This window comes from Pholis gunnellus, assembly GCF_910591455.1.
Source record: "Pholis gunnellus genome assembly, chromosome: 19".
Lineage (NCBI taxonomy): Eukaryota > Metazoa > Chordata > Actinopteri > Perciformes > Pholidae > Pholis > Pholis gunnellus.
The window spans coordinates 14198380-14268492 of NC_136546.1; the positions used below are offsets into that span (position 1 = coordinate 14198380).

Sequence of the window (70113 nt, forward strand, 5' to 3'; positions counted from 1 at the left end):
CACCAATTTGCACTTCATATCCAGCTGTCTGCATGACCCAGACCACTTGCTAAAAAGAAAAGAAAAAAAACTCAGCTAAAGAGGGATTATTTCAAACTGCTGTCTGTGCATTTATACATTATTTCTGAGCACTCTTTTCTTGCATTGTGCTGTAACTCACATGTGTGTCTTTGACTGTGGGAAGTGATATTGTTTGCGACCTTCCGAGAGAACAGAATAAAGTACACCAGTGTAGATCGTGGTTAAAACGTTGCTCTCGGATCCTACATGGCGAGTTGTCTTGTGTAACCATACGTGTGTGCAGCGGTTGTCTTGCAGCGAGCTGAGCACATAAGAAACGCATATCTTTTCGTTTGGGGAAGTATTGCCTGGCGTTTTCCTCTTTTCTATAATCCAATAAGCAAATCAGATTTCTCTAAAGACGAAACCCAGAGATGGATCCTTAGAGGTATGTGTTTCAGTGGAAAAAGCCCGTCTCCATTCTGCTGGCACGAAGCAGCAGCAGACAGCAGCGGATCTTAGTAGCGTTCTATATTTGGGCACGGAAGTATTCGACGTCATCGCGCTATGTTTGCGAAATTGAAAAAATGGAAAGGACGCACTGACGTAGGAGCCCTGACGTGTAGTTAACCTTGGCAACAGACGGAACAATAAATAGAACCAGTGGAGATGCAGGAAAAAGACTGCGATCCCTTATGGAGGCTAATTTTAGGCACTATTTTAATTGTCTGTTGAATAGCACTGCCATCCTATCTCCCCCCAGAGAACATGTTTTTGTATGTGAGTGCATATAATAAGGAGAGCGCCACAGATTCAACCACACAGAGTATTGAATTTAAATAGCACTATCTTTTATTTACATATCTTACAAACAACATTCATCTTTACTCTCTCTGTAAAAAAATAAATTTAAATTTCATAAATTAAAACCACTAATGTTTTCACAGAAAACTTCATAGACCACTCAGACCATCATGGTTAAGACAAAACACGTCAGTTTTAAGGTTTTTTTTCACAAACAGTTCACAATTACTCTCACATTCCATTAACCAGAAAACAAACTGGATCAATAATAACTATTGCTCTGAACACATCAACACTACAACACGTTTTGTTATCTAGCACCAATAAATCATATATGAACTCAATAAACGACTAGTTGGTATTATTTGAAACATGCTTTTTAACTTGCTACATCGGTGTAATATGCAAGTATCGATAAAGGCAAATAAAATCAAAAATAATTTGCTTCCTGGTAAAAGTCCATTCAACAGCCCTGTGATCTGCACATTGATCTCATACATCAAGTAAATGTGCTTGATAGGAAGTACTATTGTTGTTGGAAGAGTCTTTAAAGGGCCAGCAGGGTTGGGGAGCTGAGGGAATCAGAGGAGTGGTCGTTGCTGCTGCTTCCTCTCCTGTGGGCGCTGCCACAAGTGGGGAAGGTCTCTGCCTCTGGGAAGGTGAACACAAAAGAAGATGTGTAGGTGGTGCCGGCTGGTGTGCAGGTCACCACGGGCGTGCACAGGGGCTCAAAGTCATTGTTGTTGGCTGAGGCGTGAAGGGGCTCCCAGTCCTGAGTTGTGTAGAGGGAGTTGGACAGGTCCACCTCTGGCACCGACCGCGCCGTCTCCATCTCCGTCTTTGCCAGCAGATCCAGAGACTCCTCCAGGACGGAGGAGTCCAGGTCTGTCATCTTGACCGCTCTGCTGGAGATGGTGGCGGTGGAGAGGATGGAGCTGCTGCTGCTGCTGCTGCTGGAGAAGATGGAGTTGGAGGTTGAGGTGAAGGTTGGCTGGCTGGAAGTGATAGTGGTTGCCTTTGGGATGGTGGTCTGTGGCTGGGAGGACACCGAGGTGGAGAGAAAGGGGTGGGCAGAAGAAAGGGACACCAAGGAGAAGTCGGTGTCCAGCTCTGAGGGGATTTTGCAGATGGGTTGATGGGCAGCCAGAATAAACTCAAGCCTTTCCTTCTCCTTCAGGAGATTAGCAATATCGTTATGAAGGCTGGACTTCTCATCCTCGAGCTCATCGGTTTCCTGCAGGAAAGAAATAGAGGAAGTGGCATTAGGCTTGGCTGTTGGATAACACTGCTATTAGCTGTGGCGAGAAACACATTTTGACGAATGGTGGTAAATCTGTGGCATACTTACAGCTTGCAGAGTGTCTGTAAGCTCTCTCCTCCTGTTGCGGCATTTTGCTGCTGCCTGCTTGTTTCTCTCTCTGCGAACTCTTTTCTTCTCTTCCTCCTCAGGTGTCACCTGCACATTAACACAAGAAAAAGTTAAGCCTCCAGCTCTGTGATGATTGTTACTAAGAGTTATGTATAACACTTATGGGCAAATGATAATTACCTGTTCCATTCTGCTCCTCTTGTTAGAGTTATGCACCCTGGATGCAGACCTCATGCCTGGTCTGGAGTATGCAGAGCTGGGGCTGGAGCTGTAGGGGGGAGGTCTGTGAGAAGGGGCCACTGAGGAGATCAAAGGATGGACCATCCACTGCAGATCCTCGCTTGTCGAAATAGCTGTGACGGTGGGGATGAAGGAGGCACTTGATGCTGTCAGGTCAGTGAAGTCCTGTAGGTAAGGAAGCAAAAGGATCATGAGCACATTTGGTATACTTTCAGGATGCAGCATTGCTGGATGGTCTATAAAAAGACGGGTGGTTTAAAAATATCCATATGATGTCAACTATGACGTTACATTCTCTCTATGGGGATTCCAGGTGGATGAATGAAGCGCGCCTCGAAGTGTGTGCAGCGCAGATCAATAGGCTGTTTCAAGCACCACTCGGCATAGGCTACTGCTATTTGTCAGTCAGCTTAACATTATTATTTTAAATCTTAAGTTTAAGCTTTATGGGAGTAGTTTGGTAAGGGCTAATGTGAGCGGTATATTTCCAAGTTACACGGAAATAAATACAAGTGAATATCACATTGCTTTACATTCTTATAAAATAATAATTGTAATATTTGACTGGACATACCTGAGACTGGGGAGATCCCATGCTGGAGTAAGATCCCGCTGGTGACGGGTAGTATCCCAGATTGTCTCCGGACGGAGAAGCGGTGCTGCAGCGAGAGGAGGAGTCGCACTCCGTGTTGAAAGTGGTAAACATCATCTTTCCCCAAAAAAAAAGACAAGTAGGGAGATCCAGACAAATGTAAAGTTGAGGAAATGCTTTCGTAGGTTTGGGAGAAACTTTCAAATTCCACTCCTGATATATTTGCTCTTGTAGTCGTTATTCTACTGAAAGTTTGAGTGCCAACTATGAGAACTCGGAGCGGCTTTATAGCCTGAGAATGAATGACGTAGGGCAAAGGGGAGTGCTCTCTACCCGAGACAGTGGAGGAAAAAACATCAACACACTCACATAACAACGCTGCAGAGACGCCACATACTGCTTTTACGTCGTTTTATCACACATAAAGTTGATTATACAATGACAATTTGTGCTGTTTAAAGTTAAAAAGTAACATTTAGAAATATTCTTTTAAACTCACCCTCAAGAAATGGAATATTCCAGAACGGGATCCCCGAAACGTCATTTTCCTAATATGGTGCATCCTGTAAAGGGGCGGACCTTGCTGGGAAACACAGCGTCTGAGATTGGCCGACAGCGACATGACGTTATGTAACACAACAAACACAACGGCTGTTGTGAAAACTGAATAAGTGGGATAATGGTCATCTAAAGTACATCCTACACAACAAAGTACATCAAACATTCATTTTAACATGCAGATTTGTCTGTTCTGAACTGAGAGTACCAAAAAAAATAAAAAATGCTGGTACATTTTCAACACTGTCAATTCGAATAGTTATTAAACTATTATATATCAATAATGTATATAGCAGTCTTATTTTGTTTTCTTTTTTTTAATAGCGCCCTGACATGGTATAGCATGTGGAAAAACAAAATACATTTTACACTTTCATTAAGAAGTTGTGGTTGGAGAAACTCTTGCATCAATCAGGTACGTGCTTGTGTTAGATCTCTTAGATACAGAGATCCACCAACTCAACTCAGCTGCCTGCTGCTCTCATGTGAAACTCCCCAGTCATAGCAGAGTTTAGAGTTTGTCATATAAATAACTAACACATGTCCTCATTGAATATAATGGTACAACCTCACACTCTCTATGTCACACTGACAGGCTGTGTACATGCTCAAAGCCCCATGACATCTACTAAAAATGTCTGCAAAGCAAGTTTTAAAAAGATTCTGACATTGTAAAAGGAAAGCGTGTTATTTCAGATTGTTTGAATTCAGATGTTAGATTTCTATTATTTCAGTTTTAAAAACCATAGTTTTCACTTACAGAACTTACTTTCAACCTTTCAAAGCTTAGTTTTAATGTTATTATTTGAGAATCTTATTTTCTAGTTGCAAAGAAATGCGTTTAGTTGAATGGAATAAGGCAAAGTGCAAAGTTTGGATGCAATTCAAATCAACTATCTAAACATATGCCAAGAACATCATTAGTACATGTCACAGCACAGTTGACTGCATGTGTACTCTTGCCGCAGGCGCTGCTTGTACCTTTTGTGTGCAATCCATGGGTGTGTTTAGTTGCAGAGCAAGCTGATAACTGGTTTGTTATGTGTACTTTAGCACGACAGCAGTTGGTTTTTTCTCAGGTGCTTCCAGGTGAGCATAAAGGTCTTCCCTTATACTGTGGCAGAGGGAATCCTCATGATTTGTATCACAAGCCGAATCCCTAAAATGCAACTTTGACACTTAAGTTAACATTCGGACTTTATTTCTTCAGATAAAGTGTTTAACTTAATGACCGCTTTACAATATGTTTTCATGCAGTTATGTTAAAAAGCCCCTAGAAGAAAAGTAGGCCAATAGAACACAGTTTTAGTCGTGTCAGCATCTTGCTGGTAGTTTTCTGTTGACTAAGCATTTTAAAAAGTTACGAATGGGCCACAATTCACAAAAGTTGCGTTAAGCTTTCCTCTCCTCCTTTGCATTATAAGGGGTCATTCAGGGAATGACCCTCTTTATCAAACAATAGGCTACAGGCTGGCTATTTAAAAAATATATAATAAAGTAGGGAAATTATAAACTACTTTTTTGCTTTTGATGACACTTCTATCAAAAGTTTTGATAAAAGTGTTACTGTGTCAAAGGGCATGGGTTTAGGTTACAGCAATTAATGTTTTGTTTCGCGCGCGCTCGTGTTTTGTTGAACATTCCTGGTTGTCACAGCAACACTCCACCCCTTAACGTCAGTGACGTCCTCGTTTTTGCATAGCAACAACGATCGTTTGTGTTGTGACGACGGATCACTCCGCAAAGAAAACACAAAACCGGCTCTTCCGCGTCATATTGCAACACGCGGTGACGTTTGTGGTACCAGGAAACGTCGTCAGAGTGAGAGCTCTGTCTGTGTTGTGGCTCTCAGACACCAAACAAGCTACCTGGTGGATTGTTGGAGTATTTTGTTTGACTGGTTGGCAGGAGCAGCAGCAAGTTTAGAACAATGTTTTTAGTTATTTAGAGGTAGATTAGAGCCAATAAATAAAATATGTGTTACGTTACTTTGGTGAATATAATAATGTAGGCCTAATTACTGACCATAATAATAATAATCTAAAGAAAATAATAAAATAAGTCAATTAGCTTGTAGCAACACAGATAATGGTTAATTGGATGAGATAGCTTTTTGAGTTACACACTCTAAATTGCTACCTTATTTATTGTTTTTATTTTATTTTTTATAACGGATTGATTAAAATGAAAAATAAAATCTCTGTGACATTTCATTTGAGTTCCATTAGGCCTGCTTAGCGTCAGCAGAGGGGTAATTCACAGGAGCAATTATCTATTTGCTTAATTTACATGAACTGATGTCACCGAGTCTAAAAATAAACTCCGGTCTCTGCACGTTCACGCTCAACTTGCTTTGATGAAAACAAGCCTTTGAGCTGTAGCCTATAGTGAGGGGTGTCTGCAGCTATGCCCGACCTTTCAACCCTTCCGGTCTTGAGCCGCCGGGCGATTGAATGGGCTCAAGCCGACCACCTAATGATGTGCCGGGAAGTGAGCCCTGAAAGGGGGGCTGTGCCTGCCGGGAAGCAGACGAGAGCGCATGCCCCTCCGAGCTGGGAAGAGGCCCCCCTCTGTTCGCCAACTATCGCTTTCACTTCAGTGATCTGTCAGGTCATCTGAAACCTAAATAAAATATCCAGCCTATACAATCCTTAGGACCTGAATTAGACTGTGCGGGAATAACGATTACATAACTGGTGCCAATAAAACGCATCAACACCGATCAGATCGGGGTCGAAGTGAAAGAACGGAAATTGCAAAATAAATAAATGCATCCACGAAATGAATCGCATATAAGTAGAGGCCCTACATGTTTAACCCTCTGCAATAAACCAATAGATGTTACTATGATTAATAATTGCATTCATGTTCTCATATGACAAGGATGCTATTGTCTTATATATAGCCTGGTTAAGTGCAGGGGTTTGCTCTCGTCTTCTTGTCCTAAAAGTAGCACAATGACGCTGTCATCAGGTACAATGTGTGACGATCAGGGCATGTTTCACTTTCTTTTGTGACTGTGAGTGAGTGGGCCACACACACAGCCAACACGTCCGTCTGCGCGCTCTCTCTGTGCACCACAGCGCGCCCCTGTCTCACCGGAAACACCATATATGGCTCGGTCGGTCCATTCGGCGATTGGCTGCTTTACTACGGCGACAATTCTGTTGCTGGAGCTCTTTTCATATGCAGAGACAGGTGAAGAAGAAAAAAAGGCAGTGTGATATATGGATGACACTTCTTTTTAACAGCTCATACATAATCAGCCGGTGTGCTGGAAGCTGTGTGCATTAATTAAATCATGCTGGGATTCACAATATTGGTCTAAATGATGTGATGGGGCAGCAGTTTTATTGTAGTACATCAGTGTTCCAATTATGGATAATCGGAGGGGACATAGACCGACTGTATTTAAGAACTGTATTTTAATATATTGCATTGTCATCACCTCTTTCCTCCTGCAAGAACATTCTGTTTCCTTGACTGCGCCAAAAATAATTAGGATATGTCTCGTGAACATATGTGGACGTATAGGGAACATAATGTATATATGATGCAGATGCTGCATACATGAAATGACGTAGCTGAGTTCATTCATGACGATGGGCACCTCAAGCAGGCGGGGGTGTCACTTAAAATAGGCTATGCTTGATATGTTTCGATATGCGAGTTAATAGAACAAGTAAAGTTGAAATGGTTCCGAATATTCTTGTTCAAACATTCCACGGATGTATAAGTTGAATTAAAAAACATCCGCCCCCTTTTTCCCCCCTCTTGCCTCTCCCTCTGTGCGATGGTTCGGTCTCACCAAACAGATTTCATTCATAAAATTCCAGCTCACTATAAAAGGAGGGCCTCTCCACTATATCTGCACAGTTACCATTTATGAACCCGGCAAATGGAATATAAGTAGTGGTTTAGGTGTGAGTTTTTCTACTTTAGGTTTGATAGACTGTTCTATCTTTTTTTTATGCAGTGATTTTAGACGAGAACATGCATCCAGACTCCAGCACTGAGTTCGACTCATCGTCCAGCTGTAGCACAGCATCGCCTGGCGGGGACACCCCTGGGTGCAGCCAGCATCCTCCTGACTCGCTTTCATCATCAGTGGACAGCACCAAGGTAGAAGCGGATCTGATCATCCCAAAAATAATCCCTCATATTGCAGGATCATGGATCATGGATTCACGCATAAAGCTAATAATATAGGTCGGAAAAGGCGACTATGGAAAAAGATGTTCACACATACCCGAGAACATCTCACAGACATCATTTCCTTTAACAGGAATACTGTCCAGTGCTGGGAATGATTACAAACACATAGGCAATCTCTATAGGCGCCATGCAGCTATAGATAATCCGCAAAAACAGCGCAATGTTCAGTGTTATTTCAGAGATATTGTTTGTCATATACCTTAACACAGACCTGTCTTGGTCGTGACCTTTCATTTTAGAGTGATGATGATGACAACGAGTGATTAGGACGTGATGATGAGGAATGCATCTGATTTTGATAGATTCGTAGACTGTATTGATTTGGTATTTTTTTATTTTTTGGCATTCCTCAGCCAAATGATTGATGTACCATTTAAGCACATCTAAAAGGTCAGCCACGAACGTGGTTTGTCACTAATCAGATATGCATATCTCTGTAATGTGTTTTTTTTAATTTTTCCAGGATGCTGAGACCAGTGCAGCAGACTCCTTTGTTCCGACTGTGACTGCGATCTCAACCTCTCCGGATCTAAGGTGGATGGTGCAGCCGACAGTCATCACATCTGTCTCTCCGTCGTCCGGCCGTGCAAAGGCTAAAACTCGCGGCTCGACCCAGTCGTCTTGCCCGGCAGGTGCAAACAAGGCAAAGCCCTCCAACAGGAAAGGACTGAAAGACAAGGTATGCAAGAAAACAGGATGGGGAGGAGGGGGGTGAGGAAATGTCAGTTCAGATATAACGTTACAGGTAGCCAATCAATCAATCCATATCATATTCCTCACCGCGACTCCTTTCCACTAAGAGGTTAATATGAAAATGCAGTTATCGCGATATTTTCAACAAGACGCAATTGTTTTTGATGGTTAAAGGAAAATTAACGTAGCGACTATAGTGCAAATAAATGACTGCAGGGAGTAGCACATCAGGTGATTTGATTACCTCTAATTGGTGCAGCGAGTAATTACTTTTGGGGTAACGAGCACAGCGCTGTTTATGAATGGGAAATTGCATAGAAGTGCGCGTTCACGTGTTCGACTAGACCGTGCCAGTGGTGCAGCATTTTAACGCCTGAACTGGAAGAGAGTCTGCACCGACCAGATCAGTATTCCCAGCACACACTGCAAGGACGATTTTTCTTCTTCTTCTTCTTCTGTTGGCAAGTGAAATGGTGCCGGAGAGCCAACTGCTGATATGGCAAAACTCAGCAGGAAGCGCATTTAAATGGGCTTTTTTTCCCTGATTGATTTTAGCCTTCCAAAGAGGAGGAGGAAAGGAGGAGGATCAGGAGGGAGAGGAACAAAATCGCTGCAGCAAAGTGTCGCAACAGACGGAGGGAGCTGATAGACACTCTGCAAGCTGTAAGTATGCTGTTTTACTTAATCATATATCCAAACAGCACGTGCTCTTCAGGAGCTGAGGACACTGTATGTCACCAGTCATTACAAATAACAGGAGCACATACACACGGGCAATGTTTTCATGCCTCCCTCATGCCAAGTCTTTTATCCGATTGTATCCCGCCTCACCTCAGGAAACGGACCAGCTCGAAGACGAGAAGTCTGCCCTCCAGATGGAGATAGCTGACCTGCTGAAGGAGAAGGAGAGACTGGAGCAGGTCTTAGTCTCCCACAAACCATCCTGCAAACTCCCTGCAAATGACGGTGAGGAGGAGGAGGAGGAGGAGGAGGATAAAGAAGATGATGTTAGCACCATGCTGCAGGATCCTCCGGCCTCCCCACAGCTGCTGTCCATCTTAGAGGATGGAAAACCCCTGGAAAGCAACACAGACATCGAAGAAGCCTCCATTGGTCAGGACATGGACAGTGTCCCTTGCATCCCTGCTGCAGCCATTTTGGGGAACTCCAACATCCTCCTGTGCTCGAGTGCAGAAGAGGAGGCTCTGGAGGACCTAAAAGGAGATGACCTGGATGACTTGGTGCCCAGCCTAGAGATGGCGGTGACTCCAGAGATGGCTGCATCCGTCCCCGACATAGACCTGAGCAGCCCCTTCTGCCTCTCAGACTGGGAAACGCTTTACAAGTCTGTGGCAAACGACCTCGAGTCTTTGAGCACACCAGTCATGTCTTCCAGTCCCACTTGTAGCAATTACCGCACGGTGTTTTCCTTTAATTACTCTGAGATTGATTCCTTGGCTGAGGGCTTTGAGAGCCTCAAAGGCAGCCTTGGTGCGTCTGAGTTAATGAAAGATAATCTTAACTCTCCAACACTCCTGGCCTTGTGAATGCAAAGAAGTTATGCAACGATACCGTTATTGTATTCTAACCAGCCGGCAAGCTATGATCTCTCTCTCTCTCTCTCTCTCTCTCTCTTAAAAACAACGTTTTGTAGTGTGAGTTTTGATGTTGTATAAATCCTAACATCAAAGGTTGTGTACATGACATGTTTTCTGTGACTGTAACAGGGTTTGACTTCTTCCATATATTGCGGGTGCGATTCTCTGAGGTGAGACTTTGCCCTGGTAACACAAATGCATGCAAATACAAGTCATCTGTATTCCAAGAAGAGGTGGTATCTTGTGTTTTTTAAATGTGATGTGAAGTTAGATCATGCTCAATAGCCTAACGTATGCGTAATACTGTTGACAAAGTTGTGTTGTAACAAGTGAAAATAGCAGGGTTACTAAAGTGTAGTGTATAGGTGTCACATCTTGCTGTAAGGTGTCCCCTAACATTTCCTTTCAAGTTTTTCCATATAAAAAATAAAAAAAAGATCATGTCATGTATTTTATCAAGATGTATTTTATGACATAGTTTATTTTTTTACTTATCAAAAATGATCAGATGCAGAAATTGTATAACGCTGGAAATAAAATAAGACATCCACAAGCAATGTCTTGCTGTTTTTTTTTTTTATCATTCAGTATTCAGGAACATTCATTTGAATAAACATTCTCACCACAGGTTTTTATTAACTGTTCTGGAGCTTTCTATCATCTTCATCAGCAGACGGAGCTCAGCGGAATTAAAGATGTTCAAATGTCCTCATTGTCGGAGCATTTTTAATGGCTTCTTGTCGTTGAAGTGTTGGTCTCTTCATTTGCTGAGGAAGATCATGTAATAAGATCGAAAGCTCCAAACAGCGGACTAAATGGACCTTGTGGTAAGATGTTTTCTGGACTGTGTTTTCAAAGGTTGACAATTAATTTTGATACTGAGCTTCAGGGACAAGAAGACCTTGAGTGATTGAGGGAAAAAAGGAAATTTGGTCATCAACTATGAGCAAACTTCAATAAAGATTAGGAGATATGGTCGAAAGCTCCAGAACAGCTACTTAATAGACCTCGTGGTTGTTTTCTCAACTGGTATTTCCAAGGTCAAGAAAGAGCTTTGAATGTCTATAAAACCAAAACCAAGTTTATAAACCAACATGGATGAGAGGAGCTTAAAATAAATAGAAACCTGAACATGACAACCGTTCCATCTCCATCTGCTAATAAAGATGACGCATAATATCCTATGATATCTTTATATACAACTAACTCATTTGCTCCAAGAAGAGGGCCAAGAGTGAACTCAGCAATATTACTATTTTCAGCTGAGTCCATAAAGATGTCAGCGAGGCTATTTTTGGATTCAGGATTACATAAAGTGCGACCACCGGGGACTGGAACGTGTTTAAAACGAGTGGGAGCTGCAGAAACAGCAGGTTAATTATTTATTCATAGCTCGTTCTCGGCTCCGCTATTGTCACGGTCAAGGGAATCCGGTTCAGCAGCAGCAGCAGCAGCGCGTGCGTGATACGTCAACACGCGGTAGCAGTGTTTCGCATCACTTCCGTTGACCATGTTTGGGTAATTGCAGTTGTTTTGTTTCCACGGCGACGGGTGTCATATTTCGATGGCCGAGGATGTTACCGGAAAAGCTCGAAGCAGGAGCGAGCAGCAGTGCTGTTGATCGCAAACAGACCAACACGTTCTCATAAATTACAGAGCGGGGTATCGCGTGCGCGGTGATAAAGTGGTGTAATTAGAAATGTAACGGTGCCAAAAGCCTTTTCTCGGAAGAGCAAACGAGGCATTTAATGACCACAGCCTGTTTGGTTTCGGTCCTCACTGCAGCGGTCAGTGGATGCACTTAATGCAACCACAATCAGTCCATTTTATTCATGTGCGAATGGCTCAGAGCGCCGTTGCTGTGCGTTTTGCAACATCTGCCATGTTCCCGTATAGTAATGAGAGTGACAGGAGTGTATGTGAGTAGTGCAGTCTCTCTTTTCCGTCAGTAGGGGGAGCTACGGCGTGAGCACCAAACCACTGAGTTTCTCTTCATTGTATTCAGCCTGTGTGTGCCTGTGTGTGCGTGTGTGTGTGTGTGCGTGATGTCTGGGTGCCCATCTATTTTAGAGTGATGATGGATGGGCCTGTCAACAGATCTGATGTTCACTGACTCACACGTTGTCCACTCCACTTGTCCCATCAAACTCTGTGTGTCCAGCAGGGTGATGAACTCCACAGCCTGTTTCAGAGTTGTAAAATATCACATAGATCACGTTGTTCACAACCAACCATCAAGCCGCAGCCTGACTGCATGAGATGTGAGCGTGCACGGGTGGGGGTGGGGGTGGGGATGGGGATGGGGATGGGGGTGCGGGGTTATTCTAAGGTTTGGACTATGGAGAATGTGGCAGTGGTGGATGAGGTATTCAGACCTTTTAGTTAAAGTAACACTATCACAATGTAGAACCTCATACATTCAGAATTGTACACAAGTAAAAGAACAATGCTTAATGTAGAAAAAAGTGAAAGTACTCTGCAGTACTCTGAAATAAATGAATTGCATTTCATAAACTGATCATATAGAATGTATTTAGTCATAATTTAGTAACTATGGTTGTTAAGTTAACTTAAATGTAGCAAAATAAAAAAGTGCACTATTTCACTCTAAAAGGTAATGGTAACATAGTTTTATAAAATGGAAATACTCGAGTACAGTGCGCATGTGTTTGCATTATTGTAGCTGATTTACAGCTCTTGTCAGGATTGTGTGGGCGTGTTCTCTCTCACTGTTCTGTTACATTGGTTGCACCTGTGACGGTAGGACAACTTTCACCTTTGTTATTCATTCATGCAGTTTGGCGACCTTATGTAATTAAAATCATAACTCCGCCTTCCCCACCTCCACCTCCACCTCCTACCCATGATTATTCCAGGGCACTAGGTCGGACCACACCCATCGTCATTTTGATCTACACACCTGCAAAGTGTTGTGTCTGCATCCTGCACGTTTGTGATTCAATTGCGGTGACGAAATCTGTCCTCAGACATATAAACACCTGGCGAAGTGTTCACATTTTGCCCTGATGACTCAGACACAGACTCACAAGGTGAAAACAATAGGCTGTTAAATATGATGACCTACTCCTGAATCTACACTTATCAATATGGACGCACTGCACAACTGTAAGTTCTTAGTTTCCATTTGGTAGAGCTTAGTCTAAGCCTCCATACTTCTTGTTTCGTCATACTGGCAGTCTATGTACACATAGCCTATATTCTCGTGTATGTTTTCATGTTTTTTCTACATATAGCACCTTGAACAAACACGAATTGTGCATCGTAAAGCATCGGCTTGCCCTTTCTAATTGATAAGATGCAAAACATGGAGAAGTTTGCTTACTGCCCTTATGTTTCAGGATAAGATTACTCCCAGCAGTCTGTAATATGTCTCACATTGCCTGGTTACAGATCCCTATCTTTCTATTATTTGTTGTGTGCTCACTGTTTCCACCTCTGTTATCTCATCCTCGTGTACCTCCTGACCACTTGCTTTCCTGCTTGCTGTGATATTCCCAAGGAAGTGCTATATTCACAGGAATAAATCACTGTCATACGGGTTTGGGAAGACTGGGTCACCTGACATGACTAACGCTATGAGTGAGCAACGCTGTAACAGTAAAGATGGTATCCAAACATGAAGCCAAACAATACTGTAATATTCAAACTGTAGAAGGAATATTCAATGATATAATAGAAGGGGAAAAAAGATCTGATTTGATACTTTATTTAGAAAAAAACATTTTATTTCATGACTATCATACCATTAAATAATTGATATGTACAACTGCAAACAATCTATTTCTTTGTACCAAATAATGTGTTATTTAAAGACTGTGATGCTATGATACTGGTGAATCCATGTCTGACAGCACAACAATGGGAGCTTTGACTCAAATGGAAACGGGAGCTCACAACAGCAGCCTTGTGTTGTGAGAGGGAGATGAAGATGAAGAGGGGGAGGGTTTAAAGTCAACACCAGCACGCAATTGGTGCATTAAGTGATTGATTTGATATTGTGAATGGAGTCGATGGGAGTCTGCTACAGCGTCACAAATCAATCCATCAGGAAGGGCGTGTATCTTATCTGTGTATGTGTTTAATGCACAGGAGTAGCAGCAAGATTTGATGTTCACTGAATAAACTCAGATTTGCTCCTGAACCATTTGGTTGTCAGAAAAAGGGGGAATATCATTCTGTGGTAACGCAGCAAATGGCAAACTGCAGGACGTCTGTCCTAGAGTTTTAAATATCCTGCATCTTTACACATTACTAGACATATTTTGACGTGTTCTACAACTGTCTGAGATTATTTTGAATGAAGAAAAAAGGAAGGAAGGAAGAAAACTCAATGGAGTGGTGGCAAAAATAAAGTTTGTACTGTCTGCAGTGTGGTGGCCGATGAGTCAGGATTGTGTCTGGAGGTGTCTGGTTTTGTGGGTACTTCCCAAAGATGTGGTATTGGATAATACTACGAAAAAACACTTAAACTTAACATACAGATTTCAATCAGGGTGAATAAATGAGAAAATATGACTTGTTTACATCCTTTTCAAGTAGCCAACAGAAATGCAAAGTATGAATAAGAAGCTGTTGTTTTAGCATCAAATACTATTACAAATACTTGTGGAAATGTCTAAAAATGAATAAATAAAGAGACAGAGAAACATAATGCTTGGTTGTGCAAAAAGCTGTTTCGTTGTTTTTACCTTGACTTCTGACGCCCGAACAGCAAGAACTCTGCATGAGTTTGGCAAAGCTGCAAAACCACAAGCTGCTCTCCGTCTCCATTCATCATTTGGGCCGCATGGTGAAAAGTGCACAGGAGGTTATTTGTTAAAGCAAAGACTTTCTGGAAGCTTGGAAAAATAAAAGATGGATCTCGATACATTATGATGAGACATGATTCTGAACTTTTAAATACAGCAAACGAACTACATGCTTCAAACACCGAACAAAAACAGCAGTGCGTGATTTCAGTGGATTCTTACACATTCACAACTTGGTGCTATTGTCGAACAAATTAACATGCTCTGCATATTTTGGCTGCATATCCAGACTGGTATATATATTTCTTTTTTTTTCACAGTGCCATTATCAAAGCTTATTGTTCTTGGCAGGGACAATTCCCTCTTAAAAGCTTACAGTGCCAAATGTGCCTGCACCATATGTGTTCGTGCACTGAGTGACATCTCGGCTGCCTTCCTGCAGGCACAGAGGAATCCAGCTGAAAGTCTACACCTGCAAAACGGGAAAACCCCTGAACTGTCTTACAGACGTCCAGGACCTTCCTGTTTATGAAATCTGTCTGCCTGTTGGCTCAGTTCTGCTTTATTAACCCCAAATGCCTCCCCTGAAAATTTGTCATCTATGTTAGGAGCGACTGTGACGCACAGTCCCCCCCCCCCCCCCCCCCCCCCCCCCCCCCCCCCCCCCCCCCCCCCCCCCCGACCTCCCCTCAGATGCGAGACATAAATCACAGCAGAACCAAATTAGAGTCTAAAAAAAGGAACCGAGTGGGGTATTTTAGTGAGCCTCTAATAACTCATGTGCTTGTTCGAGGTGGAACAGTTGAGATGGCATCGTGTAAAATAAAAAAGTAATGATAATAACCTGAGACATAATGAAAGATGCACAGGATGAATGGGTTATTCTTGGTTAAAATGATATATGGCTGCATCACACAATACATTACAGTCATGCACAACTTTAAGCATCAAAATTAAAATGAAAGACGGATCGAGTGAGAAGCTATTCAGCATTATATTTCCAAGGTTAGTTTTCAGTTCATTAAAAGTAAATGAATGTCCCTATGATGGGTTTTAAAGTGGCAATCTCGAAGATTTAAATAAATGTCAGTTCAGTTTTGCAATATTTATATATTTGCAGTTTTAACTAACTGCGTGTCTGTGGTGACATTTCCAGGGAAAAAATGGTCGATTACCGTTTTTCTCCATTGAATACAAACAAAAGATGTTTTTTTTTAAACTTTGCACACAATTCTGAAAACTTGAATGTTGTGTATTAACAACAAGACTCTGAACTCAATGCCATTGTTCTCACTCAAATAGAAATCAACCAGGACTGAAATCTTAAGGACTGCCCCTTTAAACAGACACATTCCAGTTCTGTAAGAGCACAACAGTGGGAGGTAGTTACAACTGCTCACACTAGAGGGAAGCAGCCAGAGGAGGAATTCAGATTCAGGTTTTCTGGAACTTTCTGAGACCACCATCAGAAATACTCAGTCGTGATTTTGTGCACGTGTGTTTTAGTTCTAATGTGTTGTGAATCAAGTCACAGCTTTATTAGGGAGAGCAAATAAAATTGGGTTTCACAGCAGCTAAAGCTACATGTGCGAATAGCCTGCAGGATTTATTGCATTACTTAGGCATTAAACTTCCTCTACCACCTGAAATAATACGAATTCCACGTTGTGAGTTTGTCTGAGAAAACGCAAAGGAGAAAGTAATTCTCTTTCAGCCTTACAAATATGTGTAATGGGCACATTTGGAATAAATCTCTGCAAACATCTGAATGCAAGTTTGAAGGCCAAAAGGACTTTGGGGTACAGTGAAATAAAACCAATGAAAATCTTTCATAGCAGTTCTGTACTTTCATTTTGTCGTCTTTGCATGTATAAACAAAGTTAGTTTTTTTTTAAAAGGTAAATAACCTGATTAAACAGGAAGTTTTGGCTTTTCTTTACTGGAAAATAAAACCATAACTTGTTGTCAGAAATAAATGTTTGAGTTGGAACTATACTGGGTGTTAAATTAGTTTGTTTTTGCCACTTGGAGGCTGCACATTTTATTTGGCTGGTGAATTTATTTGATCCTTAAAAGAGTCATTTGACATCTTGAACCATTATGGGCTGTTGACAAACCAAATTCCCTGTAGGAGCCAAAATGGCTAATTTCCTTATTCTTATAGGTTTTGCAGTCATTTAACAAGTTAAACATCTTCTGAAAGTAATCAGGCTTAAAGCCACATCCCTCCCCATAAATGATCACAAGTAGTGTGTTCAGAGGGATTTAAATGCCGTTTAAATCTAATATAGACTAATAATAGAATAGTGCTGCAGGGTAAAGTGTCCTAGAGTCAATCCTCCACTGTACTTAAGCACATGTATTTAAGTTCTGTAGCTTACTTAAGTACAATTTCGTGGTAGGTCTGCATTGAGTATTTCTATTTTATGCTACTTTAGTTCACTATATTCCAGCCAGAAATATTGTACTACATTTATTTGACAGCTATATTTACTCATAACTCGTCATCGTCAGACTTTACGAACAGAACACACGAGGAGAGGAGCTTATGAATTGTGATGCAGCGCTTCACTCGCCACTATAGTGTATAAAGTATTTAAAATGGGCTGCACATCGAAAACTTATTATGATATGATTATGATGAGTTATGATAACTGATAATAATGTATATCAGTACTCTGAAAGGAGTGTTTCTGCATCATGAGTACATTTACCTTTGATACTTTAAGTAAGCCTCATAATATAATATAATAATACTTATCCTTTGAATGCAGGACTTTTACTTGTGCTAATGGGGTATTTAGGGATGTGAATATAACTTCCACCACTGATTGTAGGTCATAAATAAATAACAAATTGGACTAACGTACTTATGAAGCTTTGTATTTTTGGCAAGCGCTCAATTGTCTCACCCCCAGCCGACTGTCAAATAATAAACCCCCCTGCAGCTAAGACTAGAGTATGCGTGTTTATAGCCATGACTTTATCTATTGCCTCGTGCATTTACTCTCTATCTATCTCTCTCTCAAGCAGAAACTTTCCTCTCCTCCAGTCTGTGTATGTTATTTGGTTGCTAGGGGTGGAGCAAACATCTTCAGCCCTCCTCTCACATTATTTTCATCCATGCTTACGTCTGGGACAGCAGTTCCGCATTCCTGAGCTCTCACAGACAAGATCAGTACTTAAACGGGCTGATGCAACGGCTTCAGTTGTTAGTCCCAAAGCTCACATCCGACTCCACTCCCGCTCCGTCCCATTATTACTGCGGATTTTCGGACGCACAACAGGTAAGACTGCGCGTGAGCCGTCGAGCTGCGTCGCTATCGTTTATAATTACAAGCTTACTTGCATACATATATATATGTATATATATATTTTTTTTGCACTTCTCTCAACCACGTTGTAACGTCAGAGGCTCAACACGCTGGATTTGGTTTGTTAGACGAGTTTTTTTTTTTTTGCAAAGGTTATAATATGAATATATGCAGATGTATTTCCACTCAACTGCTGGGGAAGAACTCTGAGGTTTTAATAGTTTTAAAGTTCCCCCATGCTCCCACAGCAGACAATGTGTCAATGTGTTGCTACAACCGGTAAATACATTGTTGTAGCAACTGTCGCCTCGCACAGCTCGTTATTTACAGACCCGCTAACTAAATTAAACAGCAGCTCGTGTCGCATTGAAGGTGTGTGTGTGTGTTTTTTTTTATATATCTCGTGAGTCTTAATTTGAGTGTTGCTAAACAGGAGAAGTGTCGGTTAGCCTTGTGGAGACAGTTATGTAACGCCACACATGCTGCACACTGTGGGGCTTCAATGTTACTGCAGCGCCAAGCGACAGTCTGGTGCACCAAACTGTGCGCACTCTGCTGGCTTTTTACACTTTTCACATTCAAATAAACACGCGAATGAAACTCTGTCACCACCGTGCAATCGTGTGCTTGTCTGGACTGTTGTGGAATTAGAATCGGCTCGCTCTTCCAATTCATCTGCCTTTGAGACACTCTTTAGTTGATACCCGATATACTAAAGATAGCAGTGTGTCTCTGCTCGTATGGATGAAATGATAAAAAAAAGGGCTGCAACTAATGATTATTATGATTATTAATAATGACAATAAACATTAGTTTGCAGCCCTTGTTGTCATCATAATAATGTATCGTTATTTCTTGATTAATTAATCAATTATTCAGGCTATAAACTAAACACTGCCCATCACAGTTTCTCAGAGCCTGAGGGGACGTCTTCAAATAGTTGTGTCAGATCAACCACAAAGAGACATACACAATGGCATGAAATACAAAAAGAGAATATCCTCATATTTGAGAAACAGCAACCGGAGAACTTTTGTTCAATAATTCACTTTCACTTACAATGAATCAATTATTTGTTTGAGCTCTCATGACAACACTAAGACTGGTACTATGCATAGTAATACATCTCCTTATCCCTCTCTACAGCGTCCAAACACAGTTGCATCATTGACAGAAGACGACTGACAAGTTTTCTCTGAGTAAGTATTTAAATCAGTTTTACATTGAATTAATCAGAGATGCTCTCTTGAGTATCGCCTTCTGCTGCATGTTTTTTTTTGTTGTATTGTTTTGTAAAACCGGTTCACCTTGAAGTGATGTAAATGAAGTGTGAAGTTTGTTTGGCAGCATGTGAGTACAACAAATAATGTGCACTCAGATTTACTCGTTTTAGCCCATAACAGTGCACGTGCTCTGTATGTTTAACCACACTGGATAAGGGACATTCAGTGTGTGTGTGTGTGTGTGTGTGTGTGTGCTGGAGTTACATGTGAATTTGCATCTACTACAAACAGACCCCAATATTACACTTCTCCTTGATTACCACATCTTTTGCTCCCCCCCCCCCCGGTGTTGTTGTGATGAGCCCTTCTGTCCACATCAGGATCTTTTAAAAGATTTACACTTCACTGTGTAACCGGAACCTCATCGAGACCACAGGCAGCTTCAGTTATCTCCCCTGTTGGCCTGAAGGTTAAAGGCCAATCATGGAATGGGAAATATGATGGGTAGGGGCGGATCATGTTTGTGGGTTTGTGACCTGCAAGTTCATAGGTTCAGTGTTTTCCGATACAGTGGGTGCACGCCCTTCAGCTGGCGCAGTTATCGCTCCGTACAACTACACGCCATGCAGCAGGGGAGTGCTCTTTACATACGTGTTTCCTTTTGTCTCTTTATTTGTGTTTGCGCGAAGTGAACACGCGCGTGTGTCGCAGAGGGTTTAAATGCCCCAGCGCCTGCCGGGGCACATCCGTAGGATGGTTTCTGCATAAATGGAACGCTGCAGTGGATTAATGGGGAAGGGCTGGCGAGCCGACAAGCAAGCAGCACAGGGCCGACAGGGCTGAGAGGCTGGACGTGGGCGCACAGGGTTTATTTTAAGTAGAAATGCCTTCCAGTGCGTCTCTGGAGAGATGGAATTGCCAAGCTGCACCCCAGTACACTGAATAGACAGCAGACGCATTGCAGGAGAGCGAGCCAACTATGCAATAGCTAGGCTCAATGATACTAATACTGATGCTGGGGGAGCAGCTATTCACTGCTCTGTGTATCACATTGTAGCCCCCCCCCCCCCCCCCCCCCCCCCCCCCAATAAGCCTTTCCACATGGTTTTTTGAAACAGTGTGTCAGGACAGACTAGATGTGCACCGTGGAAGCAAACACCCACATGTGCAAAGGTGTAACTGAGAAGAGACATTAAAGCCAGCGTTTTTGAGCACAGTAAAAGCTCCTTTACATGGTTGTGATTTCCAGATTTCCTGAATTTCGTTTCTACGAAATTGTCACCAACATGTCGACCTCAGCATTGACGTTTAGCTGGCAGCACTGAGGTGAGGAACAGGACTGAACACATAGCACGGTGCAGACACTGGGGCTTGTTTAATCAGAGCAAGCGCGTGCTCGACGTGGGGCAGATGAGGAAACATCAGAGGACAAAGTATGACAACCACACGTTACGTAAAAAACACGGTTGCTTCAACGGGGCGGCGTTATATCAGACTTTCAGCACTTGGTTGGGCAATATCTTATTGTCGGGGATTGCGCATATCTTGCCTTGGAGCTGTCATAGACGTGAAGTCCGTGCATTTGAAATGTCTGTTGTCTGCATTTTGATTCATTTATTCCATGTCTGAGCCAAGAGAATAAAAAGCTCAGAGCCATACAAAGTCTAATCCAGATTTCCAACGTGAAGAAGAAAAATAGAAACAATATAATAATTCAAGCGGGACCACCCAGATGCAGAATATAGATGTGCGACTGTTTGAATGGCATGAAGCGGGCCGAGTCAGGAATCCAGCCAATCATCACATAGTAACGTTTGAATGAAGGCAGCCACAGTCCTCGCGCCTCGTGCATATCCGCAGGTGCTTTGTGTTTCGATTTGCCTGAACAATGTTTTCATTCTCAGGCTGAAGTCTACAGTAAAAATGCAAAAGTTAAACTACCCGCTCTCTTGTGTAACTTTGATTACCTCTGCATGCATTGTACTTCAGCTTGGCTCACTGCTGAGACATCCCAACTGTAATTGTGAGGGGAAATTAGGCTGGCTCATTACCGCCGCAGCTGAGGGTCTCATCATCATTGGCGATATTGCAAGGTCAAATGGTCGTAATTGCTTCGAATTGCTCTGGGAAGGTTTAGTTATCTTCACGAGAGGAATCGTGAAAGGTTCCTCATATCTGCGGCAGCTGTTTAGCCTTTAAGAACTGCCAAAAGAGAAATGAAAGCTGAAATGAAAAGAGATTCCATTTTCTGTTGTGATAATCACTTCCACTCCCACACACCGTCACCCCTGAGTCTAATGGCCAGAGATGACCGCCGTACGATCAGAACAACAGCCATTATTACCGTCTCTTCCCCCCTCTCATGCCCGTGTCTTGTCCCTCCAATGAAAATATAATGAGGGGGTTTTGAGGAATGCCGATGCTGTATATTTGGACTGTCCTAAACTGTCCTCAAGGATAGTCGGTGCCAAATTCCCTGGTTTCCTCAGAGGATTGCGAAAACGCTGTAACTCAACACACAGCCTGACTGAGTGCAGACGGTAATGATGATCGCCGAGACCTTGGCCAGAGATTGAGAGAGCATGCCTTGGCCCGGGCCTTCGCGCTCATTGTTCATTTTCAGCGCTTGTGCGGTGTTAGCGCTGTCGACGCCGTTTAAAAGAGTTCTGCTAGGTGCTGGTGTGTGGGCCGTGTAATGCATTATTAGTCCAAAATTAACTGACAAAAAGTGGTCCAATAGAATCTTGGAATGTGTGCGCGTCCTTCCCATAATGCTCCCCCGTGATCCAGTGATTTAAAGTTGAGTCGTCCGGCAGCACAAATACTTAACTTTGTATGTCAAGCAAAGATAAATTAGCAAGCATATGCTTTCAAACCCTGCTTGCCTGTCTCCAAAAAGACTGCGCTGGTAGAAGTTGAATGTTAGTGGGCTCCTTTTTAAAAAAAAAAAAAGCAGCAGTCTATGAAGGTAATGAGTGGCCTTTGAAAACCCCCCCCCACCTTCACCGTCTCTATAGGGGACGAGGATAATAGGGCCTCCAGTCCTGCTGCAAGCCATTGGTAAGGGGCTGAATTCCTCCACACTGTTAATTGGTCTCAGGAATGACACAGGAAATGGACACATTTGGTTGAGCCGAAGACAGATAGAGTATGCGAGCAGAGAAAGCAGCCAATTGTAGACGTGTGGAGTATCGGGCACACTGACTGCCTACACATTACATATAGGAACCCTCACATGCACAGACACACTCCTCACGCAGACCTCCGGCTATCTACCGCTCACATGCAGTTCGATTAGTGTTGGGCTGAAGCCAGAACCTGCGTAGAGTACGCTCCTATACTTCATACTTCATAAATGACATTTCTGCTCCCCGCCTTTTGGCTTCAGCTCGTCTCCCCTCAGTTAGCCCCGAGAGGCAGCGGCGCTGGGCTGTGTAGGTGTCTTTGTTTGAGGCTAGTGTGGGCCTAAAAGCTGTGGCGCTGGCTTTTCTGCTCCACTGCAAAAGCACAGTAACCACGTTGCATCATCAAACGCTGACCACTAATCCTCGGCTGCAGGCTGCTGACAGAAAAAAAAAAAAAGAAGAAGAGAAAAATACCCCTCTTTTGAAAAATGTAAAAATCACTTTTGACTCATGCTTTTGGGTATAATTACACAGAGCGAGACATGCATCAGCAAACTTTCCCTGTCTTGTACAGATGATGCTTCTTTAGGCTTTCATGTCTCAGAGCTTGACGGGGTGTTAAGTTTGCGAGGGGGATTTCAAGATACTTGTGTGGCAGGTTGAAAGCGACGGAACGGCTTGAACATAAAACAAACGTTCTACTTAACTTAAAAGTCACACCAGCTATTATGTGTTTGAGTTTACAGCAGTACTAACTCACTTTGTAATCTCATAATTGAAGGCGTCTTGCGTCAGACATCATTTCACCGTTGTTTGGAGGCCGCAAGTAAAACTACTTCTTAGGGTTTTTTTGATTCATGTGATCTGATGTCATGCAGAGGTTTATGTATGTTTATGTGCTGAAGTATTTCTGCGCGCGTGTGTTGAAGTCTCTGTCTCAGCTGCATGCTTCGACAAGCCATTGTATGGAATGGGGGCTTTCCTTGCAATATGTCTGACTGAGGAGGCTTACATTACAAAGTACTGTATACAAGCCAGTCTGATAGGCATACAATATAATTATTCCTGGAATGACTTCTTTTTTTATGGTGTCAATTTCCATTGAAAAAAAAAAAAAAAGTGTTTGTCCAGGACCGAGCCTAACCTGAGTCTCTGTAAACTAGTACCGAGTGTCTGGCCACACTCCATTTTGGCTCTGAGAGCGATTTTGCTCAGTCATTCCTAATGGGTGCTTCAGTTTCCTGTGGCTGTTCTCTCAGCCCAGGGGTTAGTTTGCATCGCATCTTTTGAATTCCAGCACTGTTACTGGTCAGGAATGAGCAATGTAAGAAAAAAAAAAAAAAACATGGCCTACTCTTTTTATCACAAGCCATCCGATCTGATGTGAAACTTAAGACCATAATCTAATAGTCTAAAGACTTTATAGTAAATGCAGTGGTTCAGTCACTTCAGCCCAACAATTCTTTGGGTTTGGCCATCAGCCTATTTGAGAGCTCTCCTTCTCAGTCACCCCCTGGATTAGCTGCCATATGGTTTGCCTTGTTCTTAGACAGCCTATCTGCAGAGAGAGAGAGAAAAGGCCTTGGCACCTTCCAATCCTCCACCTCTCCCGGGGGTTTGTAAGAGAGAGAGAGAGAGAGAGAGAGAGAGAGAGAGAGGGAATTTTGTCTGAGCGATTTTTTTTTTTACCAGGGCTGTCTTGTTCTTTTCCTCTCCAGCAAAAACAACAGGCTGCTGCCAAGGGCAGTGTAAATGGGAGTATACATACAGTGGGAGAGAAGGAGGGAGGGAGAGAAAAAAGGGAGGGAAGGGGGCAGCCGGGATTTAAATAATAAAATGCCTCATTGGACAGTGGCTCCACACACCAGCTTGTCCTTGGAGCGAATAAATCATGCAGACTGGAGGTGGCAGGGAACAGGTCAAAAGCAGCGTGGAGGTGCGACAGGCTTGACAGGCGATGCACTGTAATGCTTCGCGTTTGTGGCAATTAACATGCAGATGCAACAGTGCTAAATAACCCTCACTTTGTGCCCTCAGATTGTTAAACTTACGAGTTATAATGTAGACAAGACGGTAATAAAATGAAAGCATTGTGTGACAGATGTAGCTCAGTCTAAATTATGCAGCAGAGAAGAAAAGACTATTGCGCATCGGAATTCAATCCCTCTCGATAAAAGTGGGCTGATTTGGTTTCCACCATGCTCGACAGTAAACTCCGGCCCAACTGTAAAAACACTCTGAGACCAGCCCATAACCAGGGTGGAGTACATTAGAATAGAGTTACATAACCTTGTTTTTTTTCATTACCTCCTCTGTGACTTTTGTAATAGAGCGAGTCTTTTCAGCCCTGCAAGGAGAGCGGCGAAGAAAGAAAAAACCTGGTTTAACTTACAATACGGTCGGCCTGTCAGCTAGTCACCCACCAGCAGAGTCAGCTGTTTCCCGAACCACCTCACAATACTGGTCTTTGTTGGTTCCATATGAGAGGGGCTTTGTTCCAAACCTGTGGAGGTTCAGCTTCTTCGGCCCGATGCTCACGAGGCAAATGTGATTCAAGATGTTAACGTATAAGTCACACCGATATCATCAATCTTTTTCTTTTTTTAAACTCCTCGTAGCTTTGGGTTGTTCGGGTAATCCTAGCCGACAGTCTGTCAGCTTGCCAAAGTTATGGAAGTATCAGCTATTCTTTCGTATCAGTCATGCAGGTTTTTTTTTTTTTTTTTGTCAAAAACTAAAATTTGATCCACAAAGAGTTTCTGTTTCTATTCAGTGTAACATTTCATCAGCAGAAAATGTGTAATTTGCCTCAACTACCCATCTGGACATTTTATTGTCCATAAATACTGAACAGCAAGAGAAACGATTTCAGACTTTTCTGCCTCTCCTCAGAGATTGCAGGGATGGGCAGGGTACGGCCGGCTCGTGTTTCACTGGTCCCATCTGTAACATTTGTTTTTTATTTGGCCCATCAGAAGTTTCCCAACTCTTGGTCGAACAGTAATTAGAGAGACTTCTTAATTCTCCAGCCACTTCCTTGAGGCCTTTTCCTCCCCGCTGTACCTCATTCCTCCCTGATTACATTAAGAAGTGCTGTGGTAAACCCCCTTTTAAAAACAACCCAAAATTGTTGAAAGAGGGTGGCAGTGGAATGCCCGAGCGTTACCCGCTCCGTTTTCGACATGAGTGCTTTCGATACCCTGTGAACCGTCTTTACGGAATAAATTATAAGTGTAGAAAGTCTTCAATCCATGTGATCATACCGAAGGGGTTTCATGGCTTCTCTTCGCGTGTGAAACTACAGAGATGAGCGTGTCGCTGCTGACAGTGAGAAGTTTGTTTTTTCACCGGCTGCTGACTAAGAAGATAACACAGCTGTCAAAGCTGTCAACGTTTGAACGCATTCTTGGAAACAGCAACCCGTATTTAAAAGATGTTTGATGACAAGGACTGTAAAAAAAAAAGACAGTAAATTAATATTTTTCGTGGATGGAATGCCAAGTCCATAAGATCATAGCAAACATAAAAGATACCCTCAGAGGACTGTAATATGATAAGGAATGTTATAAATGTACAGCTCATGTTACGACAAGAGAATAGAAGAATGAGAAGTAAATCTATTCAAAAAAGAACTATACGCAATAAAACCAAGACTATTTAAATGTGTGTCCACTGTGCTTTTTATGTACTAATAACGTAACATTTTCGGTAACTTCTTTAAAGGCTCGGTTCTCTAGCGCTAATCGTTCCCTTCCTCTTTTCTCTCTCTCCCCCCACAGCAGCGGTGGTGGCCGAGTCGGACATGATGCCGGGACAGATCCCTGACCCTTCGCTGGCGGCGGGCTCCCTGCCCTGCCTGGGCCCGCTGGCGGGCATCTCGGCCACCACGCTCACCGATCAGCTCAAGCTGGCGGACTTCCGCCAGCTGGGTACCATGCTGTCCCCGCTGCACTTCCTGGGGAGGCTAGGGAAGAGGCCGCTGGCCATCAAGACCGAGGTGAGGAGGGAGAGAAAAGAGGAAGTGTGCAGTGGAAGGGTGTGAGAAGGATGTACATCAGAGGGTCACAGAGGGTCAGAGAGTAGAAATGACATTATGTAAACGCCCGTTTCTCACATTAACAATAGATTGTGTTTGCAGATGGATGAAGATGACGATAGGAGGAAACGGAGACGAGAGAAAAACAAGGTAGCAGCAGCACGATGCCGAAACAAAAAGAAGGAACGGACCGACTTCCTTCAAAGGGTGCGTTCATGACACTGCAAACATACTGAGAAGCAGAAGCAGAGCAGCTAGGAGTGGCAGCCAAATGCAGCCCGACTTACTAGAAGTGCTCTGAATAATGTATCCGTCTTGTAGTTTCTAATAATTCCACTTCTCCGTGCAGGAATCAGAGCGTCTGGAGATGGTGAACTCCGACCTGAAGGCCCAGATCGAGGAGCTCCGTATGGAGAGGCAGCAGCTAATGGTGATGCTCAACCTCCACCGGCCCACCTGCATCGTGCGGACCGACAGCGTCAAAACACCCGAGAGCGAGGCCAACCCGCTGTTGGAGCAGCTGTCCGACGACGGCAAGTGAAACCAGGAAACACCGGGGGGGACGCAGAAAGTCCCCTGACGCAAAGTGCCAGCCTTTTTAAAAAAAAAAACATAACTGGCAATACGTTTCTAAACAAGCACTTGAGCTCCAAGCTGAAGACTTTTGGAGACTCTGCCCAAAGACCTGAGGTTGTCGGGCTTCCTTAGTACTGCTACATGAGCTGGCTCTGTCCATTGGAAGACTGGAAATACCCCAGTTTCATCTCCGCATTAACTGTTGTTGTTGACACCCGCTGTGCCTAGTTGTGACTTCAACCATCTCTACATTAAAAAAAAAAGGGACCAATGGAAACAGTAGAGTACGACTGGAAACAACGCTGAGGAAACACACTAATATCAATATGGTGCTCTGTTACAAAAGCCCTGAATAGATTGTGTGCCATTGTTTCAATGCAGAGGCTTAGTGTTCTGCAGCTTTTTTTTTGTATGCTAGCTGACATATACAGGTGTAGAGTTTTTAGGACACAATACTCAATACAAGTACACCCGACAGAGTTGTTTTTGTAATGTTGATTTCTATACTCTGCCTCGACGATGGCAGTAACCGGTTGATCCGATTTGTGGTGACGCTGGCGTCATGAAAAAGCACATATACACAAAATGTTTACACCCGTGTTTTTTGGACTTGTTGTCTGTCCATTATTGTACTTGTTTTATACTGCTTTGTATACATAAACATATATGAAATGCTCGTTAGTCACTTGATGTGATTTGTCCTTTTCCATCTTTCCAGTCCGTGTCTGTCACGTTGTGCTGTCAAACAGCTGTGAAAACAAGCAGAACTCTTTTCAGATGAGCAGTAATCCAGTGTCTGTTCTGGGCCTGTACCTGCTATGTGTGACTCTGTTACCATGAATAGATTAAAATTTATTTTCTAACTACAGGAAAGGGCACGTCTTGTTGTTTTTTTTTGGATTTGAAAATCAGACGTGCAACAATCTCAAGTGTTTTTCAGAGAAATTAGTCAAAGTCCTTTGTGTGTTTGCTCCTCCCAGTCTCAACACTAGAACTATCAAGTGACAGAAGTTGTGCAATCGTGTTTCTTCAGCTGAGGCACATTGCCAAAAGCGGGGCTTTACTTTCATTTGCAAAACTCTCAACGCGTTTATTTCTTCAAGGCTCGATTATTGCTGCATTATTGCTAAATGAAAGATGTTCTTACTTTCTGAAAAGCTTTAAGAAAGATCTTTCTCTTATTGTTTTAATTATCATTGAATTTAATTTGTATTACAGCTTCTTCAAACCCCGTCCATGCCTTGATCTTAGCTCTTTAGAGAACACCTACTAGCACCGTTTATATTATAATGTAATTACACAAGTCAAAATACTGCTGAAGGAGGACAACAGAACCTCACCTACGCTGATTAAATCTTATTTTAGACAGCACATTCATACTTATGATTTGGATGGAGCTAAATAAGAACATGAAGTTAACTTTGGAGCGGGTATTGTCCTGAGTGGTATCTACTGTGTGCCTCAAGTCACACTGCGGTCAACAGCGCCATCTAGTGGAACATTCCGCGAACTGCATGGTTTATAGCCTGATAAATCAATTCGACTTTACAATACTGATCGATATGTGGTCACATACTATAAAGACAAACGGCTAATATTTACATATCCGTACATCACATATTTTTCAACCGTTATGTCCTTTGAAAATATGAACTACGTAGTAACAACCGTTGGTTTCCTCTGGTTCCTCATATTTCTTTAACACGTTACACTTGAGAAAGTGACAAAACTCGCTCAGGTAAGCTGGTTTCTCTATTCTGAACAATAAAGAAACTTTAACGATACATTTTAACATGAAAGCGTTTTAAAATATTCGTTTTAAATGAATGTAAAGGTCCGCTCTTTCGACGTTGGTCTGCTTAACTTGCCTCCGTGGTCGCACAACTGAGGCGTCACCAAACCGCATGTTAACAGCGATTAACTATCGATTTGTAACTCGGTATAAAGTGTGAGTTTAAACGGTCTCATACTGTATTTCTAATGTATTTCGGCTCACACTGCGACAGAAAACCTCCAGTAAAAGCTCACAGCTCTCTCCTCCGTTTGGCGCAGGCGTAGTGCAGATACAGGTGAGCTGGTGGCTTAATTGTGATGGATCACAGTGAGGAGGTCGCCGAGGAGGAGCAGCGAGAGGAGGTCACCGAGGAGGAGCGAGAGGAGGTCACCGAGGAGGAGCAGCGAGAGGAGGTCACCGAGGAGGAGCAGCTAGAGGAGGTCACCGAGGAGGAGCAGCGAGAGGAGGTCACCGAGGAGGAGAAGCAACCATCTGATCAGACAGGCCTGGCCACAGGAAGCCAGGACCAGGTGGCGAAGCCAACCGAGGGTCAAGACAGTGGAGATGAGTGGGACACTGATCTGGAAACAGACAGTAGGTTAAAATAAACCATAATTCATTGACAATGGATGCCTAGTCTTCAACCCATTCACCTCTTTCTGCTGTCGTCCCTCTTTTGTTGTTGTTTCTTTCAGATGACACCAATGAGAACCAGAGTTTGACCCGTGCAGAGCAGTACCTGCAGGCCTGTCAGTGGACGGGCTCCATTCCCGTGTCCTCCTTCCTCCGTAACTTGGGTGAAGCCAATCTCAACCTGAACCACTATGGAGTGGGACCGCTGGGAGCCAAAGCTCTGGCCATAGCTCTGCAAGTAGGGCTTACATCTCTTCATCTATATTCACTATTATGACAGATTTTAGTACAATAATCACCAAAATTACATTAAGTTATGGATGGGTTCAGCTAAGAGTTTGTTCCCTTTGTATATTTTTTATTTACGTTATAGCTGTGTACAGAGAAAACATTTATTTTGTTCACGTTTTAGAATGACATCGATGTTACAAACCTTGAGCTGGAGGACAACGCACTTCAGGCCGAGGGGACACAGTATCTGATGGAAATGCTTCTAAACAACTCGACCATCCAGAGTCTAGTTAGTAACTATTCTCAAACTATCGAATACATCCGTTCTGAACTGCAAGAACGGCTCATTTTTTTTTATTTGATCGATTCTATTTATACTAAATGCTCACTTCCGTCTCAAAATGACTGAATGTCTTCATGTCAGAATCTTTCCAACAACCAGCTGCACCTTGAAGGAGCAAAACTCATCTCCAAAATGCTGTCAGACAATTACTACGTACAATCCATCAAACTCTCAGGTGATCAAGTCTTGCACCTGTCAACACATTTGTATGTGCACCTCTGTAACACAATGGAAATAAGTGAACTCTCTTTTTTTTTTTTAACTAGTAATTAAATTAATTTCCACTTCTTCACTTAGGAAATGATTTTGATGATTCTTCTGTGAAATACCTTGCGGATGCTTTAAAGGTTAGTACAAAGAATGATCCGTTGACTCCGTGCAAAAGAACATTTGAGCTCATGAACACATCCCATCTGATGAAGGTTTGCATAAAGCTTCATCGGTTTCTTTTATCCTTAGGGTGACTACGTAGTCAAGGAGCTGGACCTCAGTCACAACAAGATCTGTGGTACAGAAGGACAAAACCTGGGTGACATGTTAGGTACAGTAGTTCATCTTAGGAGAATGTCGCCGCTGACGCCAAATCCTTATCCCACAAAGCTCACATATAAACTAAAGCGATATTAAAACTATTGTGCATATTTTTTCCACCTTTCAAAAGAGGATAAAACATTGACACTGATTCCCCACTAAAGGTTCCTTTTCGTTCCTGTTTTTCAACCCCTGCTGATTCATTGACAGGTCCTGCTCCCTCTGTGCTATGTCTGTCCCATATGATACAAAGAAGTGGTGACATAACCTTCACGGGTCCAGTTGTGGTGATGGCAAATAACCACATCGTCAAAAACTCACAACATGTGCGCTACAGCGAACCACATCGGCCCTTCAGCTGGATACTTGTCTGACAGTAATGGGAATTCTAACAAACCATTTGTTTGTGTTTCCCATGCAAATATATATAAACAACAGTACATATTGTAATTGTCAGTCCGTCCCCAAAATCCCTGAAGTTTAAAGATATATTTAGCAGTCAAAACGAACACTGAGGATATATACTACTGTATAGACAGATTTTACATCAAAAGTTCATTTTATATTTCAGTTTGACTTTAAAAAGACTTCATGAATAATGTGTGGGTTCAAGTCTGAAATCTGATGTGACCTTTTGCATTTGTTTCCTCTTTCTCAAAGCCACAAATCTAGGTATGGAAGTCCTAAATTTGAGCTGGAACCATCTTTGTAAGGACGGTGCTGTGGCTTTGAGTGCTGGACTGAAGGTGACATATATATATATTCTACGGCCCGTTTTCCCATCCCAGCTGTTTGTCACTCACATTTTCCTTTTCTTCTTCTTCAGGGGAACTCGACTCTGAAGCAGCTGCAGCTGTCGTGGAACAGTTTTGGCCCCATCGAGGCAGAGTCACTGGGTGAAGCGCTGAAACACAACAGCACGCTGGTGCTGCTGGACCTCAGCAGCAACCTCATAGACGATCAGGCCGTGGCGCTCCTCTGCCCGGGCCTGGCCACCAACGCCACCCTCAGGGTCTTCAAGGTGAGCGGTCGAAAGGGGGAATCGCGACGCGCTGGTATCGCTATGTTGCGTTTGATCGGCATTATTAAATTCATGTTTGTTAAATGTGAGATTTGGCGTTTCTGTATTCTGTTCAGCTCTCCCATAACCCACTGACAAATATTGGAGCTCTGTCGCTGCTCAAAACAATTACAGAAAACAAGAACTCAGCCGTGGAGGAGATGGATATTTCTGTAAGTGCATGAAAAACTATTTTCACCTCAGCATATGAATCTTGTCTGTATGTGAATATGTGATGATTTCATCTGACTGCAGTACGTTTTTTATACATTCTGACGATGTGTGTGTGTGTGTGTGTCGTGCAGACAGTTTTTGTTTGTGAGACCTTTGTAAAGCTGCTGGGAGAAGCCCGTCAGAGGCGTCCTGGTCTGGATGTTCGGCACAACGTCATGAGCTCCGTCACCAGGAGCGTGTCGGCCCTCCGGGTCTTTCAGGTGAGCGGTCGGGAAGACAGAGAAATCTGGTGACTGATGCGTTTAGAACTGGGGTACCAAGAAGACTGCGTTTAAGCTCAAGACCTTACAGAAATTGTCTAAAGCATTGTAAAAAGAAAAAAAAAGGATATCTTCTGTGCATGTGTACTCATGAAACATGATCCGGTTTCTTCCCTAGGAATTCCTCGCAGAGCGAAATGAGAGCATCATGGACTTCTTCCAAGCGTTGGATAAAGAAGGAACCATGAATGTCCCCACCTCAGCCTTCAGGAATGCTGTAAAGGTCATCATATATTCATATACATCATTAATAAGTACTTAGCTGGTTTGAAGTGTTCAGATATCCACTATTATATGGATGAGCAATGGAGCAGATGATGTTGTCGTGCATGCAGGAAGCGAACGCACCTCTGGATCAGCGGCAGCTCGAGTGGTTGATCAAGAAGTTTGATAAGAAGTGCACAGCCACCATCATCTACAGGTTAGTCTGTGAACGGGTGTACGTAGCATCGTATTAGTAGTCCGTTATTTACCATGAAAAGTACTGTTAATGCTAGTCAGGAAGAAACCCAAACCGCAGTAACTTTTTTCATTTAATAAATCCCAGCTCTAGGTTTGTATTGGACCAAAGTTATTAGTTTTAAAAGGGCCAGGTTACACACATTAAAAAGAAAACATGCTTTCCCTCTTTGCCTTTCGCTGCCTAACCACCCAAATTGTTTCAGATTTATTTGCCTGGATTTTGAAACCTGAATAAATTTTTTATTTCATTAGTTTAAATGGGAAAACATGTTTCTTTTTCTTCATTGCTTGACAAAACAATCCTAACTCAAGGTTCACTTACAAGCTTTTTGTCGAGCTTTTAAACAGAACTCATGGTCTTCAGTGCATGGAGTTTGCTCAGTTGTCATCTCTCTTTGTTGCAGTCAGTTTGCCGGGCTGTCATAGACACAGAGACGTACAGCACGCAGAGGATTAGGTAGACGTCTTCAAATAAAACTTAATGGAGTCTCTTATTTGATTGTGTTCTTTATATGCTCGCAGTGGGACTTTGCAAATTCAGTAGGTCCTCCTTTCCCCCCCATACAGCTCTCAATTTCACATTTTTTTGCAAAATAATTTAAGCATAATTAGAGATACTCAAAAAGGAGGTTCAGCTGACCTCACAAACCCAATGGTAATGTGCACCACTGACAGGTGTATCCTAATAATATCCCCTCCCATCTCCTTCCACCGTGGTCCTTAGCTCAACCCAATTCTGTCCGGCATGAATACTTGAACCTCTGACACCAACCAGCTGCACCCACCTGAGCACCGCCAGCTGTGCCTGCGGCTGGGCCACGGGGTCCTCTGCCTCATTCTCTCCGTCCAAAAATAATCTTCTGGTATGACAACAGAACAGAGGAGGAAGAAGAAGAGAGCTGGCGTCCATATCAAAGGAGCGAGAGGAGAAAAAGAATAGGGCCAGATGCAAGCTAGTTGTTTCGACCACACTGGTTAGCGTTGAATGAAACGGCCTGTAAAGGAAACGGCGCCGTTATGAATATGCATCGCTTATATGCAGGCCCTGCAGAGTGGGTTTATTAAGGGGGAATTGTCTCAAGGTGCGATATCCCACAGTGCATTTTGTTTCCGCCTGGTGGCTCCAGCGGTAACCACAGAGGAGACAAAGACAGGACGCACCGTCTCACCCGCACCTCGTTATTGACTCGTGTGTAAACGGCTTGACACCTAATATTGTGGGTCGCGAGGACATGGGACAACTCTTTTAAACTAACATCCCATTTCATTTATATATCATTATATAGTTTTCCTTAAAGGGGACTTTGTGAAGACGTCCGTGTGAAATGTCGAATCCAGCGCTTACCCTGATGTCTCCTTGTTCCTGCATCTCAATAAAAAGATGAGGCAAAGAAATTGGTCATTTTAAATTCATCACTCATCCTTTTCTTTTAATCAAATAAAACACACTTTGTTAATTTCCTCCATGTTTGTCTCAACTTCCTCTGTGAGTCCTGTTCTGGGGGAAGTTTTACTTTCCTTCATGTAACTGGAACTCCTGCCGCTATTTCATGCTTTTCTGTTCATATCTGAAGAGAGCCCAGATAATAATAAATAATAACACACCTAATGCCGTTATGCTTTTGGTCCATTTGTTGCTGTAAAACCTGTTGTGGTAATTTGGCCCCGACTGCATTCATGAGGGATGCGTTCAGAATTAACAGCAGGATGTTAGTTAGAATGAGTTCGTACAAGCTTACGAGGTTTATTCATTTGACTAAATGTGCGACGCTGTAGAGTACATCAAAGCCTTTACTCTTTAACTTGACATGGTGTACTCAATAATAAGTTTAAGTGTAAACTTAAACTCAAAGCACACTTTTTTCCCCCCCGATTGGACTAAAAGACAATTCTTTATATAAAATTGATATAATTAGCGATTTAAAAGACAGAATAATTTAGGTAAATGATCCCTCTGATGTGGTTTAATGAAAACAAACAGCTAGCTGCCAATTCCTAATGGGCCATCTTTCATCTGAATGGACACAAAGACTTAAAACCCACATCTTATCGAGCAGCGCAATTGGAAATTCACAAATTTGGCCAAATTTTGAAGACGAAACAAAAAACCTGCCAACAAACCCTTCAGATATCTATGCACCCACTGGCACAGGTTGCCAATTAACATGATCTCGAAAGCGCTAATGGAATCTTGAGCGGTAATAAATAATTAAATTAAAGGGACCCTTGTATCATTGTTTGCTGCATTCAGGCCCATTAGGACCTCCAGTATTCTCATGGTAATCTAATGTTTGGGGTTTTTTTGTGGTCTCATAATGAATTCTGTGTTTTTTCCTCCAAACAGTGTTGTTCAGACATTTGTGTAGGTGCTGGCAGAGAAACAAAGACGTACATCGGGACCCTTTGTCTCCTGTGATTATTAAAGTAAACAGAAATACTGAAGGGGTGTCGTACACAGCTGCACACACTTGAGCCTGTGTTTGTGAAGTGGGAGAAAGGGCCAAGCAACCCTGAAGACTTCGTCAGAGAACATCCCATTATTTGGAGCTTCTCGAGGGCCGAGCGACGGGCCGGCTAATGAGGCTTTGAAGATCGGTCTTCGGCACAGAATTCATCCGCAGCAGAGAGTTTTTTCGGGGAGCAAAATAGATTTGGCACGAGATTAAATGCTTCAGCCAAGACCGGCCATGAAGACCTTCCCTGCCTCCGCCTTGTGCTTTTATTATGACATCGATATCATTTTTGAGTTTGTTCTTAGTTGAGTTTGGGCCTTACGGTGAAAAGTTCAGGTTCTCTCGTTGTACTATTGCCATCGTTTGGTCTTCAGACATTTTCAGGAAACACTTTTAAAATGCTCATCACGAGTTCCCAGAGCTCAATACGACACATTCAAAATGTCTTGTGTGAATAACGATATTCACAACCCAAAGAGATTCAATGTAAAAAAATCATACAAACTAAAGCAGGAAACTTCACATTTGGGAAACTGGAACCTGTACTTTTAATTAATGTATTAGTCACTTGATAGAAAAAGAGTCGACGTAATGTTTCAACTCCAGTAAACCATTGTTTGAAATACAGCATGTACAAAGTCTGTGAAGTAAATGTGCGAGACAGATTTCAGTAAAGAAAACTCTTGATGTTTAATGTTTAAAATTGTTTCTTTAAATAGATACAAGTATTTTATATATATATATATGTATGTATATATATATATATATATATATATATATATAGGATAGCACAATGAAAATCTCAACATAAAAACCTGCTGCCAAATTGTGCTTTTTGAACACGATTCCAGACATGTTGAAGTGTTTTGTACAGTTTCTGAGTGTTGTTGTTTTTTATTTTTACTAAGAGCTCGTAGTGGTTTGATCAACATTTAAAGACTTTGATGGTCAAAGAATCTGCGATGCAGTTTTAAAGCAAAATCAAAATGATACAGGACACGGATGAATATGTTCCATACAAAGACCTGGTGTCCCGGTCACCGGTTTCGTTTCTTCAGACTGTTGCTAGTAACAATTACTATCAGCAAACCAAGAAATTCTTTCAATCCTGTGTTAACATGAAAACATCTTGAACTAATTTTGTGTGAGCTCCGCTGTGGAAAAAAAGGGGCTAAAAGGGGCACCGACTAACGAGCAGGGGAGAAAGTAACGCAGCCAAATGCTGCCTGGAAAAGCCATTTACTTTTACGATTGCACGAATGTGACAAGGACGCAGCGAGTGTTTATCTACTGCCTCGTATTTTCACCTGAAGAGCTCACGGGTATAACAACACACCCATGTGCGAGTTATCTTCAACTTTTTAAGCCCGTGTGCCAATTTCTGTCCTAAGACGTGTAACGTAAATGTGAGTAAATTCAAATGTAGCAAAAAAAATGACGGACGGAAGATGGCAAGCAGTCTTTCTGCTTTGTTAACGTCGCCAAAGCCCATTTTAAACGTATAATACCACGTATTTAAGCTTGATATGAGTGCGTCAACTCAACCTCGTTATACCCAAGAAGTCTGACTGAACGTTTAAAAAGGGACAGCAAAAGATTTATTTTTTTTGTACGACTTGTGCGTGTTTTGTGACGTGGAGTTCGTTTTATGCAGCTTTAAATAAGAGTAATGTGGTGGCAGAAACATCACATGTCCAGAAGCAGCACGCGGGGATCCTCCACCACCGCTTTGATCTTACGTAGGAAAATGACCGCTTCTCTGCCGTCAACCAGCCGGTGGTCGTACGTCAGCGCGATGTACATCATGGGCCGGATCTCAACCTGCCAAAGCAAAAAAAAATTAATTTGGAATTTGGAAAAGCAATAGATCCATATCAATATGTCAGATCATTGAAGCAATGTTTCTTCATCTATGGACACATAACGCTCACCTTGCCATTGATGGCCACGGGTCGGTCGAAGATGCCGTGCATGCCCAGGATGGCAGACTGTGGCGGGTTGATGATGGGCGTGCCGAACATGGAGCCAAACACGCCACCGTTGCTGATGGTGAAGGTGCCTCCGTCCATGTCTTCAACAGCAATGGCGTTGTTACGAGCCTGAGGCACACAACACAAAAGGCTTTCTCATTAAGTAGATATTGGTTGAATCAAAATTGCATTGCGGTCTAAAATGACAAGTATCTGGGACACCTATTGCATCTTTTTACCTTTTCTCCCAACGCATTAATGGTTTTCTCAATGTCAGCAAAGTTCATGGTCTCCACGTTACGGATCACCGGTACAACAAGCCCCTAAACAAACACATGTGTATTCAATGTTACCCAGCATTCAGCAGCAACAGTTTTTAACACAAAAATGTAAAGTTTTATAGGAGGTAAAGTCCTACCTTTGGAGTAGCTACAGCGACGCTAATGTCTACATAATCCCTGTAGACGATCTCTTTGGTTGAATCGTCAATAACTGCAGGAAAACAACGGGGATAAAGTTTAGAAAAACACACATAAAAACTATAATACTTGGCTAAGTTTATTTGAAGTAAAAGGTAAAACCAGTGGAAGTAAGCCGGCGTCGTCTTACCGGCATTGACAGCAGGTTGGTCAGTCAGAGCGTGAGCAGAAGCCTTCACAAACGCCGACATGAAACCCAGTTTGACGTTGTGCTTCTTTAAGAAAGCATCCTTATGGAGTTTCCTCATGTCCTGAATGTTGCTGAAGCATAATTGAGAAGGTATTAGAGCATGTGTTTAGTGAGGAAACACATTTTAATCTGTGGAGTCAAATACATCCGATGATCGTAAATGAGACATTAGCGTGAAAAATGGCACACTTGAACTGTGAGCCAGGTTGTTCAGTGCGGAGGCTTGTAGTCCTAACAGGCTACGGTTCAGACCAATGTAAATACTATGAAGAAAGTTGGAACAATCCGTTCAGGCTCACCCCATGTCCACCTCATTGAAGGTGGTCAACATGGCGCAGGTGGTCTGAGCCTCCTTTAGCCTCTGGGCGATCCTCAACCTCATACGGTTCATCTTCACCTGGACAGAAGAACAAACTTCACTGTTTCCAATATTAATGTAATAAAAGAAACAAAACCTGAGTGTGTCTGCAGTAGGTGTGTTACCCTGTTTTCTCCTCTCCCTGCTGATGTTACAGGAGCTGCAGCTGCAGCTGTGGGCTTGATGGCAGAAACTTGATGAAGGTGGAAAGACAGAATGTGACAATAAGAGCCAGACTCAGATACATCCTGCACAGTTATATTAAATAAATGCTTTCTGCAGAATGTGTATTCATATGATAAAGAAAGGAAACACACCAGGTTTGGCTTGTGCAGCCTGTGGAGGCACTGGTGGCACTGGAGGCATTGCAGTGGGAGCTGGAGCTGAAGCTGGAGGTGGAGGAGGTGGAGCTGCAGCCGGTGCCTCTGCTGCTGGGGAGGGAGCAGCTTTGGCGGGAACAGCTGTGGAAACACAAGTAAAAGAAGGACACATGTAGTACGAGTGTAATGATTCACAACTATGACATCAAGTATCAAAAATGTACTGTTTTGGTAATGGTCCTCAGGTATCACACTGCCTCCATCATATTCAAAATAATACTATTTTGTTGATAATCAAGCTCACCTCCTTTCCGGAGTTTGAAGAGGGGCATCCCTGGTTCTACCCTTCCTCCATCGGACACCAACAGTTCCTCAATTACACCAGCTGCTGGAGAGGGGACTGGTACCGAGGTCTGAAAGTACAAAAAAGTTTTTTTTTTCAAACTCTCTTTAAGAAGGAATAAACAAATACCAGAGATGATTTTAGGGTTGATGGTCTTTCTTGTTCATACCTTGTCGGTCTCAATTTCACACACCACTTCATCTTCATTCACCGAGTCGCCCACCGCTAAAACACAATCAATGAAAGAGCTTGGATTTGATTTGGCAGAAATACGATTACTTTAAACATTTGGCTCATTGGTAACAGAATGTATAATACCAACAACATTTGACCTGAGATATGTTGACTCACCTTTCTCCCACCTCACATCCCCCTCTGAAACAGATTCTGCAAATGCCGGCGTTTTGACCATGACAACCTCGTCCCCTGTACAAAAACAACCACTGCTTTAACTGAAACACACAGTGGTCTTCAATGCATAATGTTGAGAAGCGTTGCAATACATACTGTGGACAGCAGATGTCTTGAAGTATCTGATGTGGAAGACATTTGCTGAGGATGGAAATTCACATCTAAATGTAAAGGGGAAAAAAAAACAGTTACTTGCAAATGCAATTGTACAAACCAAATCGTCACGTTCAAAGACAGAAGACAGAATGGGAGAAAGAACTTACGGTTGAGAATTTGTGTAAACTAGCTGGCTGCAGACGGGAAGGCCTTAAGAGGAGAAAAAGGAGAAAGAAAGAAAATCAACAACAACTGCTTCTCCTGAGGCTGAAACATGAGAGGAGTTCTCTCAGAGCTGCAATTAACCACTTGTGGGCTCCTAAGACCTTCGATAAGCATCACTTATTCTGCTTTGGATGATCCACTGACAAAGCTTGTTTATTCATGAGCAATACAAATTAAAACCGCAGGTTTTAGATGTTGCATTACTGACGAGGTTCTCAAACCAAGCTGAAGGTCAAGTCTCCTTCATCAGAAGCACACTCACCTGAAACACTTCGTCGGACCAGCACATTATTTGCCTGAAAGCATAAAAAGGGGAACAATTAGTTTCATATGCATCTATTTATATATGTTGTTTGTGAATTTCTAATGGTTTTGGAAGCCTTCTAACTAAATCAACAGGAAATGAGGAACCGCCGTTGTCTCAACTTTCAGTGAAAGCACTGGAGTCTCCAGCGCTGACTGTAACGTTAACTGCGCTGCATGTTATGAGTCACGCCTGTGGGTATGTTGAGGGCAGGGCCTCGAGTGAAGAAGGCTGGTTCTGGCTGCTTTTTCCGTTGTTTGTCTGATGGAGTCGTTCGTTACTCAAACCCTAAAGCCCGACTGAAGTGGGATGCCAGAGGAGGGTGGAGCAGTCATAAATTATTCTTCTACAGTAGATCGAGGCATGTGCAGACATGCAGCCATCACGTTTCTTGAGTTTTTGGTTTCTCTGACTCACTAACCAGCTGGTGTTGATCATGAACCATGAAGAGCTGAGAGTCCCGATGAACCACCAACATATTTAGTTTAATCCGGGCTTTTGTCTTCTTGCATTAACTTTTTCAATCTGTTCTGTTTTAGTAGTTTCCTTAACAAACACTCTAGATTATTTATTTCACAAGACTTTCTTAATTAAAAATCTTTTGTGCCATTAAAGACACAAGGTAATGAAATGATACTGAAAGTAACGCAGTTTAACATAATCTCCCTGCAATAAATATATATATATATATATATATACACACACACATACATACAATATATAACTGCACCACAGAAGTAAGCACCTCTCTCCAAGACTCCTTTAACACAAGCATGGACATTGTAAGCTTGGTGAATGTATGCTTGCAGATCTGTTGTTTTAGACCACATTACTTTTACCTAATAAACTGTCAACTGACTGTGTTTCTAAACACCCCAATGCAGCACATAGTCCACTGGAGACACGAGCACAACAGCCTCCTTTGAAGTAGGCAAGACACGAGTAAGTCACTACAGTGGGGATCATGGTCAAGCGTCACTACCTGTGGCTTAAAGCACTGAAGACACAGCCGAAACCTGAAGCTTGAGCACATATATGTCAAACATGACATGGGCTATATATGTCAAACATGACATGGGCTATTTCTGTCATGTCAACTACACACGCCTCTTACAAACACGACACCATAACATGCTAGCATTAGCATTAGTGTCAAAACCAGTTATAGAAAAAAAAACAACAATGATGTAGCTTCCAGGGGGCACGAAACAAAGAACCCCTTTTTCAATAGTCAGATAGTTATTGGGATGCTGTTGTCTTCTTCTTGAGCTCACTGTCAGTGTCTGACTGTCTGCCCTTGGTAACTTCGGTGAGGCCCTGCTTCACAATGCTAACGTTAGCATTCAGCTAATTAGCTGTATCTCGTTTTACTCAGTAACAAATCGTTTCAGAGTTATTACACCGGCTCAGTTAAGTGTCCGACCTACCTGGCCCACCGCCGACAGAGAACGACCGAGCGTCCGGTATGCACATCTGGATCGCGATAACATAACGCTAGCTGTGTAGCTGTGTCCTCTTTAGCTCAATGTGACAGCGGTTGAAGGAGCGGTACGGAAGCTCGCTCCAAAGCGCGAGGGCGGTGCAGGTGGGACGAACCACTGCGGCTGGAACGGAGGGGGTGTGTGCGTCCGATAACATCGAGAATAGGGCGAAATAAAAGTACTTTTTCTTCAGATAACAAAATAAAAACATTCACATAGAGGTAACAGGACTGTACCATTGTCTGTATTAAGTAGTAATCCACACTTTTACAATTCTTTAGAATTAATTTCACAATAAACATCCATGGCACAACCACTATTTGGAAAAAGGATACATTAAATACAATTTGAACGTATTCTTCATATAGTCCCATTAAGAGTGGGTTGTGCGATTTAAATAGCATGTTATTGTGTGCAGGTAGGATGGGATAGGTTGGCATATTTGACCACACCTCCTGTTTTTTTGGAGGGGCTCTCAGCTGGACCACTACAAATACTTGAGTCATTCCTCCTCCTGCAAGCTCCAGACCTGCAGCCTCCTCGGGTCCTTCTCAACAGACAACAGGTGGGTCACATAAAAGGCTCCTGTAAATAGATGTGCTTCTTATTTCGAGTTTTCACTCTCATACAAAACTAGAATGTAAGATGTTTATCTCAACCTTTGATTTAGTCTAACATTTTAATATAGACAAACAAACAAAAATGCAACTGAAAAGTTAGGAGACATTTTCAAATATTTGAAAAATGACTCAAAATGATCTTTCTTATCAGGACAACATGTATTATTGTGGTTTCATTCTTTAAAGTTGTACAGTTTACTTAATATTTTAAGTTACATATTTTTACTTTATTCATGTGCAAGGCAATTCAGATCTATGTTTGTGCAACAACCAAAGTCTTCATTTGTTATTCCAGGAGGCAATTTAATTTTCAATTTCTTTCTGGGTTTTTTTCCATCGCTCTTTTTTCTTCTTCACCCAACAAGCATGAATCCAAGTGTTTGGAGCAACGGTATGTATTCCTCCAGCAGCATTTGCCTCGACGGCTACCCTGCAGAGCACGTCTCCTCTTTTCAACTGGACCCCGAGCTGTTCAATTCAGAATTTCCAGGTGTTTCTGTGTCCTTACACAAAGACAGCGAGGACATAACAATGCCAGCGGAGAGTGCGTATTACAGCCGCGATGATGCTGGTTCAAGTTTGAGCTGTTCGAGCCGGCTGGAGCTCAGTCCATCGAGAGACAACACCGCTTTACATTTACCCACGGGCATGCACTCATCTCCTGCATCCAGTTCTTGTGGTCACCATGAGTGGAACTTAAACAGCGGCCATCAAGCAAAGCGTGCCAGAGTAGAACATATCATCAAAGGCATGACCAGCTCTCCTGGTATGCTCTGCACAGATGGGATGGCGAATCAGCACGAGGAGTCAGACGGCATGCAGGAAAGGATTCAAGATCGGGAGCTTGTGGATCGTGGATCTGGCTGTCAGACGACAAGAAAGCAGCTTGAGAGTCAGCATCAGCACCTCAGACAGCTCAGGACAAGTTTAAACCATGTGGGTGGAGTAACCGAGTACAGTAAATATCCCACCTGGAACAACTCTCCCGAAGCATCTCCAACATTTACAGATTCATACAGTGAGTTCCAGAGCAGCTCAAGCAGAAAATATCAAGGATGGAAGAAGGTGAAGCTGATGAACTACTTCCAGTCGAAGCCTGAGAGGATAAAGCTGATGGCAGATGTTTTGAAGCACGAACTGAGCAGAGCTGTCAGCTTGAGCGTTGACTCGATCTTTAGAAGCGTGCCACTTCTACAGACATCCACGAATGACGAGGGGAACGTAGAGACTGATATGTCTCTTCAGTCATCGGTTGGTGAAGACGAGACGCAAGAAGTCCCAGATGTTCAAACCGAAGCTCTGTCTCTGGTTGTGCAGAAGCCTCGGCTGGAAAGAGCCGACAAGTTCATCCTCCAGTCCAGAGCAAGAGCTCCCCATCGGCCCAAACCTCTGGTCCCCTACGGCCACGACTCTGCTCTGCATGAAGATCAGCCGCCAGAGAAGGATCACAACACTGGACATGCCCTCAGGTGCCCGCGAAAGGAATGCTCCGAGGTCAGTCGAGCAACGTTTGAGACGTTTGACACACGTTGGAACTCGATCAAAGTGAGATCGAAGGTGAACTCCAGATCCGTCAGAAGCCCACAGACTCACACTGTGTCGGTGGGTCCCACGCTGGTGGAAAGCCCGTCTCATGTCAAGCTTGAGTCCGATTGCCTGAGGAGGAACAACCTGTACATGCTGAATGTATCCTTTACAAGTTGTTATACTGATGTAGTCTAATAATTGATGTTCTTTATGTTTTCTTGTGGCTTTAAGAAGCAATCAATAGTAACAGAAAATATTTATTTCCTTATTGCAGCTGACTTTAAATAACTAACTCTTTCTTTGTTTATTTGAGGTCACAAACCTTGTCACCCCTCACAGCTATGTGCTATAAAATAAGTCTGCTCATCAACAAAAACATGTTTTTTAAAGAGGACAGCACCATACGTACTCCCTTTGATCTTCCAAACTTGCAGTAAATAGCAGTCTCTCATTGGGTTGAGCTGTAATAATGTCTTTGAGAACATGTATCCATCATCCTTATCAAAGAAAACTACTGTTTCTTATGTCTCGGCTGTGTGTTTTACCCTTAACACCGGTGCGTTTAGGAGGGTCTGAACACAAACCATCTGAAGAAAGCAAAGCACATGTTCTTCTACACCCGCTACCCGAGCTCTCTGGTACTGAAGATGTGTTTCTATGACGTGCAGGTGAGGAAATACTTGCAATATTCATCCACACATTTGTGTCTTTTTGATAGATAATATTTACAAAACACAAGTTAATATTACCTTAAAGAAATACAGATGTGTAGCAACTATAACAATCTTGGAAAAGTTGCTGTATTTTGCATTCAAGCAGACATGTTTCATGTCGTTTCTGAGAGAAAATCTTCTGTGGGTGTTTATGTGCGGCATGTTTTATGATCCCAAACCAGTTTATCTTTTCAAAATGCATCTTTGTCACCACAGAATAAAGAATCAGTTCCAGACAAGTGAATAGTTTTTGTTTTTTATTTGTTATTACAATCAAGCAATCAGATCAGGATTAAGAACTTTAACCCAAAATGTATAAACACGGCAACACAGAGATGTGCTAAAATAGTTTATTCATATTTTCTTTTCTTTATATCGTGAAACATGCTCAGCAGCTTCTCTCTCACACAAAGACACATTTATTACAATGCATCAAATTCCACGTTGACCATCTCACTTACCCGTCTCTCTGTCTCGTCCTCAGTTCACGCGCTGCATCACCTCTCAGCTCATCAAGTGGTTCAGTAACTTCAGGGAGTTCTACTACATCCAGATGGAGAAGTTCGCCCGGCACGCTCTCATAGGAGTGGCTAACGTGAGGAGTCTGACTGTGGGCAGAGAATCAGAACTTTTCAGAGCTCTCAACATGCACTACAACAAAACCAACGACTTCCAGGTAAACCGATGCTCCACTATAATTCTTACTGGTGATATCTTACTCACGTCGTACAGATTTGTTTTTTTTTGCTTTGGGAGCCTCCAGTGAGGTTATTTTATCGTCTCATTTTGATGTTCAGTCCAACACATAATTTACTTTTGTTAGATGTGTGTAGCGCTTTACATTTCTCAACAGTCTCAAAGCATAATTTTTGAATGTGTCGGATTCGCTGCATCTGCATATTTGTTACGGGTAAAGATTATAGTGGCTTTACAAGATTAATTCAATATAACGGTTCCTAATAATTTGCAGATTATATAATACACACATATGTAGAAAATGTGAATTGCTTCAGAAATGTTTTCTATTTATTGTAAGTACAGAGGTAAAAAAAACTGTACAGAGAAAGCAGCTCAGGGAACCATGAGCTTTATGATCAGATACAAATATTTAGTTCGAAGTGCGAAAAGGCTCCGAAAGTTTAAATAAATTGTCTGGTTGAGCCCCATTTAGATTATTTCACTTTCATCCAGTATGTAACAATAATGAACCCACATGAATATTAATATGAGGAAAAACAACCATAACTTCATGAAGCCAGTAACAGGTTATTAAGTCCCTGTTTGTGAACTACGCAGAATATAGTCAAAGTGTATTCATGCTGTAATAAACAGATTATGAGTCATTGATTTTCATTTTCTCCTTAATCTGGGAATTTATAACAGATAAACAGTTTCCCTGTTTATATACATTAACCAGCCTACATGTGTACTACTCCACAGAGTGACATATTTCATATTTAGTAATATAGCTTTAAAACTAATTCTACTAACTAGTTAAACTCCTATCCCATAATAACCCTGCAGTGAGAAGTGTGACTGAAGATGAGTTTCAGAAGAGGTAAAGGGAACTAACCACTTAATAAGATCTTTAAATGAGGATTTGCTGTAAAAATGATAATTAACATTTCTGAATTTCATAATTTATAAGAGTTTATACATCACGATTAACACAGCTGATTAACATGTGATAAGACTTGCAGACTATAATGCAAAACTCAGCCTATTAAGTAAAGAAGCATTCTGTGTTTTTAATATTTACAAATGTATGTGTGCTCCCCCCCCCCTTCATTTAAAAAGAAAAGCTAAATGCTTAGACTTTTAGTAAGGATTCACATGAACACAGCTTTAAATGTTTAAGCTGAGTTTCTGCAGGGAGCAGGTTACATTTAAGACCTTTTTAATACCACTCAAAATGCAATTTAATACCAGTTTACCGATCATACTGGCTAGTATGACGGAGAGCAGAGGGACATTATGGCCTACAAACATTTTGTATTATATAACTTTTTTTTCCTCAATAGTTCACAGAAGCATATAACTACAATTCGTGATGCTATAAATCATTTTAATTAAATTTAAATTGTTGGCAGATAAACGGTAAAAACATAAAAAATGAAGGAATAGCTTAACCAAATAAAAAAAAGTAACATTTAAATGTTTAATATTTTGTAAATTAAATACTTTTTTTCAAATCAAACAGTGCTTTGAAAATAGAAATTATGTGATTACACACAATCACAGATTCCAGGTAAAAAACAATTCAAAAGCAAAAGGCCAAAACACTAAGTTAGCTGTCAAACATTTGCTGCTAGGTTTAGTTTTCTTTCTCCTACTGAGTGACGGAGACACTGAACCTTCAAGTAAAGAGTTGTGGTTTCTTCTCATGAAACACAATTAATGATGTTAGCTGAGTAACTATGTAACGTCACGTCAAACTTTTTGTCTTGTTACAGTGTTATTTCCCTGTTTGGTCTCAAGTCAAACGGATTACACACATGAACACACCCAGCAGTGATGTCGAGTGTGAGAGCAGAAATCAAACATCCCTTTTAGATGAAATATATCACAACACAACAGACATAGTAGTGAAGATTCTGTAGTTCTTAGAAGTGGTGGCGCTAAAAACTAAAAGTTTGTCTTGAGTTAGAGAAAAGGCCTCAACAAACTGTAGCATATTTCCCTTCTAGATTCTAACAAAGTGAGCAAAGCTGAGCACATTGAATATCCAAAATAGAAAGGGTTCATCCTCTGGGGAGCACAGATTTGCACACAAGATGTCATGGTAAATTTACTTATTATATTTGTACATGTAGGCCTTTTGACCAAATAATGGTGAGGAAAGAGGTCAGTCTTTTATATGGAAGCATTTGGTGGACTAAATTAAAATGTAATCTCACAAAATCGTTTAAATGTGCATTAATTGGATTAATTAAAATTCAACAAAGCAATTTGCATTATGATGAGTAACTATGCTCATTTACTGACAATATTAATGTGAAAATGGAAAAGCCATTTGACAATTCATTTTCAAATGAACGCTTTATGAGAATTTGCAAAAAAGTAAAAATTTAAATGGAAACCTATTATCCATTTTAATTTCAATTGTGACCTAGATGATCTATGGGTAAATGCAAAATTAAATAAAATTGTATATGTTGCATTCAAATCTCATTATTGAACATTATTGAATTTTAACCCATTTAATAATTATGAGTGAGAAATGAAAATGTTAAGATACATTTTCATTAATCAATCAGTTTACTCCACCAAATGCTTCCATAAATGGCTTTAATACTAATTTAACATGCATTGCCTTAAATATATAAAGCTTTAAACAGCTTTTAAGAACTGACAATTACAGACGTATCCCAAACAGTCAACAATTAAATCAAGCTACCAGAGCTAAGAATATAATATCAGCCAATATTAACTCATTGCAGATATATTGCTACCAAGCTCTAGTTTTTAAGGGATTGAGGACATTTTTAAATTCATAAACAGGGATATTTTCAGAATTTTCATTCGTCATGAAAATTATGAACGATTTTAGATTTTCTTTTCTAAAAGTGAGCATAACTGTTCCAAACCACACCGATGCAGTGTCTCCTCGTGGAATTAAGGTCGTTGACAATAAACTGAATTTTGAGATTGATTTTTAACTTTGCAACATAATACTGCTTACCAGCTCCAGTGTCGTTATTCAACAATGTTACAGTTCCAACATACATTTGTGAAGGTATTCAGGAATATGAAAAACACTGAAAAGTAAAAAAAAAAAGCAGTCAGGAGTCCCTGATGTGTGTTGATTCAACTGGTTTAATATTATCCTCAATCAACAGTCGTGCCTTTGCCATGTTTCACCTCGTTACTTACCTTGATTTTCCACGCCTGACTCTAAATACGTGAAAACAGTTTGTGTGTAAAAGGCCGTAACGTTTTTAATCTTCTGTGGATTCACAGGTCCCTGATAGATTCTTGGAGGTTGCAGAGATTACATTGAGAGAATTTTACGTTGCCGTTTCAATGGGAAAGGATTGTGATCCATCTTGGAAGAAAGCAATCTACAAAGTGATCTGTAAACTGGACAGTGACGTACCAGCTGAATTCAAAAGTCATCCCTCTGGATGAGAACCAACCAGACGACATCATGTGCCACAGTGGTCACTGCCACAATGTGGATTTACTCGTGCCTTGAATAGCAAACTATTTGGTTTCTAATGAAGCACCGGACATGTTGTAAAATAGAATAGTGACGAGCATGCCCGCACATATCCAATCTCCACACATATTGCATTTGACAGTTTATCAAATGCTTTACTGGCTTGTTGCAGCATGAGGTCGTTTGACAGCATTTGTATTTTTGCTATATTAACCATATTATATAGCAATAACACAGTTTGTATTGTACCGATTGTGCAACTATTTAATCTGTGATGATCTTCAAGTGCAACACATTCTGTTTATTAAGCAGCAAAAAAAAGGTCCACACCACCAGGAGAAGAAAAAATAATTTAATATTCAGCAGAGCTCATATGTATGTACAGGACAAAATGAAAATTACAAGTATGTTAAAATGACAGTAAATGATGATTCTCATCCGCTCCTTACAAACTGCTGGTAAGATAGCAGCGTTTTTGTCTCACTTCCATACTCACCATGAAGATGCAGCATCCACTTTCTAAAGGGTTCACTGTGGCTGGCTGTCCACGGGCAAATCAAACGTCTTCTTCAGTGGATCTGTGTGTTCGGTCACAACTGAGGATCCTCGTCTTCAGTAACAGCGTTAGAAATCCATATGAAAATTCTCATGAGTTAAAATTCTGGAGGATTTACTTCACGAGTGCAAAAATTTGTGAATGTAAAATGTATCTTAAAAACTGAATACATCGGCTTCCATATTGACCACATAGCGATATGAAGTGTGCACAACTCAACAGCAATAGAATATAACTACACCTCTGTGTGATGTTTTCTTTTCAATTAACTGGCTGTGAGAACAGAAGTCAAACAGGCAGGTCTGTACATATTAAGTGTGCCAATGTATTGAGAAAGTATTGAGCTAGGCTGTTGGATAAGATATTTTGTATGTGAGATAGACAAAACAATAAAAGCAATGAATGTGCCTTGTTCTTCCTCACTTAAATACATATTATGGTTATTTGTGAGCTTTGATAATGTGCATTAGTGGTGATCACAGGTAGTAATAATCAGCTGAATGTGTTACAGGTAACATGTGTATATCTCGTCTTTGAATGTAAACGTGTGTTAAAACAATGGCAAAAACTCAAATGAGACATAAAAATAAAATACTATTCTGGTCATGGAAAGCCACTGTGGGCTGACTTTACTTGGTTGTTGACAACCTTAAATTAATATTAAATTATACTTAAAAGGTTAAAAACACAGAGTGAGGTGGTTTTCAGTCCTACAATCATGCACTCACGTTACACTTCATTTTCAAGCCACAAGTTGAGGTGAAATTGGCAGCTGTCTGTGCAATTACCTCATAGTATATATTTTTAAATGAGTTAAACAAATAAAAAACTAAGACAAGGAGAGAATGGCACATACACCACCATCATGAGACCGGGAGGCAACTCACAGAGGTGTAAAACTTTCAAGGGTGCGATAGATTTGCACTGAAATTTGCACAGATGTAGGGAATATGTTCAACCAACCATTTATTCTTACTTCTACTCTCCTAATTTATTACAGCCAGTCTTGAATAATGTCACAGGGGGCTAAACAAGTGATGTCAGGTGGATGTCAATAGTTATTCACAAGCCCCAATGATTCATTTACAGCACATTCTGCTTCAAAAACTCTTCGACCCTCTTGTTCATCAAGCTAATGAAAGAAACACTCCCCCAGGTTGGTGATTTTGTGAATGTTTTATTGTGTTTTTTTCAAGTATACATGGATCAAAAAAACATTACTACAGGTAAACGGTACATAAAGCATGAAGAGTATAAAACAGCAAGAATCATGGCTGAATACGGAATACATGACCAGAAGAAGCTCAGAGTTACAATCTACAAATTGATCGCGAATAACCAGAGTTCCTGTTTTAAAAAAAACAAAAAAACTATACTGCATCTTTATCAATGAAATAACTAAGATTTTGATAACCATTGGTGGTATGGATGAGTCTCTTGTTTCACCACAAGTAAGCTTCAGTGTTTTCACATTCTGGAAACCTGCAGAAAGAAAAAGAGATCATTGATGATTTGGCCAAAGATAGATTTGTTTGTGATCAAGTATAACTTTTATGTGTTTAACTTATGTGATAACTAGGAAAATACATTCCTAATAAACTTAAGTTTTGTAAATTCAGTTACATTCAGGCATTGTGGTAACACATTATGCAGAAAAAGTTACAACTGTATTCGTATCAATATAAAAGGCATTACAGCTGTAAAACATACATGCTCGCACACTCAGTGAGGTTTCTCACTTGGCATTTTTTCACTATTTATTGCGATTAAGCTAAGAAATGTAAAGACAAGCCTTTTTGAAGAAATAGCTTGCTGAAAGAAAGGTGAGATAAGACTGTTCCATTCACTTCCATTAAAGAAACTATAAAGTACATATTCAATACAGGACATGTAATAAGAAAAGGCCTTAAACATGTCATCAAGTCATTCAATTTGTATTTTCAAAACACCGATATGACGACTTCTTACTTTCAACAGATATCGGTAACGTCTACAGCCATCCTAACAACATTATACAAAAGGAGTAACATACTGTACATACCTTTCAATGAAGGGAGAAAAGGGGGATACGATTATCTTCTTAGAAATACTTGGTACGGTTGAGAGCTCTTTGTGCCAGCTGTCCGCTCTCATCCGTTATTCTCTCCCAGTCCGTTTGACCCACCACAAAGCCGATAGCGCGCTTTCGATCGGCTTCCTTCTGCTCCTCGAGATCAGCCCAACGGACCTTGACAAAGCAACCGCGGTTTTGTGTTATGACCAGGAAGTGGATGACAGGGCATCATTTAACATAAATCTGTTACATTATTTAACATCATAAAAACAACCTGGACTAGATGGATCTTTACAATTCATATTTTGCCTCATTGGCAAACTAATTAATGTTAAGATGACCAAAGCAACAGCTGTGCAGCAGAGGATATTTACCCTTTTCTTTCCTGGTTCTGACATGCGCGTGGCATAGTCGTCTGGCAGCTGTAGGTAGTCCTCCATGTGCTCCATGTCTTCCCGTTTCCTCTTCCCACTGCTCCCCAGACCGTCCAACTTGTCTGTATAAATGGAAGATCACTGTAGTGATCAGTTCTCCTCACCCATGAACACTTTAACTCCATCATCCGAACATCAATTTCTTCACGAAAGGCCAGCAAGTCAATCAGCATCATATGATTTAGCAAATGTCTTCCTCTACATTCACATAACAATAACAAAGTGCAATCACATCAACACTATACTACTTTTCCTCCTCATTTGACTGGCTTGGGATTTGTAGAAATTATAACCATGTTTACATGTATATGCATGTTTTGTTTTCTATATGCAGAACTAGTGCTGGGCGGTATGACCAAAAATTTGTATCACGGTATTTTTGAAGATTCTGGCGGTTTCGCTGTATTTTTTTTCCTTGACTGGGTTTTTATATAGGTTTATAGTGGCTTACTCTACTGTCAGAAGTACATAGAATATAAAAACATGTTAATGTCATCATGTATAAAGGCGTCGCTTACTACAGGGTGTCCTCATTTGTTCGTATATTGTTGCAGTTAGGCTGAAGTATTTTCGCCCCGGTAAGACGTACCTTGAATCCAGTGTTTTAATGATTGCTCTGAACACGTCTTTCTCGACTGTCTGTAGCGGGACCATGTCCTTGCATAGGTGGATCGTGGACTCTTAGTATTCCAACTCATGTTTTCTGCTGAGGTGATGGAGTAAGTTGCTCCTGTTACCACCAGCGGCAACAACAGTGGCTCGATACACTTTGCAATATATAGTCTTTTGGATGTCGGACTTTTTAAAACCAAAACACTTCCAAACAGCGGAGACTGTTGTGTCGTAGTGTTTTGTCCTGTTATTAATTGTTGTTATAAAGTTATGACCATGATTAGGGGTCCCTCTCAATACACTTAAGGCAACTAGCTCCGACTGCAGTGCCCTTAGCGGCGAACAATATATTTTGCTGCCCGTTGAAGAGTGACAGCAGTTGTTTCGGCTATGACGATGTGTGAAAAATTTATATCATACGGGAAATTAAAACCGGTATATACCGCCCAGCACAATGCATAACCTCTTTTCATTCTCTTTGTACATTTACCCGTACAGAAAAGTTTTCTTCAGAGGAAAACAAAAGTGGGCTTCAAATTGAAGCATCTGTCAATCATTACATTCATAGTTTAGTTTGTTGTCATGCTGTGTGCACAGATACACAGATATGCACACATATAAGACACCATAACCATGAATCCAACCAATATCATCAGCCTTTTTACTACTTAAAATGAAGACTAACAAAGGGGAATACCTACCAAGTTTCGCCTCGGACGTGTCCATCTCCCATTTGCTTTTTGGAATGTAGCCCTATATTTTATAAAGAAACACTACAATGGTTAAACATTTGGGTGACACAGGGAGAGGGAGAGAGAAAACAGGGTGGCTGAAAAGAGAGCAGACTGGTTTATCAGAAGTGGAAAGACAACAGGAACTACTCAAGGATGAGACTGGGTGAGGACTTATCGGATTAAGACATAATGCAACAGTAGCATGCAAATATTGACATCTGGCAAGTTGAGAGAAACTACTGTGTTGAGACTAAGCCTTTGTTCTTGGCTACATGCAACAAAAAAGAAAGAAAGAAAGAATGGATAATAGGTGTGCTCTGCTTTGGAGAACACAAAGTGCTTTCCTTTATAAAACGATCATCAAGCAAACCTCTCTGCTCTCAGAAGATAAAAAAGCAAAACAAGCACTTCAGTCTCTCGTCGTGTAGTTTGTCTGTGTAAGCTAATGATCAAACAACAACACGCCTATGTACGAGTTTGCAGTGCTGCTGCACAAACTTTGACATGAATATTAGTGTTATTAAACATGTAAATGTTCCTGTTTTTTTAACATAGCATCACTTCTCCCCTAACCAATCCTCACCTGTCAAATCATACTGATGCTATTTAGCTGGCTAGCACTAGCCAATTCCTAAGTAAAGACACCCCCCCTGTATTCTTTTGACCCTTTAAAGACCTAATTGAAGCTGAAAAGTGAAATTTGAGAGGTAATATTGTCAGCCACAAACATTATGTATTTTTTTTTTTTTTTTAAAGGAACTTACAATATATTCAAAATAAGTGCAATTAAACCTTGCAGGATAATTTGTTAATCTTGGAGGAAGAGCAACACAACGGTCAACATCATGAGCAGCGTGTAAGCGTCTGGTACTGTACATCACCTAAAGAGAGGACATCGTTTCACTCCAGCTGAGATGATGTTATTTTAACGTGCTTAACAATGACACCCTGCCAAAACCATTACCCAGAGCTATATGACAGATAAACAGCCCTCTGCAACATGTTGTGAAATACAATTATTACAGTTGCATCAGTGGCACATCTGTCAAAATGTTATGATTGAATAACAAGTTTACTGGTTTCATTGGTCCAATAACAATACATTCAAGTTCTCTCTTTGTTTAAATTTGTTTAGATTTTTCATTGCCACAGCTTTTTGTCCAGTTTTCCTCTTTCTGAAAAGAACACTGAATCTAAAAATCTATTCACAGGACAAGAGTTTTTGGTAAGGGTTTCTGATCTCCACATTAGATATGTATTCTATAATAAATTTATTTTAATGCATTTATTTGTTTTTATATTTGTGACATTTGTTTTTGTGCCATGTTATTTTATGATTTGGGTTTCTCAGGATGTAATTTACATCAGTGTGAATGTGTATTTTTGTACCCTTTTTAAATTTGGTTTAAAACTTTTTGTGATTAGACCTCTGCTCAGGTTTAAGATGGGCGAAGCTTTAGTAGGACGTCAACGCCCACTCAGTCCTGACAGAAGTCTGATTAAGCACAGGAAGGGAAAACTCACTGTGCTTGATTAGACGGGTGGATATTTGGTGGGTAGGAGCTTTAAGAAGTCAGTCATTTTATTTGGCATATTTAAGGTGCTTATTATAATTGGCACAATATCGAAAGTGGGGCTGCACGGTGGTGTAGTGGCTAGCACTGTCACCTCACAGCAAGAGGGGCCCGGGTTCGATCCCCAATGGTCCTTCTGTGTGGAGTTTGCACGTTGGCAGCGTGAGTTCACTCCGGGTTCTCCGGCTTCCTCCCACAGTCCAAAGACATGTAGCTTAGGTTATTTGGAGACTCAGAATTGCCCATAGGTGTGTGAATGTTTGTCTGGGTGTACCCTGCCTTCGCCTGGGATCGGCGCCAGTGCCCCGCGACCCTCAATGGGATAAGCGGTTTGGATGATGGAATGGAATATTGAAAGTGTGTAAAATCAGTTTGTATACATAGGATGACAAACAAACAAGTTCAGGCGCTCTGGATTCCAGAGTTTAACGTACAAACCGAAGGTTGAAAGCTGATAAGAAGGTCAATGGTCTGTTCAGGTTATTCTGGTCTATTCAGTAATATATCATACACATAGATGACAAATGGTCTCTCGACAGACTTTTTACTTTCAGGATGAATATCTGTGGACACACTGAGTAGCACCACATCACCGTTGGATGTAGTCGCAGGTGCAACAAACAAGATCTGACCACATCCAACTGTGATGTGAGGTAAATTAAAATAGCTCAAATGTAGTGTATATTAAAAAGGTTCTATGTGTAACTTATAACATGTATTCATTGTTTTGTGTTTATTGCCAATAAACTAACGTAACAAAAAAACCTTCCCCGACTTTCTTGCTTGCCTATGACAGCCTGTGGAGTGACTTCAATGTAAGTGTTGCTTCATAACATTAGCAAACAAAGTATTTTGCAAACAGCAAGCTAGCCAATTTAACAGCCAGGCCGGCCCCGGGAGTGTGGATGAATTAACTGACGTTATCTACTCAAGACTGTATTTTTGCTACATTAGCTAGCTAGAAATTTGTCCGCGTTAGCAAACAACCTAATGTTAGCTAACATTAGCCAGCTAAAACCACACTATCACAATATATTTCATATGAGTGGACTCTGTTGTGGTGGGTATAAATAAAATATAGGAACATTATTTAAAATAACATAAATTTTATTGTTATTAATTTTCTTGCATTTCATAAAAATGCAGGTCATTCAATTGGGTTTTCGCCGATGCTCATGCATACAGTGTGAGCAACAGGATGCTGACTGTTGTTCACTGATCGATCACCGGTGTCATTAATAACAATCTATTGATGTTTTGAAAGTTACACACAGAACGGTGGAATGGTGGTGCTAAAGCAAGGTTAGATGTGCAGCACAGAAAGACTATTTAAAATGTACAATAATAATCTGATTTACTAATTGAGTGTTACGCAGCTGGTCTGCAGTAATGTAACAACTGCCTCACTGATGGTTTAATAAACAATTCACTGTGTTCTGAACAGGCAAGTTAAAAACTAACAATAAAAAATTGCAGTTTGGAGCATAAAACAACAAAAGATATCACAATATTAAGTCCAGCACTGAATGATGGTAAATGTGGGCCATTGCTACCACTCTGCATCCAGCAACATCCAGAGAGCTCGCTTTCCACTCAGCTGGTCGGAGCTCGAAGCGCATAGAAATAGGTTAAATCCTTTAACTGTGGGCGCCATTCTTTTTCTACACAGTGTAGCAAAACAATAGGTTAAAAAAAAAAAGTATAATCCTATATAGATTAAGGCTACTACCTTGTTAAAATTCACAAAACCCTGACCCCCGCATCACTACAGCCCTCTCTGCTCCGACGGTTACAGAATGTGGATGAACATATGATTCAGTGCCTTTTTATTGGGCATCCACCCTGCAGTAATGCACGTATTGTTGAAAAATAGTTGGGCAGACAGCTGGCAGCACAGAGTAAAATGAGAGCGTATCTGTAGACAAATAAAAAAAAAACACTTCTGGCAGACTCCGGTCTAGACACGCATGGGCCAGACATGATGGAATCTCACATCTTTTTAACGTGTTGCAATATAGGGGGAATATTTGCGGAAACAGTCCATACCTAGAGAAACCAAACATATTGGGGACTCCCCTTGTGCTAAAGGACACAGATAGCCCCATTAGGTGTGTTTTATGCCACTGGATAAAGTTGTTCTGGAGATGTCAGTGAAGCTTTCAAATGTAACCTATACTTTCTTGTTGTGACTGAAATGAGCCGTATTTTATATGATTTGATCTAAATGTTGTCTTTCTGCAAACCAAGAACATTGCTTTTGTATTTACACATTTGTATAATTGTGGAGAAGTCCACTGGGGGACTGGGTTTACAAAAAGTACAGATAGAGAGATACTTAAAATGAAGCTTCAGGACTATTTGTTATCAGTCTGATGTCTGTAACTTTTTATACAATTTAAAACAAGCCATCAACACTGACCATTTTTTATGATAAATAATGTATACTTTTCTTGACTTTTGTTAACGGACCACCAGACCTCTGCCTTGTGTGTTGCGTCCACTGCTCACTGCTGTAACATTTTAAATTAAACATTTTTTAAATTCATAGGCCCTAGAAACAATACCCTCCCCCCCTGGAGTTTAATGGATATTTCTTCGACCATTGTCACTATTTTAAATTTTGTGCAAAACCCAATTTCATCTGTAAATTCAATAAATGAAGGACCATCCACAAAGAGGGTTTTCACAGTTAAATCAGCGATGATGACGATGTAGCAATTGCAGTATCATTATATCATATATCAAAGAATAACCAACATGTCTCTAAAACATCAGACATTTTCAACTTTGTTGTGGTCATTGACCATACCTACATTTTGTTCTACAACTAATTCTATCTCAAACTTCACAGTGGACTTTTACAAACATTTTGTTTACACAAACTACAGTCATGTAAAGGTCAATTGTGAAATCTGTTTTTTGGTTTTGTAAATAATAAGGCATATCATAAACAGTCCGTGCAGAGCTTGAGCATGTGATCTCTCACCAGTGGATATCGTGCTAGTGCTGTACCATGCTAACAGATGGTGCTTCACGGCACTGCTTGAACCTTAATGGGATGAATCTCTTGATTTTCATATTTCTTCTGCTTCTAGTTCTTTGTCTCCACCAACACCAATGAAAAGTCTGTCTCTTTAACTGCTAAATTCTCCGCTATGTTCACTAGCCAGTCGTCAACTGTGTGTGATGTTTGCTGCTGAGCAGGTAGCACACAGTGGGTTATGAGAACAGTGAGAGTGAACAGAAACAGTAAAGCTGCAGGCTGATCACTACAAGGGACTCCACATCTTTTTGCATTGACATGTGATACATTATTATATAATTGATAATCGCTGCTTCAAGGTAAAGCAGATTTGTTGTTAGGCCTTTTTATTATTAGGCAACTGTGCTATTGAGGCCAGTTGCATATTGTTTCTGCAGATCATTTTATCTTCCTAATGAAATCACTAAAATGGGCACAACTAAATTAACTTTTGCCCCGCGGTCCAGTTTGGTCCCAAGCTTTGTGTACTCCATGTGGAGACAATCCCCCTGAAGGTGATACCGTAGGAAACATTTAAATTGTGAAACTTTCAAAATGTGTTTCTTCAGCTTTAAAGATTTCATCAAAATGTCGACACAAGAAAAGAATCTTTCACTGAAACCTGGTGGGTATTAGAAAGTCCATCACTCTGATTTTATCAACACCAATGTAAAATTGTAACTTTTTTAAAAGTTTGTTAAAATTTCACCGGAGTAGTTGTACAACATCTTTAGAGCTGGATAGATAATCACATTATCTGCTTTAAAAATGTTTTAAAATCTGAACCCCAAAACAATCTGATTATAAACGTGTCTGTAAACATTTTCCTTTATGTCAAAGGCAATATTTACCTCATCTTTTTAAAATTAATTTGGCATATGATTAAATAGAATTCATGTTTTCTTTAAAATCACAGAATATAGAAAAATTTGGTATTTTCATAATTAAAATTAATTAGAAATGTATTATCCACGAGTATGTTTCGCACATGATTTAATAAACATTGTATTTTTTCAACTGGATTTTGGGATTTAAATTAAATTAATGTCTTTTAATAAAAAATAAAAAAGTTTTGTCTTTCCTTGAATGGAAATCAAAACTCGGCAGAACGGTCCAGAGTCATCCACAATGACGGAGGATAACGTTTTGGAACACTTTGCTTGATGGTGGTACTTTAACAAGAATATTCATTTTTAAACGTCCAACTTTTTTGTAAAACTCTTGAAGTGAAGAAGAAAATTGAACTTCTGAACAACGAAATCTACTAAACTAAAATTGACCAGGAGGCCTTGAAACTGCTAATAGACTATTGCACCAATCGTTTCATTTCAGGACGGATTCACTACAGTGTTTTAACTTTCTCCATCTCTCTCCCTTATATTTTTTTATAATTTCTCTGTTCTGCTCTGGCCTTCCTCGTGAATCTGAAATTCACTACATAAATCAAATTACTAGATAGGCCTTATGTGGAAGATGGAAATACAAATAAGTGGAAATGATTGTGGAAGCTATGTGGCTATAAATTGAAGCTTTTCGTGTCCTACCAGATCACCCTCTTCTTCCTCCTCTCTCTTCAGCTCCTTGGGCTCGTCATCAGGATTGAAGTCTTCCATTTCAACCTAAAAACACAAGCACACGTTAGTTCAGCTCAGTTACTGAAAAAAGGACTATACTATTATAAGAACCGTCAAGTCTTGAAGACCTCACCTCCTCTATAGCAGCATCCTGAAGCAGGGACCGGACATCCAAGCGCACCATATGACGTGGTGAAGGCTCCCAGTTGTTGGACATCTGTGGACAGAATGCTCCATTAAGAAGTGTATTTTATATCTATGAGCTTTAGTCGACACTCCTCTTATTACAAATGTATCTGAGACAGTAGGTACATATTACAGACCTTCAATATATCCTTAAGAGTGCGCTCATGGACATTTCTCTTCGCACATGTCTGAGTGTCTGCAGTGATTTCAGCAAGATACACCTTGAAATAAGAAAAAACAAACCTCTTTAGCCACAAGGCCGATAGGAACAAAAACAGGGTTTTTTTCGGAGACATTCATAAACACAACTCACCTCAAAGCCTTTTGTTTTGGCTGCGCTCCAGAATTGATCAAAATGTTTAACCCTGTCATTAATAGTGTCTAAAATGATGAAGGGGAAAAAGCCGTCATCCAGAGTTTTCTTAAATGTTTTAAGCATGCTGTTCCGGTAGGTATCTTCCATCTCTGGCTCATACTCGTACTCAAGAACCTGCGACACAGATTTTTGTATTACATCGTTTATAATGTTCACAATAATAATTGTAATACATCTGCCAGATACTGCTGAATTTGATTTCCAACAGCACTACTTTAGCACTCACCTTGTTTTTGACCCGTCTCCCCGTGTCTGGATCTTTTTGTACTTTCTCAACCTCCGTCATGAAATAATCGTCCAAAACAAGAACTCTCGGAGGTGCACCGCCACAATCGACTTCCTTATCCTTAATAACATCAACAAAATTAAAAAGCGACGTTTTTATGTTTCAATTTGATTTATTCCAAAAGCCAATATTTGTCAAGTCAAAAAAGGACATCTAAACAGGCTCTATGAGTATACATTATAATTACACGATGATTTGCTGGTAGGACACCACTCACCCGTATGAGCTTTGCAACATGACTTTTTCCGCTTCCTGGAAGACCTCTCATTATGATGACAATCTGTTAAAATGCATCACATTTATGAGCACTTAATATTATACAACTAAAAAAAGTGATAGTTACATTAAGAAACATTGCAGTAGTAATAAGTACCCTTTCAGGACGAGATGATCTGCCAGGTGGTTTGAGGATATCGTCAATATTCTTGATTTCTGGCTTCCTCTCGACTCGTGGGGGTGGCTGAGGTGGAGGTGGGAGGGGTGGTGCAGCGGGAGGCCCTCGGTCTTCTGGATAACTTCTTCTTTCTACTGTATGATATTCATTGCAATTCAAACATTTCTCTAAATGGCATTATTTCTTTCCCCATTGTAGATTTACTTAAAAGTAATTGGGAAATCAACTTGTGATTTAAGTGTGACGTGAAATTCTACCAAACACAGCTGAAGTACGCGAGTACACGTCTGTTAACAGATGTGGGATTGAACATACCGTAAGGTGAGGAGCTATGGCCGTAACGCTCAGGCCCACTGCGATCGAGTCCGGTGCGCTCGTATGGAGGTCTATCATAGCCAGGCCTCCCATAATGTTCATCTCGATCGCGACTGTCACTTCTCTCCCTCTCTCGAAGATCCCGCTCTCTGTCCCTGTACGCCGAGCGTGAAGGAGGTGCCAGTGGAGATCTACACAGAGGAGGAGCATTGTCAAGATTTGCTTTGTCGACAGAATTCTTTGATTCAAACTGGCACACACTGACGACTAATCACAAAGTATTGACACAATGTGATATTGTACCTTTCTTCAACCATGGACTGTGTGCTTGAACCAAAAACAGACAAATAGAAAACAATATTACATATGTACGGAGGCAGCGTGCTTCCCTACAGTTAGGAAAAAAGGGGGTCAGAGCTACTGAGGAAACACCATACCTGTCATCTCTATCTCGTGAGAGATATCGCTCCCTCTCATATCGGTCTCTTTCATATTCAGGTGGCAGCTTTTCTCTGTATGATTCCCTCTCTCGGCTGTACTCCCGGCGGTCCATATAAGGATCTGATCGTCTTTCAAAATATGGGTCTCTGCTGTAAGGATCTCTGGGACCAAGAGGTTCTAGGACAATGAAAGAGTTCACAAATGAATAGTTAGAAAATTGCAAAAAGCAAGTTCTGTTTGAGTAGTGAAAGCTAAGCTTTACAATACTGAGACTCACCTTTTTCATAGCCCCTGTCTGATGGTATTGGGTCAGGCCTCAACACAATTCTCTCACCATAAGACATCCGCTCAACAGTGGCTCCGGGCTCTGAAACATTGATTGTTAATGTCACCAACAAGGTCCTGAAACTTAACCTGTTTTATCTGTTAAAATTATCAAATGTGTTCATCTTTGCTGCACATACCATGCCCATGCCCGTAATCCACAGTCTTTGGAATCATTGAAGGTTTGGGAAGAGATTGCTGGTAATCTGTGGCAGCAGGCTTTGTATCCCAAGACACAGGGTTGGTTACAGCCGTCTGTGCTGCTGCAGTCATGCCCTAAGGATGACAGATTAAATATATTGATTAACAGTTACATACAAAATGGCAAATATAATTGAAAAAAATTAATTTGCAAAAATGTATGAAAAAATGAAATTTGTAAAAGTCTCCCTAGTGTCCTCTAACATAACAAGCAATATTATTGTGCAATGCACTCTCATCAACTGTGCTTAAATAGTGTTCGTAAATATTACCTTGAGAACGTTCCTGACGTCTGGTGGGATCTCCAAACCAAGAAGACCAGCAGGAAGCTCAGACAGGATGTCAGTTGGTACAGGCGGAGGTTCGGTACCCGGTGTCTTCCCCTCCTGCAACTCCCTGTAGACCCAAAAGAACGGAAGTTGAGTTCACCTAAATTTCCCCCAAAATCCATTTGACCATAAAGTAAAGGAGGTAATATGCTAGCAAAATAGCAAAGCTGCAACTAAAATAAAACAGCCTTCTGCTTCAATCACGGTGTGCAAAGGCAGGCAGGCCGGCCAAGCATAACAACAACTTTTGAATGATTTGAATGCCACAAATAATATTCCATTCACCTCCACCGTTTTTGTGTGGTGGCAGAAATCTCAGCGGTGGATACAAAGAAATGTAACAGGAGTAAAGCGGAAAATTAACTGGTTTCCGTTAAAATTTCAATTGTTGTTCGTTATGTTGACAATACACGTCCTGGCAATAAATGGTGTTGTCTCAGCTAACCAGGAAGATGGTGGACGCGGCCCCGGGGAGACCACTGGCCATCAGTCCATTGTTCAGCAAATCTTCTGTCACCAGTGTAGCATTAAAGCATGGCGGAATTAGCAAGCTAGCCAGCTATTTAGCGATAAAGCGTTTTAATTCCACCATGCTATAATGCTACATTGGTTACAGATAATGAGTTGAACAAAGTTGTCACTCATCTGTGCTCTTCTACGCTGTGACAAGAGTATGTAGATGAAGCAGCAAGTTGTTCAATTTGACTCATTTACTCTGGCTCTCTACACTCCGTATGGTTACTACTCCACCGCTGGTTTTAAGTGTTTCTGTAAAACCTCACCTCAATGAGTCCACGACTTGCCATAAATCGATTTTTTTTATATGGAATTAAGCCTGCTACAGAGACGCAATGGCAAACATAAAAATGGACACGGCCCTTACCATCCTGCTACGTTAATATAAATGGGAATGTCAGTTCTACTCCTATTCTATTTCTATGGGTGGATATTTCCACCCCTGAGCAATTACTTACAACACTGCACTCTGCATGGCTAGATTCCACTATACAGAAGTCAGAATGTGTGAACCTAAAATAATGATGCATTAATCAAGGGTTAATTACCTTATAAGTTTAAGCTCCTGAGCAGCTTTCAAGATGATCTCATGCTGACGTTGGGAGAGTGCAAGTACATTCGCCCCACCTGCTCCTTGTGAATCAACTGAGCTCTCTGGCAAGTTTGTGACAGCTGAAGCAGGAGATAAAGGTGGACGTATATCCAAAGGAGGCTCTTCATAGCGACCTCTGCGAACCTCATAGTCAGTGGGATACCCTCTCTCTGGTGGTGGAGGAAGTCTTGAAGGCCTATCCCATTCTGAAGGTGCTGCGGGTGGTGGGTATGACGGTTCTTCCTGCCGGTACGGTGGCTCGGCCCCATACTCCCGAATTCTAAGTTCTCCTCTTCCCCGATCATGTTCACCATGAGGATATGGCTTACCTCTTTCTCTTTCCTCTGGCCAATGGCCATCTCTGTAAGGCTGTGATGGTGGCATGCGAGGGGGATAGTCCCTCTCAGGAGGAGCACGGTCTCCGTCCCATTCGGACTCATAGTACTTGGCGTCATTCCCACTGTCATCAGGGCGATAGTCCTGTGGTGGCCGCCAGTGATGACCATGTTCCCCATGACCATAATCCTCAACAAAAGCCTCATTAGGTCTCTCTTCATATTCCTCATGTGTTGGACCTGGCCGCCACATGCCTCTTGCCATCCCTCGACCCATAGGTCTCCTCCTCATTCCTCCCGAATCGATCATCTCATGTGGAGGCATAGGAGGGCCTCTGCCATGTGGCGGTTGCCACCCTAACTCATTCCCTTCATTGTACGATGGCTCCTCCATAGGATCCATCGTTTCGTGAGGTAGTGGTGGCCCACGATGCCTGCCTCTTCCTACGTCAGAATGCATCGGATGGCTATGAGGATCATGTCCATGGTGCATTGGATCCATTTCGTTATCATCAATGTCCATTCCATGGCCTAATTGTTCATGATCCATTGGCCCATGTGCTGGATGAGTGGGGTGTCCTCGTCCTTGGTGCATAAAACCAGGATGACCACGTGGGGGACGACCCCGGCCAGGTGGAAACGGGGGTCTCATGCCTCTCATTGGAGGTCTCATTTCTCCCCAGTAAGGATCCCCTTCCTCTGAGTACTCTGCTGACTCAGGTTCTTCCCAGTGCCTGTCCATTGGTCCTCCTCTGCCCATAGGAGGCCCCCCTCTGCCCATAGGAGGTCCCCCTCTGCCCATAGGAGGTCCCCCTCTGCCCATAGGCGGTCCCCCTCTGCCCATAGGTGGCCCTCCTCTGCCCATAGGAGGTCCTCCTCTGCCCATAGGCGGCCCCCCTCTACCCATAGGCAGCCCCCCTCTACCCATATGAGGCCCCCCTCTACCCATATGAGGTCCTCCTCTACCCATAGGCGGTCCCCCTCTGCCCATAGGCGGGCCTCCTCTGCCCATAGGTGGGCCTCCTCTGCCCATGGGGGGTCCTCCTCTGCCCATGGGGGGTCCTCCTAATGGCTCTTCATAATACTCTTCCTCTGTTGAGAAGTGATGTCCGCCTGGCATCCACATTTCTTCAGGGGGTTCCTCTAATTCCTCACCGTCACACTGCTCGTATGAAGAATCTTGCCACTGATATTCTTCCTGCTCTTCAGGTACCTCCACATTCTCTTCAGGTGGCATGTAGTTATAAGACATTTCTCCCATACCCTCCCCAAGTGGTACAGTATTCGATCCCCTGAAGTCTCCAGGTCCCCTCTGCCCACGTCCTCGTCCATGCACTTGAACAGGTACTGGGGGCTGACCACGTCCCCTCCCTGGGGGAAGCCTTGGAGGATCTGGTCTTGACTGCATATGGCCAGATGCTTGCGGCTCCTTTTGGATTCCAGGGGGCTTTGGAACCAGTGGGGGTTTGTTGTTTGTTATTGGTCCATCTGGTTTGAGAGGACTTTGTGCACTACTAGAAGGAGTAGTTACAGAAGGGATGGTGTTTCCAGGTTTGAGATTTTTGTCATTGTTAGAAGCATTATTGTCATCTAATTCCTGACGGTTTTGTTTTGTTTTTTGAGGAATGGGGTCATTTTGGACAAAAAAGCCCTCTGTTCCAAGCAAGTTATCATCTGTCAAATCCTCAGCATTAGCATTATCAGCTGGTTTTGATTCAACTTTTTCTTTTTCGGACTGAGGCGGTCCAGCTGACTTTCCAGAAGTCTTGGAATCCATACTGGCAGGTTGTTTAGTAGCTGGTTGGGCCTTAGGTTGGGAACCTTGTTGTTGTTTCTGCTGAGGTACAGGTGGGCGTTCAAAAAGAGTTGGGGGGCCAGGGAGCCTTGGGGTCTGCTCAAACCTAGGCTGCTGTCCAAATCGAGGTTGGTCAAATCTGGGGGGACCATCAAAACGCTGCCGTGGTTGGTCAAACCTGGGGGGACCATCAAAGTGCTGCCGTGGTTGGTCAAATCTGGGGGGACCATCAAAGCGATGCCGTGGTTGGTCAAATCTGGGGGGACCATCAAAGCGCTGCCGTGGTTGGTCAAATCTGGGGGGACCATCAAAGCGCTGCCGTGGTTGGTCAAATCTGGGGGGACCATCAAAGCGCTGCTGTGGTTGATTGAACCTTGGGGGAGCGTCAAAGCGCTGTTGTGGTTGGTCAAATCTTGGAGGACCATCAAAACCTTGCTGTGGCCGGTCAAATCTTGGAGGACCATCAAAACTTTGCTGTGGCTGGTCAAATCTAGGGTTGCTTCCGCTGGGACCAACAGGACTAGAGAAATTGTAAAAAAAACAAAAAAACATTATTATTAAGAACATTATTAACAAGAAAGATTTCTATTAGCGTCCCAGTGACAGGCTATCAATATAAAACAATACATATTAATTGTAAACATGAGGTACTGTAATAACCAACCTAAATTAAAATACTCAACCAATTTTATGAAACATTTTCCATTTGATATTTTCTTTTAATTTCATTAAGCTACTACAAGGAACTTTTATTTTGTGTTCAATTTGGTAGTCCATGTGGACAAAGGCTGTAGTGTTACCGAGTACCAGATACCCTTTAGGAAACCTCCAATTTTACTGCAGCAGGGTCTGACAGTCTGCCCTGTGCAGTCCAGGTTCTCCAGCAGGCCTAGCGATACGGCCTGGGCCTTCAGCAGTGTGGTGTTGGTGTGGGCTTCCAGTGGGGAATTGCAAAGCAGTGAGACAAAGCTCTGCTCCTGGCTGGAGGTGGAGCCACCGCTGCTGCTGGGTATCAAAGCTCCCCACCTCCTGCCAGAGCTTCAACTGCTGGTCGAAGGCGGCCCTGCTGGAGTCTGAGTTAAAGGAGTTTCTGGTGAACCTACGTAACCTGTAAATCGTTTTGTCTAATTTCGTGGGGTATTGTACCCAATGACAGGCATAAAGAATAAGTATAACTACTCAAAAGTTCCTTGGAGTAACTTTAAATAAAACCCCAATCCCAGTGGTAAACACCCTACTGACCGTGGACCTCTGACACTGTTGATGCTTGGTGGCTGAATGGTGGGGGGAGCTGGGGGTCTGACTCCTATGCTAGAAGGGACCGCTCCTCTCACTGGGGGTCCAGCAGGTGATTCTGAATGTGTCCCAAAGCCAGCGGACCGTGGACCTTGAGCGTTGGGTCCAACACCAAGTGGGGAATGCTGCATAGCCGGCTTTGCTGGCTGCTGCTGCTGCATTTGCATGTCTTGTCCAGGGTACTGGCCAAATTGTCCCATCATACCACTACTGAACTGGCTTGAGGCAAATGGCACCATGGCAGTGAGAGTGGCCACCCTTTCTTGAAGGTGGGCATTGGTGGCGTTCATCTGCTCCTGCCACTGCTTCCATTGGCGCTCATAGTCCTGCAATTGGTCTTTGTGGGGATAGGTCTTGAACTGCTCATACCACAGGACGAAAGAGTGATCCCAGTCTTGGAATAGAGGGGTGAACTGCTGCTGTTGCATTTCATAGTGCCTCAGCTGCATTTCAGCAGACATTGACTACAAAAAAAGGACATTTGGTTTTAGTTATTAGGTTAATTATTATACAGGTACATGTAGAACAAAGAAATCACTAAGACATGAAAAAGTATTGGCCTCCAAGCTGCTGCCGGGGTTGCAGATCAGAGTAGTTGCAGCTAAAACTCACTCTAATGTCCTCTTTTGGTTCCAGTAAACATACTATGCTTTTCACCTTTCATTTTATAAACCGATCATCTTAGAAATAAAAAAGTAGCTGTCAAAGCAACTACCATTTACCTACCTGAAGGCTTGCAGGTTGCTGAATCAGCTGTTGGTATTTTTCCAGGATCTGCTGAAGCTTTTCGTGTTGTTGCATGAGAGCCTGGTATTGTAAGCCTGCTCTCTGTTGCTGCACCTTTTGCCACTGCGCTGCTGCAGCCTGTAACTGCTGTAGGCGGGCTGCCTCCTCTGGGTCTTGTGGGACCTCAGGCTTTAAACATAAACGAGATTGGAGCAAGCCATTTCTTTAAAAACTCAAAGAATATTTTTGACATAACTGGGGGTAGGTTGTACACAACTATTTAATGTAAATGGCTACATTTGATAGAGTAAACATATGTATACAAGTGCATTATTTTCACGTCTGTAACTTACACTGTCAATTACAATGAATGTGCATGTGAATGTACTATGAATTTCACACATTAATGACATGGCAGTTAGCTCAGAAATTTGGGTTAATTATCTATAGACCTGATGGTCGTGGAACTTATTGTGTCCGTATATTTAGGTGACTTTTCTTAAATGTTTACACTTTACAAACTATGTTTGGATGCAGCAATAATCTTCTATGTCTGGTACATAGTTCAACTGGATTTGGTACATTCTTAAAGGCTGTTAAATACAGTACCTACAAAAGCATAAACAAATAACAATTATTTTTTAAAAGTAATAAATGTTTAAACTAATCTATATTATTATTGTAATGTCAATTAATTCATTGCACAAAAAAATGTAATCCTGGTATTAGGTTACTGTAAATTCTAAACTTAAATTCAATTTAAAAGAGTATTTTTCCCCAATCTAGGCTTCCTGAATGGATCAAAAGCACAGGAATGGATCTGGTGCTTTTGTTGACGTTCCTTCATGACTCAGTACCAGGAGAGATACATCCATGATAAATCAGATAAATCAATAAAGATGTGAATCATCTATCTTTTCAGTTTTACATGGACATTAAAGAATAGATTTAATAGAATACGTTGAGAGTAATGGATATTTTGTCACAACAGTTTAACGGAAACAATGCACCCCTAGTCCACAACTAAATAGCCCAACTAATCACACGACAGTGTTAACCGATTGTGTTGACATTGCGTTTAAACAGTTAACAAGACTGATTCATTTTAAAATACCAAAAATTACAACAAAATTACAATCGCTCACCACAAGAATCACAGCCCAATGCAGAATATTTGTCACAAGCCTGCATCACAGCCTTTGTGTACACTCTTCTTCCTTGTCAAAACCTGGCACCTACATTACCCACAATGCAATTTGACCACCAACAGTTGGGAAATCTGGGTGTGCTATGCGAGTAGCGGCTAAGGTAGCCTCGGGCTGCTAGCCTCAAGCAGAGATGAGGAGCGGACGACACAGGTCTGGTAAACTTACAAGCAACGCTGGTTCATTTGATAGAGGGGGACTAATATTTTCATTAATCAAGGAGATCGATAACCAATATTCGGAACAGAAATACAGTTGGTTGAGTAAAATACTCCCAGACTGCACTTTTAGACCTTTTTAGTGCATCCATCAAGAAAGAGAGAGAGAGGAAAAGAGGGAACAGGGGACGTTGCCAGCGGAAACACTGTGTGTCCACACCTCTGTAACATAGTGGTAGTGCTTACCCCTGCCTCGTCAGGTGGTGGAGGTGGTGCTGGGGGCTCCTCTTTTGGAGGGGGTGGAGGAGGTGCGCCTTTTTGTGGTTCTGATGGAGGAGGAGGAACCACTTTTGGTGGTGGTGGCGGCAAAGGGCCGTCACCCTCATTCTTATTCTGTTTGGCTTTCTCTTGCTTCAACCTTTGTAGATTTTGAAGATGTTGTTTGTACCATCGTTGCTGTTGCTCCTGTGTGAAACAAGAACAAGAACATCTGTCAGACGAAGCACACGAGGAACCGTGTTCTCACTTTCACGATGCAAGTGTTTGGGGAATTTTGCTTTCCTTGTATTACCTTCCCATTCCTAGCTCAATGTGACACGATAATAGGATTACAGTTAAAAATGTTAATTTATGTCAGTGGCATTTATTTTAAACTAAACCGTGACTCTCAAAAGATGTCTTGTGGAATCCAAGAACGTCCACATTCTTTTCACCCAACCAAAGTCATTAAATTACTTAAATATATTATTATCTGCTCTTTGATTTTGAAACCATCTGCTGGTAGTCTTTGATCAGAAAGACCAAAATGTGTCCAAAATCCAATCAATATTCATATAGTAAATACATAACAGCTGACTACCACAGAGCACACAACAGATACAATACCTGCAAAAGTGAGGAATTGTCTTCTTCTTTAGTGTTGGCCTCTTGGGCTTTGGGAGCACTTGTGTTCTCTGGTGGTTTGGATGACGGGGGCTCTGGAGGAGGAGGAACAGATTGGGAATCGTTGGGGTGCGGTTGCGTTGGAGGGGGAGGAGGCTGTGGGTGACCCGGCTGAGGTGCAGGTGGACCTCTGGTCGGTTGAGAAGGATTCTCGTCTTTTTGAAAGTACGACTGAGCCGCAGCACCGCTGTCTGCATGTCCTGCTCCTTCTGAATGCCATGTTGATCCCGGATATCCACCCGACTGTCCTCCACCTCCACCACCGCCGCCGCCACCACCCCCACCACCGTACGCATTCGCACTCGCACTACTGCCGTGGTGCAACACAGACTGGAGCTGTTTCTGGTGCAGCATCTGCAGCTGCTCCATCTGCTGTCGGTGTTGCTCCTGCAGACTGGAGAACATCGAGCCTCCTCCGGATGGGGCGTCGAAGCCGCCGAACCCAGGTGCCGGTCCGGCGTGTCCGCCACTAGGAGGCGGCCTGTGGGGCCCAGCTCCAGCTCCTCCAAAGTTTTGCGACTGGGGTGCCCCATAATTCCCCCAGGAAGGATACATTGTTTTTAAAAAAAGCGAGGCTGTGTCCACGGCCTTTGTGCTTACATACAGCCGGGCCTGAGTAGCTAGCAGCTAACAGCTAACGTTAACCTACCTCGTATATAACCGATAGCTAACGTTACATTTTCATTTCCCAACGGTGCCAGGCCGCATGTAACAAAGAGTATAAACACCAACTCTGCAGCAGGAAACGGTTATCCGTCAGATAAAGAAACGTGCACGTCTAGTGTTGTGAAAATAAGCTACAAAAACGTTTCGAGAAGGTGATATGGTTGAACGTGTGTTGCTGATGC

At 41.9% G+C, this 70113-nt stretch overlaps 7 protein-coding genes across 10 annotated transcripts; 4 read left to right on the plus strand and 3 right to left on the minus strand.

The window, feature by feature from the left end:
- Positions 1-839: 839 nt before the first annotated feature.
- fosab (v-fos FBJ murine osteosarcoma viral oncogene homolog Ab) lies at positions 840-3242 on the minus strand. Its single transcript, XM_079180817.1, has 4 exons — positions 2988-3242; positions 2354-2578; positions 2153-2260; positions 840-2038 (listed from the first exon to the last, which is right to left on the minus strand). The coding sequence occupies exons 1-4, from the start codon at positions 3120-3122 to the stop codon at positions 1352-1354; spliced, it is 1155 nt and encodes a 384-aa protein (XP_079036943.1). The 5' UTR covers positions 3123-3242; the 3' UTR covers positions 840-1351.
- A 4314-nt stretch (positions 3243-7556) lies between these two features.
- On the plus strand, positions 7557-10210 carry LOC306711132 (protein c-Fos; the record flags this gene model as incomplete). Its single annotated transcript, XM_079179928.1, has 4 exons — positions 7557-7685; positions 8242-8457; positions 9027-9134; positions 9308-10210. The coding sequence occupies 4 exons, from the start codon at positions 7557-7559 to the stop codon at positions 10016-10018; spliced, it is 1164 nt and encodes a 387-aa protein (XP_079036054.1). The 3' UTR covers positions 10019-10210.
- Positions 10211-17988: 7778 nt separating this feature from the next.
- LOC306711102 (jun dimerization protein 2-like) lies at positions 17989-27944 on the plus strand. 2 transcript variants are annotated; one of them, XM_079179892.1, is made up of 5 exons: positions 17989-18125; positions 19299-19351; positions 26280-26497; positions 26639-26743; positions 26886-27944. In XM_079179892.1, exons 3-5 carry the CDS (start codon positions 26303-26305, stop codon positions 27075-27077), a joined length of 492 nt encoding a protein of 163 aa, XP_079036018.1. In that variant the 5' UTR covers positions 17989-18125; positions 19299-19351; positions 26280-26302; the 3' UTR covers positions 27078-27944. The 2 variants fall into 2 exon arrangements, with proteins under 2 accessions (XP_079036018.1, XP_079036019.1); XM_079179893.1 differs by having other exon boundaries at positions 26283-26497.
- Positions 27945-29203: 1259 nt separating this feature from the next.
- LOC306711696 (uncharacterized protein) lies at positions 29204-32636 on the plus strand (the record flags this gene model as incomplete). Its single annotated transcript, XM_079180712.1, has 12 exons — positions 29204-29480; positions 29582-29757; positions 29932-30039; positions 30175-30268; positions 30391-30440; positions 30553-30634; positions 31285-31370; positions 31451-31645; positions 31762-31857; positions 31990-32118; positions 32297-32401; positions 32514-32636. 12 exons carry the CDS (start codon positions 29204-29206, stop codon positions 32634-32636), a joined length of 1521 nt encoding a protein of 506 aa, XP_079036838.1.
- Positions 32637-35758: 3122 nt separating this feature from the next.
- Positions 35759-41349, minus strand: LOC306711532 (dihydrolipoyllysine-residue succinyltransferase component of 2-oxoglutarate dehydrogenase complex, mitochondrial-like). The gene is made up of 15 exons (XM_079180508.1): positions 41217-41349; positions 39748-39781; positions 39428-39470; positions 39261-39325; positions 39105-39179; positions 38923-38978; positions 38715-38823; positions 38408-38551; positions 38216-38283; positions 38032-38129; positions 37673-37803; positions 37482-37555; positions 37303-37386; positions 37025-37192; positions 35759-36914 (listed from the first exon to the last, which is right to left on the minus strand). Exons 1-15 carry the CDS (start codon positions 41277-41279, stop codon positions 36780-36782), a joined length of 1347 nt encoding a protein of 448 aa, XP_079036634.1. The 5' UTR covers positions 41280-41349; the 3' UTR covers positions 35759-36779.
- Positions 41350-42256: 907 nt separating this feature from the next.
- LOC306711531 (prospero homeobox protein 2-like) lies at positions 42257-48258 on the plus strand (the record flags this gene model as incomplete). The annotated part of the gene is made up of 4 exons (XM_079180507.1): positions 42257-43576; positions 43984-44085; positions 44615-44806; positions 48091-48258. The coding sequence occupies 4 exons, from the start codon at positions 42257-42259 to the stop codon at positions 48256-48258; spliced, it is 1782 nt and encodes a 593-aa protein (XP_079036633.1).
- Positions 44477-70078, minus strand: ylpm1 (YLP motif containing 1). 3 transcript variants are annotated; one of them, XM_079180504.1, is made up of 22 exons: positions 69209-70078; positions 68570-68788; positions 66961-67149; positions 66181-66698; positions 62765-65458; positions 61644-61767; positions 61311-61446; positions 61124-61213; positions 60843-61023; positions 60709-60732; positions 60406-60596; positions 60070-60224; positions 59914-59976; positions 59637-59756; positions 59348-59524; positions 59172-59255; positions 58982-59065; positions 58819-58893; positions 52646-52697; positions 51273-51394; positions 50887-51072; positions 49058-50327 (listed from the first exon to the last, which is right to left on the minus strand). In XM_079180504.1, the coding sequence occupies exons 1-21, from the start codon at positions 69818-69820 to the stop codon at positions 50926-50928; spliced, it is 6057 nt and encodes a 2018-aa protein (XP_079036630.1). In that variant the 5' UTR covers positions 69821-70078; the 3' UTR covers positions 49058-50327; positions 50887-50925. The 3 variants fall into 3 exon arrangements, with proteins under 3 accessions (XP_079036632.1, XP_079036630.1, XP_079036631.1); XM_079180505.1 differs by lacking the exon at positions 60709-60732; XM_079180506.1 differs by lacking the exons at positions 49058-50327; positions 50887-51072; positions 51273-51394; positions 52646-52697 and adding an exon at positions 44477-44738.
- Between the last annotated feature and the right edge of the window lie 35 nt (positions 70079-70113).

Bases quoted from the DNA above. Each gene is read 5' to 3' on its own strand.
- fosab (XM_079180817.1), bottom strand. From the start codon at position 3,122: ATGATGTTTACCACTTTCAACACGGAGTGCGACTCCTCCTCTCGCTGC. The intron at 2,579-2,987 runs GTATGTCCAGTC...CCTTACCTACAG, and splicing joins TGGGATCTCCCCAGTCTCAG to GACTTCACTGACCTGACAGC. The intron at 2,261-2,353 runs GTAATTATCATT...GTTAATGTGCAG, and splicing joins AGAGGAGCAGAATGGAACAG to GTGACACCTGAGGAGGAAGA.
- LOC306711102 (XM_079179892.1), top strand. From the start codon at position 26,303: ATGATGCCGGGACAGATCCCTGACCCTTCGCTGGCGGCGGGCTCCCTG. The intron at 26,498-26,638 runs GTGAGGAGGGAG...TTGTGTTTGCAG, and splicing joins CGCTGGCCATCAAGACCGAG to ATGGATGAAGATGACGATAG. The intron at 26,744-26,885 runs GTGCGTTCATGA...TTCTCCGTGCAG, and splicing joins GGACCGACTTCCTTCAAAGG to GAATCAGAGCGTCTGGAGAT.
- LOC306711532 (XM_079180508.1), bottom strand. From the start codon at position 41,279: ATGTTATCGCGATCCAGATGTGCATACCGGACGCTCGGTCGTTCTCTG. The intron at 38,552-38,714 runs GTGAGCTTGATT...GTGTTTCCACAG, and splicing joins CTTCAAACTCCGGAAAGGAG to CTGTTCCCGCCAAAGCTGCT. The intron at 37,193-37,302 runs GTAAAAAGATGC...TGTGTGCCTCAG, and splicing joins TTAATGCGTTGGGAGAAAAG to GCTCGTAACAACGCCATTGC.
- ylpm1 (XM_079180504.1), bottom strand. From the start codon at position 69,820: ATGTATCCTTCCTGGGGGAATTATGGGGCACCCCAGTCGCAAAACTTT. The intron at 61,214-61,310 runs GTATGTGCAGCA...TCAATGTTTCAG, and splicing joins GGATTACGGGCATGGGCATG to AGCCCGGAGCCACTGTTGAG. The intron at 59,977-60,069 runs GTACTTATTACT...GCATTTTAACAG, and splicing joins GATCATCTCGTCCTGAAAGG to ATTGTCATCATAATGAGAGG.